This window comes from Hypanus sabinus, chromosome 8 (genome assembly GCF_030144855.1).
Source record: "Hypanus sabinus isolate sHypSab1 chromosome 8, sHypSab1.hap1, whole genome shotgun sequence".
NCBI lineage: Eukaryota > Metazoa > Chordata > Chondrichthyes > Myliobatiformes > Dasyatidae > Hypanus > Hypanus sabinus.
In genome coordinates, this window is record NC_082713.1 from 78,160,615 (window position 1) to 78,232,703 (window position 72,089).

Here is a 72,089-nt window from a genome sequence, read left to right on the forward strand (position 1 = left end):
ATGGAAAAATTCATCGAATGCACTCTGCCATTTTATTTTGATTGACCTTAAATGAACAAAATCAATGCAAACATCTTGTGTACATAATGGACTGCCATCATACAATGCTTTCATCCTCCAAATCTTCATTTTCATTGTAACATTCAGGATGATTGTTTTTATTTATTTATTATTGAGATATAGCCCAGAATAGAGCTCTCCAGCCCTTCAAGCCACACCACCCAGTAATCCTCTGATTGAATCCCAGCCTAATCACCGGACAATGTACAATGACCAACTAACCTACGAACTGGACTGTGGGAGGAAACCTGAACACCCGGAGGAAACCCATATGGTCATGGGGGGAACATACAAACTCCTTCCAAGCAGCTTCAGGAATTGTTGATACCTTTAGATTCTTAATATTTCCTAACTTGTTGAAGCCGTAAGATCATTTCACTTTCACTCCTGGCTGTTTCTGGCATCTCCAAACCCGAATGTTTGAAACTGTAGTGTGCAAAACAGTTCTGGTTGTCTTACTGCGTATTTTTCCCCAACTATCAGTGACAAAATACACAGCATTTTTAACAAAAACACACAATCAACACTGTTTAAAAACTGATCACTATAAGCACAGTGTAGTGTTTAACAACCTTGCTAGTACACACGATTGGTGCTAGTTAAATCTGTTCAGCAACAGTCTCCTGTCCCAATTAAGTGACAGTGTCCCTAGTGAACAAAGGCAATCCCAGCTATTTTCTTGATTAGTTTTGTTCAAGAGTTGTCTCAATAAGTGACTACTCTAATTAACAGTTGGCCCAATGAGCTGGCATCCACTCTCGTTAACTTACTTACTGGTAATGAGTGCCTTGTGTCCTCACTCACCATACCCAGGATTTCAATTTCACAAAACAGCCATCTCAGTGACCATAGAAAAGGAATGAAACTATACAAATGGAATACGTGGAGAGTTTGCAACAGCTTAGAGCAAAGAGTAGAGGCGTACTGTACATGCATTTCGTCAAAATGTGGGCAGTGAGGCATTCGAGATTAGAAAGGGCAATTTACTTAATGTAATAATTAGCCTGTGTTTTTGGATACTGCCAAGTTATCCTGGAGCTTCTGCACATAAAGATTTCATTTGACTGACAAAACTGTCAGCAGGGAGCTGTATCAGAACACATCAGGATGGTCAGAGTCTTTTTGTAAGGTAGTGGGTATCTCACACCAGAGGGCATAGGTTTACAGTGAGAGAGGAAACATCTAAAGGAGATCTGTTGGCAAAGCTTCCCACAGAGAAGGCGGTGTACATATGGAACAGGCTGACAGAGGCAGTGTAGAGATCACCATAATTACAACATTTTAGACAGGCACGTGAATAGGAGTGACTCAGAGGAAAAGGGGTCAATGTGGGCAATAGAGAAACCTACTGACTCTTCCCATCCTGTCACCTATAAAAATACAGTTCACTTTTCTACAGTTCCTCTGTCTCTGCAACATCTGTTCTCTAGATGAGGGTTTCCATTTCAGTACATTTTCCCCTTCCACTTCCATCAATACTCCCCTCATCCCCATCTCCTCCATTTCTCAGAATTCACTCTTACCCCGTCTCCCTGACACCATAACGGAGATAGAGTTCCTCTTGTCCTTACCTACAACTCCACTAACCACTGTAGCCAGTACATCATTCTCTGTTATGTCTTGAATGGGATCCTACCACTAACAGATCTTTCACTCCCCAGAACTCTCTGCTTTCAGAAGGGATCACTCTCCATGCAACTCCCTTGCCCACTCATCCCACCCAACCTGTCATATACCCCTCTATCAGGATGAGTGCTACTTCTGCCCCTATACCTATCCCTCACCACTGGTTTACCAAAGAGTCATTCCAGGTGAAGCGACACTTTACTTGCAAGCCTCCTCTACATCGGTGACCTGAAGTAGACTGGGGGGGCAATGTTATCGGCACCACCAATGCCCGTCACAAAAAGTGGGTTTTCCTGGTATCCACCAATTTTAATTCCACTTCCCATTCTCATTCTGACATATCAGTCCATGGCCTCCTCAACTGCCACAATCAGGCCACCCTCAGGTTGGAGGAAGAACACCATATTCTGCCTGGGTAGCCTCTAACCTGACAGCGTGAACAGTGAGTTCTCTGACCGTGGTAAGTAAGTTGTTTATTGTTTCCCTTTTCTTTTCAACCAGGAATCTGACTTGGGCAGCAAATATAGGGTAGGAAGGAGATAGGAGATGAAGGGAAAGGGTGCCATGGAGGGGTTTGAATACAGGTAAGAGAATGCTATGAACGTGTTATCCTTTTCTAGGAGGCAGCAAGTACTGACCAGTGGGTGGGAGATGGTAAAACCGGATTAGGTTGGAGAATGAAGCATTTTGCACAATATTAAATATGAGGATGGTGGAACAAAGGAGACAGACTGGGAGGAATTTAAAACAACGAGTTGAAAGGTAAAGAGCCCCTGGTGAGGATTTCATCATGGTTGGAATGAGGTGGGGTGGGAGTGGACAATATTGAATAACCACTGAGTAAAGGCATTGAATGCATTCAGTTTTCTATTATCCCTACACGTGATTTGATTTATCAACAGTAGTTCACTAATCCTGCCATAGTCACTGTTAGGTACCAACCCTGAAGTTGCAAACAACTCACAAGTTTGTGCCTTGCAGGATTCTCACTCCCTTAGCCACGTACTACAGACTGCACTTTGCTGATTAATGACTGATCTACACAGAATTTGTTCACATATTTACAAAATCCAGATAGCTCACAAATGTGAACACCATGATCTGCTCACATCCTTAGAGTAACATTCAAAACAAGGGTTAACAACAAGATTTCCAGTGACACTGAAGTGACTTCACTACCAGAGTTTTTGATGCATCCAATGTACTGACATACTCATTGTTTGATATCTAAAGTAGTTCATCTGCATTGGACATTAAACAAACAATGTCAGTATGTCATTATGATTCATCTCAAAAATTGACTTAAAGGAAAAGACATTCCAAAAAGGAGTCCCGTGCTTGAAAGGGAAATGTCTTCAAATGCTGTTGTTCTAATGTTCTCAGGGGATGCAAGAACGAGCCTGTTCACTCAGATGTGTGACCTGATCTGTGTTACTGAATCAAAGGGACTTTCCCATTTTAAGCTGAAGTTTTCTCAGTTCCAAAAGCATATTTTACCAATGCCAAGAGCACCGGTGACAGGATATGGAGACTACAGAACCAGTTACCCCAACAAATGCTTTCTCATTTTTTCATTTTCTATCTTTTTTTATTGATTTAAAAGAATGATGAATACAAGTCAGAGGAGAAGTTATCTCAAATACATATTTCAATAAAAATAAACAAAGAAAAAAATATACACTGTCAAAATCATGTATAGTATAATATTGAGCTAATATTAAAAAAAGAACCACAACTCCTCTTAACAATTTATATAAGAAAATACTCAAAATTTCTATTATTGAGAAAGAAAAAAAAAACTAAACTAACCTAAAACAAAAAAGACTGGGTGATCCATTTTGAGGATATAATTTTTAAAAAAAGGAAAAATCCTTCTGGTCAATGTAAAACTTTGCAGAGAGGAAAGAAAGATTACCTAAAAAAGTAAAAAAAAAAATTATATCATATGAAAATATTGAATGAAAGGTCACCAGGTTTGCTCAAATTTAAAAGATGTATCAAATGTCTGACTTCTAATTTTCTTCAAACTTAAACACGGCATGACAGAGGAGAGCCAGAAAAAAACAGGTGGATTGGGATCCATCGAATACAACAAAATATCTCTCCTAGCCAATAAAGTTGAAAAAACTATCATGCGTTGAGCAGAAGCAGGAACATTTCCTGCTTCCTTTGGAGTAATCCCAAAGATTGCTGTAAATGAATTAGGTTGTAGGTCCAAGCCTATGACTTTTGATAACGTTCTAAAAACATCTATCCAAAAGTTATTTAACTTTATACAGGACCGAAACATATGAGTTAAGGTAGCCACCTCAGTGTTGCATCTATCATAGGTGGGATTTATATTAGAAAAAATATGTGCTAGTTTATCTTTTGACATATGCACTACCTTGAACTGAATCAAGGAGTGACAGGTGCAGATAGATGAATTGTTAACGAAATGATAAATTTTATTTCATTAATCATCTGAAAGTGACTCCTGAAGTTCCAATTCCCAAGCACGTTTAACCTTATCGTTAGACATCATTCATAATTTATTAGCGGCTTATATATAATGGCTATCAATCCTTTTTGAAATGGTTTAAGGTGAAAAATAAGATCTATCAAATTGTTAAATGAGCAAGTGGGTAACTCTGTAACAAATCACCTAAAAAATTCCTAACTTATGAATATCTAAAAAATTATGCAATAGATATATCATATTTATCCACTAGCTGTGAAAAAGACATTAAACAATCCTCTAAAAACAAGTCTAAAAAAGTTTTTATTTCCTTACTTTTCCATGTTAAAAAGTCCTTATCTAGAATTGATGGTTTAAAAAACTAGTTAAGATGGATATTACTAGAGAGAACAAAGTTACTTAAGTGAAAAAATCTCGCGTAACTGTTAGCAAATTTTTAATGTATGTCTAACAATGGGACTAACATCTTGTCTACCAATCCTAGAAAACAAAAAAGGAAGAGGATCTCCCAGTAAAGAAGCCAAAGAAAACCCGCTTACCGAGTTCTCCAAGTCTAACCATAAAGGACAGTCCTGATTATCTATACCGTAAATCCAAAACGTAATGTCACGAATTTTAATTGCCCAGTAATAAAATCTAAAGTTTGGTAATGCCAAGCCTCCATCTTTATTTAATTTTTGCAATAATGGTTTACACACTGTAGAACTCTTATTATTCCGGATATGACAGGATCATAGAATCTATTCTATCAAACAACATTTTTGGGACAAAGGATGGAACAGCTTGAAATGTACATAGAAATTTCTGTAAAATTGCCATTTTTATAGCATTTATTTGACCAATTAACGATGTTGTCTTAGGTGACTATTTGGAAAGCGTTTGTTGTGTATATTAAATTAGAGGAAGAAAATTATACTTATGTAAATCTTTGAAATTTTTAGTAATTTTAATACCAAGATAGGTAAAATCATTTTAGCGATATTAAAAGGTATTTGATCATAATAATCAGAATATTTATTAATAGGAAATAATTCACTTTTATGTAAATTTAATTTATATCCAGAGAAAGTACTAAATTCAGTAAATATGGATATCATAGAGGGAACAGATTTCTATTTGTACCTGCCATTTCTTGATACAGTTCAAAGTAGTGCATCGGGCACATAGGTCAAAGGATAAACTAGCACGTATTTTTTCAAACCTCTATCCTATATCTGACAGATGTAATATTGAGGTGTCCACTTTAACTCATATGTTTTGGTCTTGCATAAAGCTAGACAATTTTTGGAGAGATGTTTTTAAAGTGTTATCAAAAGTCTTGAATCTTGACCTACAACCTAATTTACTTACGGCAATCCTTGGGATTATCCCACTGGAAGTAAAACATTCCTGTTTCCGCTCACTGTATGATAGCCATTTCAACTTCATTGGGGAAGAGCCATTTTACTGAATTGGAAGGATTCTAATCCACCTACTGTCTTTTATTGGCTTTCCTCCATTATATCCTGTTTAAGTTTAGAGAAAATAGGAAGTTGAATATTTGATACATCCTTTAAATTTGAGCAAATCTGGTGACTTTTTATTCAATATTTTCATTTGATTTGATTTATTACTCTTCCAATTTTTTTTTTCAAAATTTTAGATTTGATCAGAAAGTCTTTCCTTTTTTTCTGGTCGTATCCTCAGAATGGACTCCCCAGTCCTTTTTCCCCTTTTCTCGGAGAGTATAGTGGTTTTTCAAAATTTAAAAACTTACATTTTTTTCTTTCTATGAATTGATGAGAATTAGCTGTCTTTTTTATTATATACTATGTATTAGCTTAATACTATGTATGATTTTGATAATGGCTATTTCACTTTCTGTTTGTATTGTTATTGATGTGTATATTTGAGATAATTCTCCTCTTGTTTGTATATGTGCTCTTTTTAAAGCAATAAAAAGATTAGTAAAGAAAGAAGAACCAGTTACACTGTATATCATCTTACAACAAACACACTATCAGCTGACTATTTCAGTGGACTGGAAAGTGTAATTCAAGAGTTGGAGGAAGAGCAGAGAACTGCAGTTGACAGTGTTCAACAAGGAAGGAGATGATGAAATGACATTTCTCTTGGTACTGTTGACAGGATGTGTGTGCAGTTGTATATGAGATAATGATCTACATGTGCAGCTGTATTTTTGCAAGTGCAATTAGGATGTTAAATATGAGGGGAAAGAAGCTATGTTGAACCTTGAGTTGTAGGACTTCAGGCTCAAAGTACCTCCTGTCTGATGGCAGCATCAAGAAGAGTACATGCCCAAAAGGTGGAGGCCAACAATGCATGTCACCTTCCTGAGAACATGGTCCTTTCTATCATCTACATGCTTCTGTCTCACTTCATGTCATGTGGGAGAAAATTTTAAAAAATAAATTAATGCCTACTAAAGTTTGCTTCTGGGACCTGACGCAGATCAAAACTACAAGCTTTTCTGCTGGTAAGTAGCTGAAGGAAATGGAATATAAATTATACCATTTCTTCATCATAATCACAGCTGATAGATTCATGGAAACTAATGCAAAACTCTCCTTACAGATTAAACAGCAGGGGAAGAGTTTCTATTTTGCCTGCTGTGAGTTTGAAGTAATTTTATTCCACAAGGAAGCCGCAAAGGGTAATTTACAAAGCAGTTACAGGAGAAGATCTGGACTAACGTGTAAGAAAATTGGTAGAAGCAGGGATTTGTGAACCACCACTGTTCTTTATATCTAGTTTTGAGCAGTATTGGTACATTGTCATGAGGATTGGCATATGCCATTAGATTCAAATTAAATATATAAAAATATAGGTCTGGTCCGCAGGCTGTGAAATTGGAGAAAGGTCAATTTTGAAGGTATCAGAAATGATTTAGCAAGGGTGTATTGGGACAGGCAGTTTTCTGTCAAATATGTACTTGGTAAGTGGGAGACCGTCAAAAGTGAATTTTGAGAGTTCAAAACTTGTATGAGCCTGTTGGAATAAAAGGTAAAAGATAACAATTGTTGTATTGTAGGGAACCTTGATTTTCAAGAGATACTGAGACTCTGGTAAAGAGAAAACAGGAGGTGCTTAGCAGGAATAGGAAAGCAGAAACAAATTAGGTGCTTATGAGAAATGCTAGAAAACTTACAAAAGAAACCATTAATGCTAAAAGAATGCATGAAATTGCTCTAGCAGACAAGGTGAAGGAGAATCCTAAGGGATTCTACAGATATGGTAAGAGCTAAAGGATGGCAAGAGGCAAAATTGGTCCCCTGGAAGACGAGAATAGTAATCTATATGAGGAGCCAAACAGATGGGGGATATCTTCAATGAATTCTTTGCATCTGTATTTACTCAGGAGATGGATACAGAGTCTATAGAAGTGAGGCAAAGCCCCATCAACTTTATGGACCCTGTATGAAATACAGAGGAAGAGGTGTTTGCTATCCTCAGGAACTTCAGGGTCGATAAATCCCCAGGACCTGACAATGTGTTCCCTCAAACCCTACAGAAGGCAATTGCAGAAATTGCCGAAGCCCTAGCAAAGTTATTTAGATCATCATTAGCCATAGGAGGTACCAGATGATTGGAGGATAGCCAATGTTGTTCTGTTGTTTAAAAGTCTCTAAACATAAAGCAGGAAGTTATACGTGAGTGAGGCCGACATCAGTTGTGGGAAAATTATTGGAAGATATTCAAATGGACCAGGTATATAACTATTAGATAGACATGGACTGATTAGGTAGTCAGGTAGTCAGATAATACAGATACAGATTCTGTATCACTGTCGCCAATCACCTTTCCAGCTCTTCGCTTCATCCCACCGCCTCTGGCCTTCTCCTATCATTTCGCATTTACCCCTCCCCTCACTACTTTCAAATCTCTTACTATCTTTCCTTTCGATTAGTCCTGACGAAGGGTCTCGGCCCGAAACATCGACAGTGCTTCTCCCTATAGATGCTGCCTGGCCTACTGTGTTCCACCAGCATTTTGTGTGTGTTGTTTGAATTTCCAGCATCTGCAGATTTCCTCGTGTTTGCTTGGACAAAGTAAGTACTTTTGATTCTGATGGTTCTGGTAACCACTTCCCTGATTGGAGTGTGGTAAACAATCCATAAGCAGGGTGGGTGAGATCCTTCATGATGTTACTGGCCCTTTTCTGGCACCTTTCTGTATCCACTCTTTGTCCTTGATGGTAGGTAAGCTGGTGCTGGTGATATGTTAGCCAGTTTTGACTACCCTTTGTAGAACCTCCCTGTCTGCCACAGTTTCCATATCATGCAGTGATGTAGATGTTATCTAGTCCACATCTGTAGAATGAGGACTTGAGTGTGGATGTGCATAATCCAGTTGTTTTCAGCATCTTATGATACTTTCTTGTGCAAATGGATTCCGATACTCCTCACTTGTAGATCCCAGTAAGTACAGATTGCCAAAAACTGCTCCTCCACAATCTCCATCAGCACAGGAACACCACAGGGATGTGTATATAGACCCCTGAAATAGTTGTGTTAAATGTATGACTGTGTAGCGAAGTACACTCAAACACCTTATACAAGTTTGCAAAGGACACCACTGTTGTGGGCTGTTTCAAAGGGGCTGATGATTCAGCACACTGGAGAGAGGTTCTAAATTTGGCCCGGAAGCGTAATACCAACAATCACTCACTCAATGGCAATAAGACCAAGGAACTGATTGTAAACTTCATGGGAGGGAAACCAGAGGTCCATGAGCCAGTAATCATCGCAGGATTGGAGGTGGAGAGGGTCAGTTACTGTTAATTCCTGGGTGTCACTGCTTTAGAGGACCCATCCTGGACACATCATATAAATATTATTGTGAAGGAAGCTTGACAGAATTTTGCACAGGTTCAGCATGACATTGAAAACCTTGACAAACTTCTACAAATGTGTGGTCAAATCCAGAATCAGTTTTATTGTCACTGACATGTGACGTGAAAATTATTAACTTAGCAGCAGCAGTTCAACGCAATACATAATTTAACAGAGTAATAATAATAATAATAAATAAAGTTAAAAAATAAATGAAATTAAAAATACAATAATAAATAATCAAGAAAATTAATTACATATATTGAATAGATTCTTTAAATCGTGTCAAAAAAAATACTGTATATTAAAAATAAAGCTAGGTTGTGTCCAAAGATTCAATGCCAATATAAGAATTAGCATTGGGGTGGGGGGAACCAAAATCCTGGGAGGGAGCCAAATCACAAACAAGAGAAAATCTGCAGATGCTGGAGATTTGAGCAACACACACAACATGCTGGAGGAATTCAGCAGGCCAGGCAGCACCTATGGAAAAAAATACAAAGTGTCCTGCTGAAAGGTTTTGGCCTGAAATGTCGACTGTACTTTTTTCCATAGATGCAGCCTGGTTTGCTGAGTTCCTTCAGTATTTTGTATGTGATCCTGGAAGGGAGGTTTGCTAATGCTATTGCAGAGGGTTTAATCTAGATTTGCAGGGGGATGGGAACCGAAGTGGAGAAACAGAAGATGGCACAGAAGTAGAGACAGCTTGCGGAGAGTTTGTGAGGAAGCACAGACAAATGTTAGAGCAAAGGTGCACTCAGCCAGGTGGTTTGAGATGTGTTTACTTTAATGAAAGTAGTATCATATACAAGGTGGTTGAATTTAGAGTGTGGATCAATATGTGGATCTATGACTTGGATGTCTTAGGGGTAGGAATGGCTGCTGAATGTGCTGGTCTCTAGAAGTTTCAAAAAGGACAGGAAGGGAGGCAAAAGAAGTGGGGGCATGGCATTGCTAATCAGGGATAGTATCACAGCTGCAGCAAAAGAGGAACTCAAGTAGAGTGATTTTAACTTTCCTAACATTGACTGGCATCTCCTCAAAACAAGTGGTTTCAATGGGGTGGAGTTTGTTAGCTGTGTTCAGGAAGGTTTCCTGACATAATATGTAAATAAGCAAACTAAAGAAGAGGCTGTACTTGCTCTGGTATTAGGCAATGAACCTAGTCAGGTGTCAGATCTATCGAGGGATGAGCATTTTGGAGGCAGTGATCACAACTCTATCTCTTTTACCATAGCACTGGCGAAGGTTAGCAGCAGACAATTTAGGAAAACATTTAAATGATTTAGGGGGAAATATGATGCTGTTAGGCAGAAATTTGGAAGTATAAATTGGGAGGAGATGTTCTCGGGAATTGCACAGCAGAAATGCAGCAAAAATGTGCAGGGAACATTTGCATGATGTTCTGCATAGGTATGTTCCATTGAGGCAGGAAAAGGATGGTACATTAAAAGAACCATGGTGTACACAGGATGTAGAAAATCTAATTAAGAAGGAAAGAATAGCTTAGCAAATGTTCAAGAAACTAGGTACTGTTAGAGGTCAAGAAAATTTCAAGGTTGACAGGAAGGAGCATAAGAATCTAATTAGGATAGTTAGAAGGGGCCTGGTGAGGGCCTTGGTGAAGAGGAATAACGAAAACCTCAAGGCATTCTACAATCATCTGAAGAGCCGTGTGAAAATAGGACCAATCTGGTGCAATAGTAGAACCATGTGCATGGAGTCAGAGGAAGTAGCGGAGGTAATTAATGAATACTTTGCTTCAGTATTCACCGGGGAAAAGTTTCTTGACAATTGTGGGGATAACCTATAGCAGACTGTAACACTTGAGCATATAGACATTAAGAAAGGGGATGGGCTGGAGCTTTTGAAAAGTATTAAGTCAGATAAGTCACCAGGTCTGGATGAGGTATACCCCAGGCTACTGTGGGAAGTGAGGGAGAGATTTGCTAAGCCTCTGACGATGATCTTTGCATCATCAACAGAGATGGGAGAAGTGCCAGAACATTGGAGGGTTGCAAATGTTGTTCCCTTGTTCAAGAAAGGGAGTAGAGGTAACCCAGGAAATTTTTGACCACTGAGTCTGACTTCAGTGGTGGACAAGTTGTTGCAGAAGAATATGAGCATTTTGAGAGACATAATCTGATTAGGGATAATCAGCCTGACTTTAAGCAGTACAGGTTATGCCTTACAATCATGATTGAACCCTTGAGGATGTAACAAAATACATTGATCCAGGTAGGACAGTGAATGTAGTGTACATGGATTTCTGTAAAGCATTTGATAAGGTTCCCAGTGCAAGGTCCTTTCAGAAAGTAAGGAGACATAGGATTTAAGGAGACCATGCTTTGTGGATCCAGAATTGGCTTGCCAATAGAAGGCAAAGGGTGGTTGTATATGTTCAAATTCTGCATGGAGGTCAGTGACCAGTGGCATTCTGTAGAGCTCTGTTCTGGGATCCTTCCTGTTCGTGATTTTTATAAATAACCTGGATGAGGAAGTAGAAGGGTGGGTTAGTACGTTTGCTGATGACACAAAGGTTGGGGGTTTTGCAGATAGTCTGGAGATTTGTCAGAAGTTGCAGCAGGACATCAATAGGATGTCCATTCAGAAAGTAAGGAGGCATAGAATTCAAGGAGACCTTGATCCAAAATTGGCTTGCCCATAGAAGGCAAAGGGCTGAAAAGTAGCAGATGGAATTCAAACCAGGTAAGTGTGAAGTGGTTTATTTTGGTAAGTTAACTTTGAAGACAGAATATAATATGAATGGCAAGACACTTGCCAGTGCGATGGATCAGAGAAGATCTTCTACACAGGACGTTCAAACCTGCTACACAGTTTAACAGTGTTGTTAAGAAGGCTTATGGTGTGCTGGCCTTCCTCAACTGTGTGATTGAGTTCAAGCGCCGTGAGGTAATGTGACAGCTATATAAAACCATAGGCAGACCCCATTTGGAGTATTCTGCTCAGTTCTGGTCATCTCACTACAAGAAGGATATGGATACTATAGGGAGAGTGCTGAGGAGATTTACAAGGATGGTGCCTTGACTGGAGAGGATGCCTTATGAGAATAGGTTGAGTGAACTTGGCCTTCTCTCCTTGGAGTGACAGTGGATGAGTGGAGACATTATAGAGGTGTATAAGATGATGAGCGGTGTTGACCGTGTGGACAGCTGGGCTGAAATAGCTAACATGAGGGGCATAGTTTTAAGGTGTTTGGAGGTAGTACAGAGGGTATCTCAGAGGTAATTTTTTTTACAGAAAGTGTGAGTGTGTGTGGAATGCACTGCCGGCGATGGTGGTAGAGGTCAATACAATGGGATTTTTTAAGAGACCCTTCCATAGGTACATGCAATAGAGGGCTATACATTAGGAAAATCCTAGGCAGTTTCTGGATTAGGTTAGATGATCAGCCCTTTAATGTGCTGTAGATTTCTATGTTCTATATTCTATGTTCTATGCTAATAATCTCAGGATTGTATGTGGTGACATATATGTATTCTGATAATAAATTTTCCTTTGAACTTTAGAAATTAGAGGCGTTGGTGAACTTTTCTGATTGTGCAGGATGTGGTCGGAGACCTTGAAAAGATTTGTAAGATGTGCACGCCTGGGATTTCGAAACTGCTCGCAGCTTCCAGTCCCTTGCGGCAGATGTAAACAGGGTGTAACTGGTGCGAGTTCTCCTGAAGTCAATAATCTCCTCGTTTGTCTTGTTGACCTCTAGAGGAAGAAGTTGTTAGCCTGGCACCTGGCCTGGAATTAACATTATGGAGATGTGCTCAGCGAGATCAAGATGAGGGAGTGGGGTGGTTTTGTAAGTACCGTGTCTGCTTGTATAAACATGGTCGAACCTAGTGGCCATAATGACGTGTTACTGGAATTTGGGTAAAATCTCCTGTAACCAGTTAGGATACTCCCCGCTGAGTATCTATAGAAGTTTGTCTCTCACATTATTTTGGTTTTATAGAAGTCCCTCGCGTGCTATTCAACTCTTCATGTTGCCCATCAAACCGCAGGACCTTTGATTGCTTTAGGTAGTCGGCTGCGGTAAAGTATTCTAAACGTAGATGACTGCCTGAAGAATTCAGAAATGTATACATTGATGGGCATGCGGGTAAGGGTATATTGCAGGAATCTAATAAAGAGCATTCTGTAAGTACAGAGTTTCTAAGTGCACTGTCAGCACTCTTGACACACCCAACCAACAGAATGAAAAAGAAGTCACCCGGCAACAAGTAATTACATACATATCTTTATTTCTTATTGGATAACACACAGCGATCTGTCCAATCGATGAGAGGTACACAGTGTGAAGGAGAGATGAAGCACAGAAATACAAATCGCAACGGACTTCTGATCAAAGCGGACATTCACTGACGGAGCCTTCTTGATCAAAGATCCGGTGCAGGTAAAGACAAGAATCTGAATGACAAACTGAGTCTATTTATTACTTTTATAGATGTTAATCTATTATAGATTGAAACAATTCTGGACAGCGTACCCTACCTGTTTATAAGCAAGGTCTCGTTGTAAACGACCGTAAATCCAATATACAGCGCGAACAATTTGAGAAACCTCCTGAACCGGTGTTACTTTTCTGTCCTTTTTACTGGCGTGTAGGGATTTTACATCGGGGATCTGCAGGTTTCTGAGTAAAACTGAAGTTGAGCATGTAACAATAGCAGCAAACTGCCCTAAATTTATGATAAAGAGGTTCGGGTGTTTCCAGGGAACGAGAGCTGAAGCAAATCACGATTCAGAGTGACCCAGGATGCTGCAAACAAGACAGCAGCTTATTGCAAACCGCCCAGAAAACAAGTGAGGAAACAACAATTTTCTGTTTACGCAAACGCGAGAAAATATGCAGGTGCTGGAAATTCAAGCAACTCACACAAAATGCAGGAGGAACGCAGCATCTATAGGACGAAGTACAGTTGATGTTTCGGGCCGAGCCCATTCGTCAGTCCCCGTTTACGTTTAGTTAACTTTTCCAGCCTGTCTGACTATTCCCGGCATTGAATGAGATGTCATCACAAGACCGCTTAAAACAAGGTACAGATGGATTAACAAAAGCATCTGACCCGCGTTCTTTGTGGAGAAGTTGTGGAGGCCCAAGCGTTTGTGGGCTCGTCTCTCAAGTTTCAATACCACCGGGTGCCAATGGAAAGATGGTACACAGTTCATATGGAAAGGTCCAGCCAGCCAGAGGACAGTGACCTTGGAAGTTGTTCGAGCCATCTGACAGAGCGCTGCAACGATGTTTCGTTGTAGACAACCTGAAGTGGACGGTGTGTGGGGTCGGTCGTTCCGCAAAGGAAAGTTGAGAGCTAAAACACACTGCCCCGACCTCACTAGTTCCAGTCAGCAGCGTTCTTAGCCGGATAAGCAGTGGAATCGCTAAAGCACAGAATTCATTGATTGAGTGTGTGCCTTCAGGTTCCTGTACCTCCTTCCTGATGAGGAGCAATGAAAAGAGGGCAAGTCTTGGGTGTTAGGGTTCCTTAATGTTGTTTGCCGCATTTCGGAGGCATCGCCCCTTGAAGAAGTGCTGGTTGCTGGGTAGGCTACTGCCCATGATGGAGCTTACTGAGTTTACAACTTTATGCAGCTTATGTTAATCGTATGCAGTGGCTCCTCCCGACCAGCCGGCGATGCAGCCAGTTAGAATTTACTCTCTGGTGTAACATTGTCTCACTCTATTCTAACTCATCAATGCTTTATGGATACAACACTGAAACATCTCATCCTCTTGATTTAGTTTGGTATTTAATTTTATTATTTTCTGTAATAACGAGATAGAATTTCAATAAATCATCTTTTTATTTTAATTTAATTGCTATTTCCCTGACAGCTGCTGTCCAGAAAAATAACATCTTTCTATGAATTGCTTGGACTGTGAGTGCAAATTTTTATTTTCCCCGAAGTGATTGCCACTGTCTTTCCACCGAGACAGCAAGTGGTACCTTGCAGCACAAGGGTTTCTGTCACTGCATGGCAAGGTAGCAACTGACTTATGTTTGAGAGTCCAGACAACCTCTATTTCTTGAGTTTTATGATAAGTTTTTCTTCCTTGGTACATTGAGAAGGAAGCACGACTGCCCTCACAATCACTTTCTTCAGGTTGACTAAGGCAAGGTGAGTCAATGCAGTTGCATATTTTCAAGTTGCATGCCTAAAACCAACACTTAGTAAGAATGATTGTGTGATTTGCCTCAGAGTGTTGGATATGTCTGCTATTAAAACAAAACACACCTCCTTCTCTGTCATCTCTTCTAGAAGTAGAAAAATCACAGAAGGAAAGTCAAAAAGGCTCCCCAGAGCATCCATTTAAAGCCCTGTAGGCACCAGATCATTATACACGCCAGCCAACAAAAGACGGAGATCAGGAATGGGAGGGTCAAGCTCCAGGTAGGTCGGAAATTACGGACTTTGTTTCTTCCCAGCTCTCCTGCGTGAACAAAACCTGCCAGAGCAGATGCCGTACAGTGTTCAGCTTTCTCTTTAGAACAAGGCAGATCTGGATCTCTGGCAGATTAAATCCTTTTTATTTGTTTTTGAGATATGGACATGGACATCAAGAACATCATAGAGTAGGGTACATGGCTGGCACAACATTGTGGGCCAAAGGGCCTGTAATGTGCTGTAGATTTCTATGTTTCTGTGTAACAGCAGTTATTACAAGTTTCTAACAGCCTGTGAGCATGTGGCTGGGACCTGCCTTCTTGAAAAACTGCATTGTGGATCAATCTGATCCCATCTTGGGGTTGGCTCACAATTTCATCACAGTAGACCTGGCAACATAAAAGAAGCAACAATAGCTTTCCTCATAAGCATGGTGCATGATGGAGATGAAGATACATGAGGAAATGTTACCTCATACTAAAGCCCTGGTCCATTCTCTTAGTGGACATTTTATTGTAGAATAGCATAAACAGCCAGCATGATTAAATCTTGCAAGTATGATTCAATGTTTTGGGCAGCATATGGTGTACCAGTCCAACTTCTTAAGTGCTGCTGGAGCTTGATTCACTGTAGGAAAGTGAGGGGTAATCCTGCATTCTTGAGACTTCTGCCTCACAGGTATTAGAAGGCCTTGGGGTGTCAAGAAATAAGTCACTCACTGGAGGATACTGTTACAAGAATTATCCTTTGTAAAAATTATCAGTGAGGCACAGAGAATTTGTAATTACCAACAATAACTTTTATTTTCTCAATTAAAAAGTACGTGGGTTCACAAACTACCTACATGCGTGAAAACTACAGGAATCCCTGACCCTCCATAAACAGTCAATGAAGAGAAAAGCTATTACCCAAGAATGGAGTCTATGCTGGCCAGGCATTCCTCTTGGTCCCAATCTCCACATGTGGGGTCATCCATGTCTGTGATGGCTGGTCTCTGGTTACTGTAGAGTTATTGCCCCTGTGTATTTGGAGTTCCTGACTCTTGTACTCTTTCTCTTCAATTGAACTGTTGGATCTCTATCCCATTGGCTCAAGCTCACCTGAGCTATCTGGTTCACCTTCTTACTCGTCATTGTACAGGGCTACAACTAAGATTGGTTCTGCCCACCCCAGCCTTGTGTATGAGTCTTTCAACTCTGACTGGTCTGAACCAGTTAAATGAGGCAACCCAGACAGAGTGATGAGATTACCGATTGCTTCTTTGGTAGGTCTGGCATGTTACATAATAAGTAGCTACTCCTCCAAAGATGGTCTCAGACTTAGCAGGTCATTACCTGAAGCTTCCTGTGTTCACATTCAATTGCTCTGTTTAGATTATCTAAGAGCAAGAATCAGTTCAGAATCCACAAAACGGAGGGAAGAAAGATAACTAGTTTGTCTGCTTCCCTGTCCTTCATTAGACTGTAGATTCTTCTATCCAACATCGCCCTCCTCTTACCTTGGAGTTACTTATCTTAGGATCATTATCCTCCTCTCAAACAGTTGAACCCCAGCAGATGCACAACACTTGCATTCTATAAAGAATATTAGCATTTACTTACTAAATTCACACATTTTATACTGACAATCATCTCTGCTGTTTCATTAAAGCATTATCCTCAATTTTTTCCATTATTTCGGCCTTCCAACTTTTCAGTTGATATACATTGAGTAAGACAATTATCAGGGTACATAAAATTAATAAATTTTACAACAGCATGTGATATTATTCTTACCCACAGATAAATTTGAACATTTGTCCCCAATTGGAAATCTTAATCCAAAAGCCTGGTTGTTCAATATTTCATTTGCCTTACCAGCATGTGTTTTTAATTACTTTAGTGTGTTTAGTTCATTGATGAATTATCTCTCTGGCCCCCTCCACAACACGTGTCCAGTCTGCAGTCAAGTGATGAATTGGTGGCAATTCAGTAACAACATAGTGCTACAGATATTCATCTGTATCAGTGTGTTGGATCTTGAAGTTCTCCTTCATACAAGTTTGAGTCCTCTATTTCTCCTTTTCTGGACCACATTACCCATGTCAGTTGAGAAGATATGCTTTTTATTTTTGTTCAATGAGTGTTTTCCAAGCAATGATATAACTGTTGACACATTTGTCCGCTGCACTGGCTCTGGATCAAGACTGACCATGACCATGACCATGACCAATGCCTGTAACACACAAGGGTATTATCTGTTATTCTTCCCAGTTTAAATCTTAAATTATTTTAAGACCATATTTTCTATTTGCTTTGTAGACTATCCAATCTGGCCTCCCAATTGTCTTTGGACTCAAAGCATCCATTTTTCCTCACCCAATATTGTTTCCAGATAGGAGGGACAAGCACTGTCATATCTTCCTTTTCTCTTGATTTTTTTTTTTGACAAATCTTCCCTGGTTCTCAGGATGAGGGAACTGAAAATCACCCCCTTCATCGGACCTTCCCCATCTTCATGGTAGAGTTGTTTCATCCTCCAGTCTCCCAGATCACGGCTATCATGTACATCAATTGTTACATGCTGATGGTGATAACGTTCCTTTTTTTCCCCACCAATTTCAGCTGGTTGATATGTTGGCAACCACTTTGATCTGGAGAAGTCAGTACTTTGTACATTGAAGGACTTCATAGGGCCCTGCAAACTTTGGATTTAAAAAGGAGGTGGGTTGATATATTCTAATCATCACTCTTTGTCCTGGGCTTAATTCTATGGGACTGACTTTTGAGGAAAAGTAGGCTTTACTCTGTTGCTTTTTCTTTCCTTTTTGGTGGGCTGCCACATAATTGGCCTGTCTCACTGTCTCTACCAATTATTATACACACTTTTCTGATACAATCCTGTTGATTTTGGGTTCTGACAAATCTAATCCTAACAACTCCTCCAATCCTGTCGTGTCTGTTCCGGTCATGAATTTATACGGGACTTAACCAGTTGATGATGTCACTGTATTCCTTATTATTAGCAAGGCACAAGGCAAAACTACTTGCCATGTTGTTCATGGTCCATGTTGTCGCACCATTTGTGCAATCATATTTTTTAGTGTTTGATTCATCCTTTTCACAATTCTACTTGACTGTGGTCTATAAGTTGTTGGAAATCTCTGCTTAATCCCTAAAAGTGCCATGACATCTTGAATTACCTAGGCCATGAAGTGTGTGTCTTGATCCAATTCGCTACTCCAGGGTAGTCCCCAGCGAGTGAATATCCGTTCCAATAAGATTTTTGCATGGCCTCTTGCTGTGTTTGTCTTAGCCGAGAAAGCTTCCACCCACGTCATAAAGGTTTCTATTACTATCAGAATATACTGTATTTGTATCCTCCTGAGGTGACTGGCAAGTGGCCAACATAATTTATCTGCAAATTAGTTCAAGGCCCTTCCACTGGTTTGGTGTGTCAAAGGGCTCCTTTCTTTACATTTCTTTCAGGATTATATTGTGCACAAATCAAGTATTTTTTGACATAATGCTCCACATCATCCTTCATCCTAGGCTGCCAACACACCTCCTTTCTTTTTTTCCAGGGTGCCTTCAGCTCATTGGTGTCCCCATATTTCATGGTACCAATGGATCATCTGGTTTCTTCCTCCCTATGGAATCACAAGCTTTCCTTCATGAAGGTCAACTCCATCTTTGACAAACACTCCCTTATGCTCTTTGTATCTTTCAACGCTGCACCCTCTATCAATTTTTAAAATTCATTATCTTTCTACTGCTCCTCTGTTAAATCCATAACCTTTATCTGTTGTTCTTTCTGCCTCCCAATCTCCCCAATCTGTGGTTGCCATTCCTGCCCAAGTAAAGCACCTTGCCTTGCCAATTTGTCAGTCTTTCCCTCGGGAGATAATTTAGAGCAGGCTTTCAGCTTTATGACTCCATATTCCTTTCCCTTTACCTCTTAAATATGCATTGTAATAAAGCAGCAGATGGGAAGGGTTTCCCGTCAGCTGAAACAAACCTTCTGGCTTCCCACAGAGGCAAATATTCTGTAAGGCTATTACAAACGTATAGGCTAACAGAGTGTATGACTGACCCTGGCAGAAAACATTCTGGCTGGTTGATCACATACTCAGGCCAATTCTGCTGCCTGTGCACTTATGGTTTTGGGTAACCTTAAAGCTATACTATATAATTCCTGACCATGTTCACCGTCTACATATATGCCACACCCAATTCTCTTCTCACAATCCTGTACTGATCAGGAGCGACCTACAAAAATAATTAAAATGGGGCTTTTCTTTTTCCGTTGTATTTTTATTTTCAGGCATTACTTTATCAGACCTGCTTCCACTCCTTCCTGTTTTTTTGATACAATTGGTACTTTGGGTTCATTTGCTCTCATAACTTGACACTCATGTTCACTTCCTTGGTACACCAGATTATCGGCTAACATGGAGGTAGTGTTTACTTGTTTTACATTAATATTTCTTCCTTGCAGCTGCAATGTCCATCGAGCAATTCTGTTGTGGCTTACTGAACCATTTTTAATTCTTCTATCTAACAGTCATTGTATAGGGATATGTTCTGTCAGTCTTGTAAGTGGATTACATCTCACTCTATGTAGGCAAAACATTGTAAAGCCCAGAAAACAGCGAACAAGTGTTTTTCACTTACATTATACCCCTGTTCTACTGGTGAGAGCATGTGTGATGTATGCACTACTGGTCTTAACTTCCCATGTGTCTCCTCTAATAGCATGGCTGAGAGTGTGGTATCATTTGTAGCCACTTGCAATGAGAATGGCCCATTCAAATTTGGAGTTTTTAAAGCAAGTGCAGTGGCCAACGCTTGCTTCAGAGCAGTGATGGCTTGATCTGTCCTGATTTTCATTCCCATGCCACATTCTTTTTCAGTAACTCCATTAAAGGAACTGCTTTAGTGGAAAATCCATCAATGTGATCCTTACAGTAGCCTAGCAGCCCCAGAAAGGACTATAGCTCTTTTAGGTCTCAGGGAATAGGGGAGTTTCATAACTGATTCTACTCTTTACTTATCCATTTCTCTTTTTCCCAGGTCAAGATCATTCCCAAATAACTAACTTGCTGTTTCATCACCTGTTCTCTTTTAGGGTATACCTTTGTTCCCAATGCAAGTAATAATTGCAGCAGTTCTGTCAATAGCTGACAAAGTTCCTGCTTGGTTTCAGTCTGAAAAAGTAGATTATTTACATATTGTACCAAGCACTCGGGTTTTGAAAAGTGTTTTAACCCCTTCCCTAAGCACTGGAGAAATATAGATGGGGAACTATGGAACTCCTATGGCAGGACAGTCCATGTATACTGCTGAACCTGAATGATAAATGCAAACTTGTATTGACACTCTCGTTCTAGTGGGGTCAACCAAAATCCATTATTTATGTCTAAAACTGAATCATTGTGCTCTTTCATTTTATTTGACCACAGTCTATGAGTTAGTTGCTACAGTTAGGGCTGTGAACGGGGTTACTTTACTCAGCTCTCGATAGTCTATTGTCAACCTCCAACTACCATCTGGTTTCCTCATTGGCCATATTGGTAAGTTATTCACGGAGGCTGCTGGCCTCAGTGCCCCTTGTTATACCATCTCTGTATCTTACCTACATCTTCCTCTGCTTTTTTTGGAAACCTATATTGCTTCTGTGGTTTCAAGTTGGGACCTTGTATACACACAATGTCAGCCATCTTTCCGCAGTCATGCTTGTGCCATGCAAATGCCCCCGAGTTTTGTGCAATAATTTGATGCACCATCTGCCCTGGATGAGACTAGGATTCAGGGCCAGGGCTAGGACTAAGACAAGGAATGTGGGACCAGGACAAGGAACTTGGAACTAGGTGCCTGGGCTAGGACTCTGAGCCACAGACTGGACAGGGACCCGGAACCTGAGTCTTGACTTGGGCTCGGACCCCGGATCTAGGCGAGGTCGAGACGTGGCTACAGGACTGGAGGTGGAACTCCTGCACAGGACAAGGCACATGGACAGGACGAGAATACAAAGCCATGACTTGGACAAGACAAGGTTCTAGGACTTGGTTTGGACAGGAAGAGGCACCAGAACTGGATGAGGACACGAAGCTCAGACTTGGACAGGGAACACGGTACTCCAGAACAGAGCCTGGACAAGGACCCAGAACCTAGGTCTTGGTTGGAACTAGGAACCCGGGTCTAGGCGAGGACAAGATGTGGGTACAGGTCATGGCGTGGCTACAGGACAGGACAAGACACATGGATGGGATGAGACTCATTGACGGGATGAGAACACGAAGCCTTGACTAGGTCTTGGGAGACAGGAAACACAGAGCCTAATTCTTGGGCAGGATGCAGATCTCCTGGGCAGGCAAGGCCTCAGGCAAGTTTACAGAAGGGAAGGGAAGGGACAAGTCTGGCCAGGAATCCTCAGTTTGCAGAGGTATTTATATGCCAGCGCAAAATGAGAATCAGGTGCATCAATTAAGATACACCAATGGTACCAGGGAAAACAGGAAAAACCGGAATAAGGATCGATGAACTGGACCGTGAACTGGAATGTGGATTTCATGGACCGGACCATGACAATTAGTGGTGTTGACAGTGGTCAGGGATCCTCCAGTGTCCCATAAAAAGATAACAGGGCCTCTGACCCTATGACTCACTAGAGGTCTTCCAGTTTCATCCTGCCTTGTGTCACACATCCATGTTGGTGAGGCCTGACACCGTCATTGAAGCTCAGGGTACAATTCCCTGGATGGTGGTGTCTCCACCTTTGTTATTTTGTGGGCTCCATTTTTCTGACCCCTCCAAGGGCAAACCACATGGCTGTTTTCTTGTCTCAGGTTCAGACATTCTCTCGTAAAGTGTCTCTCTTGACCATGGTTATAACATTTAATTACTCCACCTTAAGTTCTCCCTATTACTGGCCCTGTTCCATTTCCTCTGCCCTTCCTTGCCCCTTGACAACGTGGCAGGGAAGCACTCGGCGTGGATCCCCTGCCCTCATTTCTCCAGGTAGTTGCCTGACTTTTAACAGCTATCACCATCCTATTAGAGTTTAGATGGTCTTTGCATCTCCTTTCCCCACACTCCATTCATTTTCCTCAGTACCCATGCCTCAGTATGTATGGGTTCAGAAGGATCAAATATTTCCAGTGCCTTATCAGATTCACCTATACAGTGAGATACCAGTGTCCTCAATCATCTGTTTGAGGCCTTTGGTCCAAACTGAACTCGATCTAATGCTGTTCCATAAACCCCTTGGAACACCATCCATAAACGAAATGCAAATACAGTGGAATGTTCACCTCTCCTCTGGTAACACTTGGCTAATGCATCTACTGGGTCCCCTCTGTTAACACACATAACAGTCAATATTGTGTTCTTTGGTTCCCCCACCATGTCGTTGGCAAAGCTGAGTGTATATTTGGATGCAAAATCATTATAATCAGTTTCCTTTCCTCGGAGTCATCTAGGCCATGTATTACTCTGACTAGTGGTTTGGAAAAGCTCTCGAGGATAGTCTCCGAGCATACATGTCCCGATATCTTTAGCAATATCTCTAAACAGTGTGGTGTATGTTATATTCTGATTTGGATTTGCTCCCCCTGCTCCCCCCTCCCTGATAGTAACAAGGGGTGCCAATCGTGCAGACGATAGCACTGGCTCCTGTTGGTAGGGTGTTGGTGGCAGATCCTCGGAAAATAATGCTTCATAATTATTGTAACCTTATCTAGTAGCTTCATTTGCTAAATCATGTCAATCAATGTCTCCATATTTAGCTTCCACCCCCTTTTCAGATCCAAAGCACATATTATTCCTTGCTGTGCAGCAAGTTGGTCCTGCAAGTTTTGAATCTGCTTGAAACACTTTGCATGATCGTTAGTGTTACCCTTCCATTCCTGTGTTGATTTCTGAATCACACTCATAGCTGTTTTTAAATCACTGCACGGTTTCCTTAATACTTCCAGTTCCTCCTTCACCAATTTGGTTACTTCCTCTAGTTTACTTTTTTCATTAAGTAAGCTCTCACACTTCAATTGAAACTGGTTCATATGCATCGACCATGCTTCTATGACCCTGTATATCAGTAACCCTTTCTCTAAATGTTTCCAGTTCCTTTTGGAGCCTTTTGTGTTCACCTTCTAACCTTTCTTGCTTGGCTTCTACTTGATGCTGATATTCTAAAATTTCCTACCTTAACCTATCTCACTCGGCTTCTGCTTTATGACGACATTTGTTTTCTGATTCTAATTTGTGCCATTCTGCCTTAGCATTTTGTCATTATTCTAACAAATCCTCAATTAAACAGCCAAATAGTTGGCTGGTTTTGTAATTGTTTAAACTTCCTGCTCAATAGCTTCCCTTGAGCAATTTTCCACAGGGCGTCTCCAGCAGTTTTCCCTACACAGCCAGGGTGTGACTCTTCATGTTGTGACCATTTCCCCAACATGTATTTCTGGAGGCATCCTCTCCAATCAAAACAATCTAATTCCTCTGGACTTGCAGAATTTCCTGTATTTTTCATCCTGGGTTGGTAACGCCCATCTCCCCGGTGCCAGACTTCTCTGTACCTCACTCACGTGGTCCGACTCGAGTCTCCCGCTGAACAAAGATTTATTTTCGATACCCCACCCATGGACGCCAATTCTGTTACAAGAATTACCCCTTGTAATAATGATCAGAGGCACAGAGATCTGTATTTACAGACAGATAACTTTTGTCTCAACTAAAAAGCATGTGGGTTCACAAATCTCCTAACTGTGTGCATCCTCCTAGAATCCCTGAACAGTCAAAGAAGAGAAAAGGTATTACACGGGAAAGGAGTTGACGCTGGCCAGGCATTCCTCAAAGTCCCGATCTTCACTTGTCCGTGGCATCCTCCTTATCCACAATGGTTGATCTCTGGCTGCTGGAGAGTTATCACCCCTGTGTCTTTGCTCCTGACTCTTATAGTGTTCCTCATCAATTGAACTGTTGGATCTCCATCTCATTGGCTCATGGTCACCTGACCTACCTGAGTCACCTTCTTACTGGTCATTGTAGAGGGCCACAATCAATATTGTTTCATGGTTCTGCCACCCCAGCCTTATGTGTTTCAGTCTTTCAACTCTGACTGGTCGAAACCCGTTAAATGAGGCAACTCAGACAGAGTGATGAAATTACCAATTGCTTGTTTGGTAGGTCTGGCATTTCACATAATAAGTAGCTACTCCTCCAAGAAGGGTCTCAAATTTAGCAGGTAATTACCTGAAGTTCCTCTTGTCCACATTCAGTTGCTCTGATTAGATAGTCCTAGAGCAATAATCAATTCAAACAGCTACTTCTTTGAGAATGGCCTTAGGTTTCGCAGTCATTACCTGAAGCATCCTGTGTCCACATTAAGTTGCTCTTATTAGATTATCCAAGAGCAAAAATCAGTTCAAAGTCCACAAATTGGGGGGGGGGGGAACAAAGACAACTGGTTTGTCTGCTTCCCCTGTCCTTGATTAGACTGTAGTTCCTTCTGGCCAACAATGTCAGGACTTTGACCTTATTGATTCCTCTTCTGACCACCATTTTCATTTTTCTGGTCTTGCCAAATACTTGATCAGTGAGGAATTTAGCTACAATACTGAAATGAAGTGCTTAGATTCTCCTCTGGAGATTTTTTAGTTGAATGAGTTTCACCACTGTTTTGGTTATTCTCTACCTGAATGCTTCTTACCCCTTTCATATTTTCAAGTCACTCTCTCTCTGTTATTTCTAATTGACTTGGTGACTTAAGAATCTGGAAATATTCAGGCCATGAGATTTTTCATAGCTCCAGAACAGTCAACCTTTTATTCCTTCTGTTATATATCTTTCATCAGGCCAACATGTTCCCAGTCACCTCATCACCCAATGGATTCTTTTGAATGTAGGGGAGAGTGAGTGGCCCATGGGAAACAGATTGTCACAGAGAAAGATCGCAATCTCCATCCAAACAATACAGAAAGAATTAAACCCACTTTACTGGATGCATGAGCCAGCTGCCTTAACTGAAGTACCATAGAGTCACCTCACTGTCTGTTGTTACGTTATATGGAGGTAGGAAATGGTATATTTTCATTGTGAGTGAAATTGAATTTTGTCCTTCAGCAAAGATCAAACTTTTGACCCTGTAGTGAAAGGAAGTCATCCATAAGGCACTAAAGATGGTTGGCTTGGCAATGAGTTGAATCATCTGTAACAACCTGCATCTCTGGTTCAATCCTTTGCCTTGGTTCTGTCCTCAGAAATTGGAACATTCTCTTTGTGATCAAATGGGTTTACTGAGCTGCTGCGATTTCTCTCATTTCTCAACAAAATACAAGTTGTAATGTTAGTTGGCCAATGTAAACAGTTGGTTTGTAGGTTAGTTGAAGGTAAATAAAAGGTTGTCTCAGTTGATAGACAGGCATGAAATGAATAATAGGTTGCTTCGAATTAAGTGGAATGAAGATATTGCTGAGGGCCAGTCTACTCAGTGGGATGGATAACTTACTGTCTTGGAAAGGAGAAGAAAATGCAGAACAAATGAAGATGCAAAAGAGCAACAAACACAACCATCATTGTTTAGACCATAAGGCATAGGAGCAGAATTTACCCCATCGTGTCTGCTCTGCCATTCAATCATAATGGAATTATTATTTTTCTCAACCCCATTCTCCTGCTTTCTCTCCCTGATCTTTTATGACCTTACTAATCAAGAGCTAGTCAACTTCCACTTTAAATACTGTATACCCAATGACATTGCTTCCACTACTGTCTGTGGCATTGAATTTCACAGATTCACCATCCTCTGACTAAAAAGATTCCTCTTCTCCATTCTAAATGGATGGCCTTGTGTTCGAAGGCTGTGACCTGTGGAAACGGACGCTGGAGTTACTGGAAATGTCTCCTCTGTATCCACCATAACCAGGCTTTCATTATTTGGTAAACTCTCCACAATTCTTCTAAACTCTCATGAATACAGGCCCAGAGCTACCAACCATTTCTCAGACATTAACTCTTTCATTCCCTGGGACATCTTCATAAATATCCTCTGGCCCCTCTACAATACTAGCAAATCCATTCAGAGATACAGGGCCCAAAAACTGCTCACACTACTCCAAGTACGGTTTGATCAATGCCATATAAAGCCTCTGCGTCACATCCTTCCTATAATTATTCTAGTCCTCTCAAAATCAATACTAACATTGCATTTACCTTCCTTACCACTGACTTAACCTGCACGTTAACTGTTAGGGATTCCTGCACAGGGACACCAAAGTCTCTTTGCTCCTCTGATTTATTAATTTGTTCTATGTTTACAAATAGTCTTCCCCTTTATTCCTGCTACCAAAATGCATGACCATACACTTCACTACACTGTATTCTATCTGCCACTTCTTTGCCCATTTTATGTATTACCTTTATTCCCACTCTTTATTTTATGGCAGTCAACCAATCATCTATTTGTGCTAGTTTTTTTTTCCTGGGATCTTAGCTCATCTTGTTTCCAGCCTTCTATGCAGCATCTTGTCAAAGGCCTTCTGAAAATGCAAGTAAACAACATGTACTGTCTCTCCTTTATCTATCGTGCCTGTTATTTTCTCAAACAATTCCAACAGATATGTCTGTCAAGATTTCCATTCAGGAAACTATTCAGAGTTCTGCCTATTTATCATGAGAAGGACTTAAACCAATTAGGCAAATAGGTGAAGAATTAGCAAATGGAATACAGCTTCAGCAAGTATGTGGTCATGTGCTTTGGTAATAACAATAAAAGTATAGACTATGTTATAAATGGGGAGAAAATCCAAATATTGGGAGTCATTGGGATGGATTCCCTAAAGGTTAGTTTGAAGGTTGAGTCCGTGTCGAGGAAAGCAAATGCAGTGCTAGCATTCATTTTGAAAGGCCCAGAATATAAAACCAAGGATGTAATGCTGAAGCCTAACAAGGCATTGGTGAAGCCCCCTTTATGTATTGTGAGAAGTTTTGGACCGTTTATTTAAAAAAGGATGTGCTGACACTGGAAAAGGCTTAGAGAAAGTTCATGAGAATGATTCTAGGAATGAAAGGATGAATGTTTGAGGAGCGCTTGATGGCTGCGAGTCTGTATTTGCTGGAATTTAGAAGAATGAGGGTGAATGTTATTGAATTGTATTGAATGTTGAAATGCTTCGATATAATAGACATGGAGAAGATGTTTTCTATGGTTGGGGGGGTGTCTAGACCAAAGGGCATAGAGTCAGAATAGAAGGGCGTTAATTTACAATGTAGATGAGGAGGAATTTCTTTACCCAAAATTCATTACCACAGGCATCTGTGCAAGCCAGGTTGTTGGGTGTATTTATGGAGGTGGTTCTTGTTTAGTCAGGGCATGGAAGCTATGGGTAGAAGGCAGGAGAATTGAGTTGAAAGGGAAATGGATCAGTTATGGCAGTGCAAACTTGTAGGGGCAAATATATCTAATTCTTCTCTTATGTCTTGTGCTCTAATTATTCCCTGAAACTCCAGCCATTACTGTTCTATCTTCCCTGCTAGTATCGCCTTCAGAGGAACTTTGGCCAACTCTTCTCTCATGCTTCTATTTTCCTTTATTTAACTCCATTAGTGATACATCCAATTTTATCTTCTCCTTCTCAAACTGCAGATGTGTTCTATACTAGTAGGATGACTGTCTCCTAAAGGTTCCTTTACCTGAGGCCCCTTAATCAAATCTGATTGACAATGCAACACCCAATCCAGATTTGTCTTTTCCCTCACGACCAGAAGTTGCTTGAAAAAGCCATTTTTTTTTTTTTTAGGCATTCTACAAATTCCTTCTCTTCGGATCCAGTACCAAAGTGATTTTCCAATAAACCTGCATATCTTAATCTCCCTAGACCATAACATTACCCTTTCCTATCTCCCATTGCAATTCCCATTGCATTACTCTACACACTGCATCCACAAAGGAAACAGCCTTATGAAGGACCCCATGCAATGCTCATACAATCTCTTCTCCCTCCTGCTGTCTGGGAAAAGACTCCAAAGCATTCGGGCTCTCACGGCCAAACTATGTAACAGTTTCAAATCTCTTACCATCTTTCCTTTCGGTTAGTCCTGGTGAAGGGTCTTGGCCCGAAATGTCGACAGCGCTTCTCCCTATAGATGCTGCCTGGCCTGCTGTGTTCCATCAACATTTTGTGTCTGTTGTTGTTATGTAACAGTTTCTTCCCCCAAGCTGTCAGACTCCTCAATACCTGAAGCCTGGACTAACACCTTGCCCTACTGTCCTGTTTATTATTTATCGTAATGCCTGCACTGTTTTTGTGCACTTCATGCATTCCTGTGTAGGTCTGTAGTCTAGTGTAGCTCTCTCTGTGTTGTTTTTTTTATTTATTTATTCATTTATTCATTCATTCATTCATTCATTCATTCATTCACATTGTTCAGTCTAGTTTTTGTACTGTGTCATGTAACACCATGGTCCTGAGAAACGTTGCCTCATTTTCACTACGCACGGTACCAGCAGTCATGGTCAAAATGACAATAAAAGTGACTTGACTTGTACCGCACACCATTGCTTCCGTTTGGAGGCCTCTATTTAGCTCCCATCGGGGTCTTTTTTTTGATATACCCTTACAGATTCCTAACTCTACCAACAAGTATTCTCCATCTTCCTGTCATATGCTCTCTTTTTTAAGTGACTTGATTTATTTGTTTTAACCAATAAAGCCTTCCTAACCTCTCTGCTTAGCTGCCTGTCCTTTCAAAATGAAGTGCATCCTTGGTTGTTAACCTCCCAGCTGTGATCTTTCAGCTATAACCCAGTGATGCCCACATTGTACCTGGCAATTTGTAATTGTGCTATCAGGTCATCTACTTTATTATATATACATCATGTATTCAAATATAACAGATTCAGTACTGTATTCACTACTGTTTTCAATTTTATCTCCATGTTGTCCAAAGATGATTACTTATCCCTTTCTAAACTTTATCTTATTAATTATTCTGGAGATTTCTGTAAATTCTCCTACATTCTCCGTTCCTTTAATGTTATTCTCACGCTTCCAGCATGTTAAACCAGCCACTACTATTTAGTTTAAAGCCCTAACCACAGCCTTAGCCATGTGATTTGTCAGGACCCTGGTCCCAGCATTGTTCAGGTGGAGCCTGAACCATTGGAACAGCTCCCTTTCTCCAAAACTCGTTCCACAAGTTCAAACCCACTTCTTCCACATCAAACATTGACAACACATTTAGCTTTCTGATCTGATTACCCTGTGCAAGTTTGCATGTTGCTCAGATAGCAATCCTCTTGTTCCTGCCTTTTAATCTAGTCTGTGGCTTCTTAAATTCCCTCTATGGAACCTCCTACCTTATTCTTCCTACTTCGCTGCTATCCACATGGATGAATAAAATTGAAACTGACCCCTTCCCATGCCAAATTTCTCTGCAATTCAGATGAAGTGTACCAGACCCATGCAGTCCTGTTGAAGGGTTTCAGCCCTAAATGTCGACTGTACTTTCTTCCATAGATGCTGCCTGGCCTACTGCATTCTTCCAGCATTTTGTGTGTGGGGCAAGTTCAGGGGCTGAGACTCCTCCAGCACTCCCTCTTGGACCCTCCCTCTCTCAAGTGCTTCACTTGCAGTCACAACCTCATGCCCATAATCACAGAGCAATTAGTGCCCAGGTGACACTCTCCCTCCCTGATGCATCACGGTGTTTAAAGCTCAGATTCCAACTCCTCATATTTGAGCACAAGTTCCTCGAATAACTCACACTTGCTGCAGATTTGGTCACAAGGAACCACGATGGGGTGCACCAGCTCCCACATCACCTGCTCCTGCATCAGTATTTTACTTAATTTGTAACTGGGTATCCTTTTACTTAAGTATTTATGTACAGTACTGTACAAATATCATAGGAACCCTAGATAAATTATATATACCTGTGACCTTTGCTCATACTCAAGCTACTCACCTGTATTTCCTTACCAAAGACCCTGGACTACTCCACTGACCCACTCACAAAGCCAAACCAAAATCCCCTCCAGGACTTTGGTGTCCACCTGTTCCCACCAAAACCTCAATTCCTCAATAATGGCAGTTCTGCTTAAACCTCACTTTTTATTGCCTCGTGAAAGTCACACACAAGTAGATTTGCAGATTTACTCTCCCCCCATACAGATCTCACTATTGCTATTCCAAACTCCAGTTTATATGGACTACATCACTAACAGTTGGTATGAATTCTTCTTGGTGCCTGCTGAAAGATTGTGGTTCTTTTTTGCTGTACTCAATGAATTTTTAGCCTGGGATCAAGGAGAGTTTTCATTATGTATGGGAAGCAGTTTTCATGTCCACAATTGAGCTAAGTTGAAAATGAGGTTTGAAGATACAATTGTCCTGGAAAAATCCAAATTAGGCAAAGGTGGGCTGTGAATAAGTGCTTCCTGAGAGCCCGATCGTGGCAAGGCCCATTACTTTGTGATCTTTTATATTTTACAGATTTGATGTTATTAGCCGTACTGGATTTGACACACCTGAGCAAAGTTCTGGCTTGTGTAGATGCCTGCATTGAAAGCTAGTTTTAGAGCGAAGGTCTTCTGTACTATATCTTGGAAGTTGCTTGTTCTCATTGCCTTTATATTTATGTATTGCCATCTTCCCTTTGTTGGTATCATGTAGAGTGAATGGAAGTGTCTGTGTCCAGGTTCCGTGGTGGCATAGACCTGTATATCAAACAACATGCTTGTGAATATTTCAGCTATGCTTTTAGCACTTACGCCAGCTGAAGATGACCATGTTCTTGGAAACTGTCCTCTTTTCCCCTCAACTATTTCTCTGCAACATAATTCAGAGCTTATTGTGCTGAGACTAGATGATTGACTGTGGTATCAAAAGTTCAATTTATTATCAAAGTATGTACACAGAATACAACTGAGATTTTTCTTCTCCAGATAGCCATGAAAGAGAAAAAATTGCAGTCATTGAAAGAAAAGACATCAAACCACACTTTCACCCCCCACATGAAGAAAAAGAAACAAAATTCATAAGCCCTAAACCCCCAAAACCCTTCCTCACACAAAAACTAACAGGTCTCCTACCCAGGCATCTCAAACCACTCAAACAGGTCTCAAACCAATAACCCACAAGCTTTCCCTACAAAAAAAAAGTTGATGATTACAACAAACACCCAACCCCTCCTTCGCACACTAAATCTAATAGATTGCTTACATGGAGAAATGCCAAGAAAAACATCAGACCCAAATTACCAAACCCCTCCCTCACCCATAAAAACCTGCCAATCAGCAACAAGTAAAACAGAAAAACTGAAAGACACCAATAAATTGCCATCCACACTATTAATATCATATGCCTTGGCATTTCAAAATCAGCTTCCGTCAGAATTGAGGAGAGCGACAGTTCAAACTCATCCCTTTGTGGAGACTGACTGCTGAGCCAGCAGCTCCTGTGCAGTGATTGCTGATCCATGGAAAGTGTATCAAGGATTGAAGCATGCCAGGTCTGAAATGAGTTGTTTCCATTCCCATTGATGCATTGTACTGCCGACAGAACGCATCAACTGCATAGGAACCTCTGAAAACCACTCCTCTTCTGCACCCTATCAGACAATTACCCATGCCCTTCACAATATAGGGCTTCATGTGCTCCAAGTCACCATTCACTAACTTCAATACCAGTTTAGAGAGGCAAGAGTTTAAATAACCTTGTTCAACTGGGAGAGATGACATGGTGAAGCAACATGGGTGAATGGAAACGGAAACAAAATGGTAGAAGAATGTCAAGTTGCTGCTCTGTGGACCAACAAGCTTCATAAGCATGATGTCATGTCTATAATTAGTTAAATCAATGGTGGTTAAGCAAAGCCAAAACATTAACTTATTTATCCTTATGTACATTACTATACAAACTGTATAGATAGCTATTTGTTAGCAAATTCTAACAGCAAAGAGCGCTTTGGCCATTACTAGGATTGACATGAAGATGTTCTGTGAATGCCATGACATACAATATACTGCAAATGGAAACTGTTCAGTTGAGAACTTTAATGGAACATATTTTCTTTCAGTGAACAGGTGACAGAGACTGAGACCCCATCATTCTTCACACAGGAAGAACTGAGCAAACTGAAGTCTGATTTTGAAACAGGTGGGGTTGAAAAAGTTAAACCACTGATACAGAAGAAACTAACTGATCTGGACAAAACAGAGCTTAACGTTGCAGTGATGGGAGAAACAGGTGCAGGAAAATCCACCTTCATCAATGCCATGAGAGGACTTCAGAGCGATGATCCGGGAGCAGCTGAAGTTGGGAACACAGAAACAACAATGGAGCCAGCCAGGTACTCACATCCCACTCTGCCCAATGTTCGCTATTGGGACCTGCCAGGGATCGGATCTACACGATTCACAGCGGCTAAATATCTCACAGAAATGAGATTCAAAAGATATGATTTCTTTATCATAATCTCTGCTTGTCGATTCAGAGCAAATGATGTCAAACTTGCCAGGGAGATTAAACGGCTGGGGAAAAGGTTCTATTTTGTCCGCTCTAAGATTGATGCTGATCTTAAGTCCATGAGGGAAGACGATAAGGTTTTTAATAAAGAAGAAGTGCTAGATAAGATTCGGAGTGACTGTGAGAAGAAGTTGAAACAGGCAGGGATTCTGAATCCAGCAGTGTTCCTGATCGACAGTTTGAAAAAGATGTTTGATTTCAATCAGTTAAATGAAGAACTTGAACGTGATCTAAACAATGTAAAGAAAAGGATCTTTGTCCTGGCGCTGCCAAATCTAAGTGTGGAGATAGTCCAGAGGAAATATGAGATTCTGAATAAAGATATCTGGATTTTTGCAACACTCTCTGGGGGTTTGGGAGCGGTCCCAGTTCCCGGCTTCTCTCTCACTTGTGATATCGGAATATTGATTGGAGCCATTGTTCACTTCCGGAAATGCCTGGGTCTGGATGATACTTCTCTTCAAAGTCTGGCCAAGAGAGCAGGAAAACCTGTGGAAGAGCTGAAGGTGACATTAAAAGCTCCACTGCTGGGGAATATAACCCCAGATGTAATTATGATGATAGGTTGGGGTACTACTGCTGCTGCAGTTTCCCTTCTGGAAATTGCTCTCCACCATGTGCCAGTCATCGGTTCCATTTTTGGAGCAGGTTCATCATTTCTCATGACACTTAAGATGCTGAGTTGTGCACTAGATGATCTTAGAGAGAATGCAGAGAGAGTGGTGAAAGTTGCCTTTGAAACTGATTGAGCTGTATAAACATCTACCCAGTGAATTTATATCAGACCATAGTTAATATTTTTAATGAGGTTTAACACCAAATCTTGTTGTAATTCAACTCTATAATGTTCAGTTCTACTGCTTTAGTTACTGGCAATTTTTCCTTATCAATTACCTAAGGGGGTGGGAGGGAGGTTCTAAGCTGCAGCATTTGTTAGACCATTGTAAGATTAACAAAATGCTACTCTATCGATGAACATTAAAAATTAGCTGCATCTGCTTTCAGAAGTGTACACAGAAAATGTACTTGATAACTATTGGTCTATAGAAGGCACAGCTGGGTGGGTTGCTATTCAATAATCCTTACATTACTCAGCCAATTACTTGCATAATATATAATTGCATAGGCAAAATGATAGCTGATACTTGGGTGCAGTGAAAAGATGTCTGTATCAAGGTTGTAAACCATTGGTTGAAAGGTCAAGTGCCACCCCAACCACCTGTACTAACCTTTGATGTTAACTTACAGGGAAGATGTTCACAGCAAATCTTTGCTTATTGACCTGCTACATTTGACTTACATTCAAGAGAACCTCTAAATAATAAAAAACATCTTTGGAGAATTTGGGTCAAGATTCATGGTAATATCCTAGATCAATGATGGCCTTGCACATTTAGTTCTCAAATGAAATAGTCAAACAATTTTAGAGAATACTCCATTAAGCAGATTCTATGAGTTTCACATGATCACTTCTGGACAGTGTAAATTACTCATAACACATAAATTAAGGATTATTCTAAGTTGCTGTCAAAGGGGGGCACTGAAGGGGGACCCAAGTGCAAGACACAGACACTGAAGTACTGGGAACTGGACTGGACTGGACTAGATTTAAGTACAGGACTGGACAGACTAGGAGCTGGGACAGGAATACAGACTAGAGCTATGAAAGCAGGACCAGGACAAGGAACTGGGAACTAGGAGCCTGGGCTTGGACTCCAAGTCAGAGACTAGACAAGGACACAGGACCTGGGTCTTGACTGGGGTTCAGACCCCAGAACTAGGCAAGGACATGAGGTGGCTACAGGACTGTGTTCTCCGAGGCTTCCCTGGGCAGGACAAGGAAATCCTTCTTCGATCACAGGACCAGGATGCTTTCACAGGGCTGTGCCCCTTCCTTGGACACCGGGCTGGGATGACTGCTGAGGCAAACTGCCGAGGAAACTGTCAGGGATTCAGATGGGGAGTGGAAGAGAACAGTCTTGCCTCAAGATAACAGCAAAGACAGCCTGACTTACCCCACAGAGGCAAGGACAGGAAGGGAGCTCAATCCAGGCTGGCTCCAAGTCTCAGGGCGGCCAGCAACCTTGACTGGTTATGGAAACAGCCAAATCCATATCTAGCTCAGAGTGGCAGACAGCCACTCAGCTGGTGTCTGAAACAGCCAATTCCGTACCACAATGACAGCTCCAACTAGAGACAACAAGGGTTCATGAAACAGTAGTCCTTCAACCAGGCCAAGAGATCACAAATGGCTGCTCCAGCTTTCTCCCAGAGGATACTGACAAGCCAAACCAGCACCCACACTCGACCCCAGAGCCGCTTATATTCCCAGCCCCAAGATGAGCATCAGGTGCCTATGATTAAGCCCAACTGAAGCAAGGGACAGCCTTAAGACCTGGAGTCTGAACTCCATGGACCGGACCGTGAACCAGAATGCAGATTTCATGAACTGGACCATGACAATTGTTTCTTAATACTTGTTAATAAATCACAATATGAAAAGAAATATCACAAGATAACATAAGAAATTACATGTTATTGAAATAAACTTACAAAACTTTAGATATTAATTGTAATTGTAAATTGAGCTCACATAGTATTCTCTTCAACTCTGATTGAGCTTAACACATTGTCACGGAAAAGAGTACTTTGACCTGGAGTGAAGTCACTTCAGAAAATCTTTACTGATGCAGGATTTCATAGAGAGTCCAGACACCTAAAGCGGAGTTCTGAGACTGCTCAACAATAGATTACACTCTTATTTATACCCCAGGCGTACGTGACAAGAAGCACTTAAATCTGAAAAAGGAGGAAACCCCAACTACAACTCGTTAGAATAGCGAAGTTGCACTGCATGTCCTTGAGAGGTTGTACATTTCCTTAAAGTTTTAGTTCTCAGCTCAGTATATCTGGCTTTCCCAAACGCAGACATTTGAAGATTCTTAGAACAAGGAAGCACAAACATAGTTATTTTTCCAACCCTTCTACAAAGCAGATTTCAGTCACACAGTGTACATTAGTCGCAGATAAGTGATTACAGAATTTGAATTCACATAGTAGAAGGTGGTCATTAACTTCTTAACTTTCATCACAATGGGGGGGGGGGAAGAGAGAGAGAGAGAGAGATATTTTCGTGCTACCTGTTCCCTTCAGGCCACAAGGGAGGCTCGCCAGTAGAAAAGGGGACTCTGTTGAGTCTGACAACATTCCCTACTGTCCCCCAATCCCGGATGCAGATCCAAACTACTGTAAGCTACAACCAACAGTCCCTGTCCTTGGCTGTCTTGATAGACTCCAGTGCTGAGAAGAATCTGTTGGATGAAAACATAGCTTCCCAGGTCGGAATTCCTCAGAAGCCATTGAGTACCCCTCTGTGAGCCCGGGCACTGGTCAGAAGACTTCTGGCTCGAGTCACTCACTATGCACCACCAGTGTCTTTGGTTCTCTAGGGGAACTATCGGGAACAGGTACCATTTAACTTAATTTCCTCTCCTCAAGCTCCTATAGTTCTTGGGTACCCCTGGTTAAGCCGCCATAATCGTTACATTGACTGGTCCACCGGGAAGATAGCCAGCTGGAGTCCGTTTTGTCACTCCACTTGTCTACAGTCAGCCCTTTCCCTTGTAAGAATCACTACAACCTCATCTGCCGTTGAACCCCCCAACTTGTCCAGGGTTCCAGCGGAGTACCTGGGACAAGTGTTTAGTAAACAAAGCCCCCTTTCCCTGCCTCCACACCAACCACACGACTATGCTATGGACCTTCTCCCCGGAGCTCCTCTACCCACCAGGCGGCTGTATAACTTGCCCCGGCCAGAGAGGGAAGCAATGGAGTGTTACATCAGTGAATCTCTCGCGGCGGGCATTATCCGACCGCATCCTCCACTTCGATTACCTGGTCATGCCTTTTGCTCTCACCAATGCCCTTGCAATTTTTCAAGCCTTGATTAACGATGTACTAAGAGACTTTATTAATCGCTTTGTATTTGTCTACCTGGATGACATCCTAATCTTTTCCAGCAGTCCCCCAGCAACACGTTCATCATGTCTGACAAGTCCAGCAGAAGCTGGGGGAGAACAAATTATTTGTAAAGGCGGAGAAATGCGATTTCCATGTCACTCCGTCAGTTTTCTATGTTATATCACCGAGAGCGGACAGGTGAGAGGTGATCCCGAGAAGATCCGGGCTGTGGCGAAGTGGCCCAAATCCACTGACCGCAAGCAACTCCAACGGTTCCTGGGGTTTGTGAACTTCTATCACCGGTTCATCAGAAACTACAGTCAGGTGGCGGCTCCCCTTACCCGACTTACCTCACCTGCCACCCCTTTCCTTTGGAACTCCGAGGCGGACTCAGCATTCGTTGCACTGAAGATGCTTTTCACGTCTGCCCCTTGTTCTGATTCAACCAGACGCCTCCTGTCAGTTCATTGTGGAGGGTGACGCCTCTGACTCCGGGGTGGGAGCGGTACTGTCCCAACGTTCGGGCCCGGATCAGAAACTACATCCCTGTGCCTTCTCTCGCCGACTGTCTCCCGCTGAACAGAACTACGACATGGGGCACCGGGAGCTACTAGCGGTCAAACAGGCGTTGGAAGAATGGGAGGCACTGGCTGGAGGGGGCAGAACACCTGTTCATCGTCTGGACAGACCACAGGAACTTTGAATATATCCAGACCGCCAAACGCCTGATTTCCTGTCAGGCCCGTTGAGTTTACCCTCACCTATTGTCCAGGTTTACCCTCACCTATTGTCCAGGGTCCAAGAATGGAATGCTCGATGCTCTCTCCCGTCAATATGTTTTCGAGGAGGACCTTCCCAACCCGGAGAACATCCTTTCACAATGCAGTGTAGTGGCTGCCCTCACCTGGGAGATCGAGCCCAGATCAAAGAGGCCCAACGGACTCAACCTGACCCAGGCATCGGACCTCCGAATCGCCTCTTTGTACCCGATTCTGCTCGATCGCAGGTTCTCCAGTGGGGGCACACCTCGTTTCGCCAGCCATCCCGGAATCGATGGGACCCTGACCCTCCTGAAGAGGTATTTCTGATGGCTCTCCATGGACGCTGATACCCGTTCCTATGTCTCTGCATGTTCCATCTGCGCCCGTGGAAAAGCCTCCCATCGGTCACCTGCGGGATTACTTCGCCCCTATCTGTCCCTGGTCGTCCCACTCTAGATTTCATCACCGGTCTATCCCCTTCACATACACCGCCATACTCACCATGGTGGACCGTTTCTCCAAGTCGGTGCATTTTGTAACCCTCCCTAAACTACCTTCCGCGCGGGAGACCCCAGACGTTCTCGTCCCCCACATTTCCCGACTTCACGGAATCCCTTCGGATATTGTATCCGACCGGGGACCTGAATTCATTTCGCAAGTTTGGAGATCTTTTTGTCGAGCCCTTGGCGCCACAGTTAGCCTGTTGTCCGGGTTTTACCCACAGACAAACGGGCAAATGGAGCGGGTCAACCAGGATTTGGAGGCGGCTTTACGTTGTTTAACAGCCAACAACGCGTCTACCTGAAGCATCCATGTCGCATGGGTAGAATACCCCCACAACTCCCTGGTCAGCACCGCTACCGTAACATCTCCTTTTGAAAGCTCTCTCGGTTACCATCCCCACCCCCCACGCTGTTTCCCGCCCAGGAAAAGGAGATTGCGGTGCCATCAATCCAGGCCCACATACACAGGTGCTGAAAAATCTGGGAAGACACACGCACGGCCCTGCTTTGCTCAGCCAACCGTAACCGAAAAATTCCGACCGCCATCGTATCCCTGCTCCTGACTATCGACCTGGGCAGATGGTGTGGCTCTTGTCTAGAGACATTCCTCTCAAGAATGAGCCCAGGAAGCTCGCCCCCTGCTTCCTGGAACCCTTCGAGATTGGGAGCATTATCAATCGCACGGCAATACGGCTCGAACTACCTACCTCTGTGCAGATCCATCCTGCATTTCACGTCTCCCAGGTAAAACCGGTTTCTGTCAGCCCCTTGTGCCCTCTGACCAAACCTCCTCCAACCACCCCCCCCCCACCCCAATCATCGACAACCATCCGGCCGTTATTGGGTGCCAGCCGTCCTGGCAGGGGTCTCCAGTACCTGGTCGATTGGGAGGGGTATGGCCTGGAAGAACGTTCCTGGATTCCCTGCTCCTTCATCCTGGACCCTTCTCTCATCCGGGATTTCCATCGGGACCATCCAGACAAGCCTGGGGGATCGCCTGGAGGCTCCCATTCAGGGAGAGGTACTGTCATGGTTCCAGTTGGCTGTTCCCCTTCAATGCCCCTTTCTCCCTGATTATGCCCTACTTTCATTCATAAGATTTCCAATTACTGCTCATTTACTTAATTTCAGTACACCTGGTTTTCATCAGAGACTGTGGAATAAGTACGATGGCATCACTATCACGGTTTGCCAGTTTGTTGGTCTAATTTCGTGTGGTACTTCGTTCCCTTGTCCAATTAGAATCGTTAGTTCTAAATTCCGCTCTAGTTTCAAGATAGTCCCTGCAAATCCTGTCTCCTTGTCAAGATTCCTCCGGTTTGCGGTTCCACATTCACGTCTACAGCAGCCTCCCAATTCAGTCGATGTGCCGGTGTCCTGCACTTGGGTTCACTTCAGTTGCCCCGTGCAACAGTAAGAGTCTTAGCAGTAGTGTATTCATTAAATATTTTTCAACCATTCTTGAGGTATATATCCAAAATATATGGTCTTACTTTCTAAGGATATTTCACATTTAAAAATGTCTTGTAGGGCATTGTGTATCCCACTCAAATAGTCTTTGATAACGGGGCTTTCATGGTCCATTCCGTAATGTCCGTGTTCCGGTTCACGGTCCGGTTCATGGATCCTGGACTCCGGGTCTTCTGGCTGTCCGTTGATTCAGTTGGGCTTAATTACAGGCACCTGATTCTTATATTAGGCTGGAATATAAGTGGCCCTGGGGGAACCGACAAGGAGCAATTGATGAAGTGGTAGAGTGGGGATGTAGATTTTCAGCAGAAAAAACTCAAACTGTATTTTTCACTAGGAAAAGAATTGAGGTAGGGAAGAAGTTAAGGATGTATGGGATTGAATTAGAAATGGTTGGAACATTTAAATTTCTGGGAGTTATATTTGAATGATTAACATGGTCAGTCCATATCAGGAAAGTTGAGGAGAAATGTAAAAAAGTAATAAATGTGATGAGATGATTGACTGGTAGAGAATGGGGAGCAAGTTGTTCAGCATTGAAGAGAGTGTATGTGGCTTTAGTAAGATCTGTGTTGGATTATGGAAGTGTAGCATATGGATCAGCAGCTAGGTCTCTTATAAGGAAACTGGATGTGTTCAGGCTCAGGTTTTGAAAGTGTGCAGTGGGGCTTTTAAAACATCACCAGTATCAGCCCTGTAGGTAGAAATGTGCGTAATACCTTTGGAATTAAGAAGGATGCAATTGATAGTAAACTACTGGGCTAATTTGCAGGGACACAATGATTCTCACCCTGCTAAAGAAGTGTTGCAGGAGTCCTGGGAAAATGGGAGGTTTCAGAGGTAAAACTTTAGTCGGGTAGGGAATGATATTGCTAGATCATGTGGAGTGTTTGATCTAAGGATAAGTCCTTCAGTAGTTTATCTGGTTGTAGCTCCATGGAAGCTGGTATGGCCTGACGTAGACTGGCATTTGTTAGAGGTAAAAAGGAAAGTATAAAACTGATTTGGTAAGTGCATTTAACTGTCATGTGATGGAAAAGTATAGTGATTATACTCAGGTCTATACAGATGGTGCTAAGGAACCTGAAACAGGAGTGATAGGGTTTGGGGTGGCTATACCAGCAAAAGCAATGGCAATCAGCAGAACAACATCTGATAAGTTAGCGGTGTATACAGTGGAGATGATGGCAGTGTTGGTTGCGTTGCGTTGGTTGGAGAAAGCGAGACCAGTCAAAGTGTTGATATGCTCAGATTCATCTTCAGTTCTAGCAAGTTTAAGGTCTTCTCACTCAAACAGCCAGCAAGATGTACTTTATGAAGTCCTTCAGTCAGTCACAAGAGTTGCAAATCAGGGAGTTCAGGTTAAATTTCTATGGGTTCCAGCTCATGTAAGGGTGAAGGGGAATGAGAGGGTGGATGAGTTGGCAAAGAGGGCATTAAAGAAAGAAAACGTAGAAATGCACATTAGTATCAATAAAGCAGAGGTTAAGTGTGTAATCTGGGGAAAAGATCAACCAAATGTGGCAAGAAAGATGGGACAGGGAGGGGAAAGGGAGGCATTTGTATCAAATACAAAAAAGTGTTGCAGGTACTAGGGTAGGAAGTAGATACAGAAGAGAGGAAGTTGTGTGGACTAGGTTAAGGCTGGGGCACTGTGCACTAAACCAAACATTGAAATTGATAGGGAAACACCAGACAAGATAGTGTGAGGAATGTCAGGAAGAGGAGTCAGTAGAACATGTAATTCTGAGTTTCAGGAAGTATGGGAGACAGAGAGAGATGATGAGAATTAATCTAAGGGAATTGGGGGTACAGGAATTCACATTAAAAGGGTTGCTGGGCATGGGGGAGAGTACACAGGTTAGGGTATTTTTAGCTTTCTTAAGGGGTACAGGGTTTTTTTTAATAGGATATGATGGATAAACGGGAATAGGGTACTCGGATGGCCAAAGATGGGAGGATATATGTGAGTCTATCGCACATTCCGGAGCAGAAGGTGGTGGTAATGCACCATTAAGCTGGGTGCCAACCACTGTAAAACAAGATGGAGAGTGAGAGAGAGAGTGGCCCTGGGTTAGTGGTTGCTGGTTTGTCTTGTTGGTATCCCATCCTTGCCTCTGTTGGGTAAGTCAGGCTGTCTTTGCCATTACCCTGAGGCTGGACTGTTCCCTTCCTTCCCTCTGAAGACTGGCCTGTACCCCTGACTACAAACTATGCCTGTAGCCTTGCTTGCAGCTATGGCTCTCCCTGCTTTGCGTTCCTGCTCTCCCTCGACCTAGGCTCTGTGTTCCTGCTCTTTCTTGACCAAGTCAAAGCTTTGGGGTATCTTCTAGTCCTAGCCAGGTCCAAGAACCTTGTCCTGTCCAAGCCACAGCGTTTTCTTGTCTTTTCCATGTGCCTTGCCCAGCCCGGTGCTGGGGTTCCCTCATTCTGTGCTGAGGTCCCCTTGTCTTGTCCAGGAGTCTCACGTCCAGGCCTGTTGGCTTTCCTTGTTCTGTAGCCACGTCTTGTCTTCACCTAGTTCTGGAGTCCAAGCCTGAGTCAAGACCCAGGTTCTGGCTCCTTACCCAGTCTCTGGCTCAGAGTCCAAGCCCAGGCTCCCAGTTCCCAGTTCCATGTCCTTGTTCTGCTATCCTAGTCAGGTCCTAGCCCAGGCCTGGAAGCCTTGTCTCATCGAGGGCCTGTGTCATGTCCAGCAACCTTTCTTCCCCACTTACTTGGCTTTCTTTACACTTAGTTCTTTCCCTAGTACTTCATTGTCTGTGGCCTGTATTTGGGTCCATTCCCACCCCCCACCTTGTGACAGGGGCAATCCCAGAAAATATAGTAATCATTTGCATTTTGATTTCCACAATTTCTCCAGCAAACAGGGAGGTTACTATTATAACAACACAAACCAAATGCTGGTGGAACACAGCAGGCCAGGCAGCATCTATAGGGAGAAGCACTGTCGACGTTTTGGGCCGAGAGCCTTCAGCAGGACTAACCGAAAGGAGAGATAGTAAGAGATTTGAAAGTAGTAGGGAGAGGGGGAAATGCTAAATAATAGGAGAAGACCGGAGGGGGTGGGATGAAGCTAAGAGCTGGAAAGGTGATTGGCAAAAGTGGTACAGAGCTGGAGAAGGGAAAGGATCATAGGATGGGAGGCCTCGGGAGAAAGAAGGGTGGGGGAAGCACCCGAGGGAGATGGAAAACAGGCAAGCAACTAAATATGTCAGCGATGGGGTAAGAAGGGTAGGAGGTTACTATTATAATGGGATTTCTGAGAGGGTGTAATAAAATATATTATTAAGTGTTTCCATCCAAACTCCCTCATTTCTGTGAAGTGGTACGCTTCCACTGATACCAAGATGGACAAGAATTGCCCATTCTTCCTCAGATATAATTATCCCTCCTTGTCTCATTTTGTTTTACTGTATGAAGTCGAATGTGTTTTAAGATTTGACAAACTCTTATACATGGTTGAAATGACTCTACTACCATTATCTGAATTATATGCTTTTCTAAATAGCTCTAGCAAACATGTATTTGCATTGGTTACATTTTTAACCCTCCTATTAACATACTGTCACATCTGCAAATACTGGTAAGTCTTGTTTTTCTAATAAGTGTTTCTCTTTATGAATTTCAAAACTGAACAGTGTTCCTTCTTTCAAAGTTCTTTCAAAGAACTGTTATTCCTTTAGTTGTCCAGTCCTTAAATCTAGCATCCAGTTTATTTGGCGTAAAATCCGAGTCATATGCACACAATTTATATGGTTTGTTAATTTAAGAATTGCAATATCTCCCTCTAGTTTATATACTTTTATAATAGTTTTCCATATGTTAAGAGTTCATTTCATCCATGGGTTATCAATAGTATTAACTTTGTAGGCTCTTATCAGCCAAAATTGCCTGTATGGGGATAGAAATTATCCTCTCCTCAATGTTTTTCCATTGGGCATCATATGATGGGTTGCACCAGCATATCACAGCTCTCAACTGTGCTGCAAAATAATAATCTCCAGGAGAAGGTAGGCCACATCCCCCTCTTTTCCTTGGCTAATTGCAGAGTTTTGAGTCGAACTCTAGGCTTTTTACCTTGCCATATATATCATGATAACATTTTATTCCATTCATTGAATTGATTTTGGTTAATCTCTCTTGGTCGGGTCTGAAAGAAATATAATAGTCTGTGGAGTATATTTATTTTAATGGATTCAATCCTTGAACTGAGATAAAAAGAGGAATTGGGTTCCATCTTGTTATATCTTCCTTAATTTTCTATATATATAGGCAGATAAATGCATTCTGACAATTTTGGCAAATCCTTAAGCCTGATGATGCCCAAATATTTGAAAGACTCTGTTTGCCATGCCCAGAGATATATACTTTCAATTTCTCTTGTTGGGCTACAGTTATATGAAACTAATAGGGTTTTATCTATGTTAATCTTGTATCCTAATAATCGACCATATTGTTCAAAGGAGTGCATAAATTTAGGTAAAGAGTATGTTGGTTGCCCTAGATAGATCAAAATAACATCTGTGTAACAGGCCAATTTGTGCTCTGTCCCTTTAATAGTAATTCCCCTGAGGGCAGCCCAATCTTAAACAGGTGAATGGAAATTACAATGGACATTTACAAAATGGAGAAGATAACAGCATCTGTTAATCATAAGTTGGAACAATTTGATTCATACTGGGAAAATAGTTTAACTACAAAGTACATAACAACTCAGAGACATATTTTATTCTCAACTCAATGAATATGTTGTATGAAAAAATGATCACTCCCTTCTTGTACCTGGTGTTTCTTCTTTTACTTGTTCTTTCTTTTCTCTCTTTTCTATGTGTATATCTTAGATAAATATGTGGAGATTTGTGAAAAAGATGAATATATGATACATATGTACAGTATCTGAAATTACATCTTATGGAAATGTTTGACGATGAACTTCAATAAAAAATAAATTACAAAAAAAGAAAATAAAACTCACTTGTGAATTTATTAAAAGTACACCATTTATGATTGTGCAAATTACATTCACTCTTTTCTACTGCAAGTCCAGTACTAGTGAATTTAATTATATCACATCATCAATATTAAGCTGTATTTTTTTTTGTCTGTAGGAAACTGAAGACAGGAAAGATCTTGCCTTAGTCAATGCTTATTGTCAACAGGAATGTTCTGGGGCTGTCCTCCCATAGAAACTCTATGATAAACAGATTAATAAATTGTTTTGCTTCTAACTGAACTATTCCATTCATGCATTCCTTCACCCACCTTATATAAAATAAACAAAAATGCGCTTAATGCTAGAAAACTGAAATGAAAACCAAGTGTGGGAGATACTCAGCAATTCAGGCAGTAATTATAAAGAAAAGAGAAAATGTCATAATCAAAGTCATTTCTCCTCATTTGAAACAGCATCAAAAGTTTCTTCAATCATTGCAGTGATTCCTTTTATAACAGATAAACAGAGAATCAACTTCAGTGCAAAGTGTGAATCAATGTCTTCCATGTTTGGCTATAATCACCAAAACTTCACAAAATATTGTTTAATCAATTTAACAATACAGAGTAAAGCAATGTAAATGTTTAAGTAAACTCAACTAATATGGTGCAACACACAATACTCCTTGGTCGACAGCTTCCGGATAGCCGAGGAAAATGTCTATTTTACTACTTTTACGTCAGTTTTTCATCTTAAATAATTTTCTGGAACAGTTGGAACCTGTAATTTTTAGTCTGGAGATCAACTGAGTGATCCAGCCCTTCGTTGTCTCTGAGGTTTCCGGAAGCGAACAGAGACTCAGGAGGCCTCGAGGAGGAAAACAACTTCGAGTCAGGGCATATCACTGATTAAACCGTACGTTAATCGCCGATTAGTGAGTGTAACGGCAAGATTAGCTCCCCCTTATGTGCGTATTTGACTGTTTAAGAGTAATGAGTCTTTTTTGGGTTTTTTTCCATTCATTTATTAACTGTATGCTTAAGTTTACATTCTTAAATATATTTCATAATTGTATGCAGTGTACGAACTGTTATTTCTTGCTGGGGGCAGTAAATCACACAGCATTCACACAAACCGGGGTTCTGGTCGCCGAGACATCCCAACTTCATGGATTTGCGGGACCTAAGTTGTATATACCCTAGAGTCTCGTACCAATCCTGAAAAACGAGGCTTTCTCGCCGCGCAAACCAGTGGCAGATCGCGATGGGCTGACGAATCGGTTTTCTAGAGACGCCTAGTAACAGGGTGTTTCAAAAAGTTCAAGGCAGATTGAGCCATTGAGGTGAATGCGGAAGGCGAGAGAGAGTTCTACACATAGGCGGCCTTATCTATGTTTCACCCGGTTCAACTGAAAACGGGCCCCGCCCTCACAGGGGCTCCCGACTGCCATGCAAAAATTTAATGCACAGCTCCCAGACGCCACCATATTCTCCTGGTGGTCAGTCGAACCACCAGTGGGCGCTCGCTGACTGACATCTCAGAAAATACTGTAAACATTGCTCCTGGCTAAGAAGGCTACTTTTCAATGAGAGGAAAATGAAACGCTCCTATCCTAGTGGAGCTGAAAAACGAAAATATTAAACAACAATACAAAACATCTAAATAGTCTCCCAAAAGTTACATTTTTCTTTGGTCCAGCATCTGTAAAAGGCCCACCTGCAGCATCGTCACAGCATGGGGCTGCAGTGCCAAGTGACAGTGTAAGCGGTACAGGAGATGTTGATAATCAGAGCAATGAAAATGAGAAGAACAATTCTACTCAAACAGATGGTGATAATGATGGTCAAACTTTGTTTGATGAACAAGCACCACAGTATGATGACAGTCCTACAACGGAGACAGGTGAGGGAGATGCCGCCACCAGCACACCAGACAGAGAGAAAGCCCCACTAACGTTCAGAGAGATCGATCCGGCACGTTGGCCAATGCATATTACCAGTGACCCACGGATCGACATTGTTAGGAGAGGTCAAGTTCAGTTAGAGGACATTAATTTTTAGAGGACAGAGATCTTATGAAGATGAAAAATGGAGAAACCATTCGTAGGTCATGGTTAGTGTACTCAGAATCATCTGATTCAATCTTCTGTTTCTGCTGTACCCTATTTGGCAAGCAAAATCACAGTCTCACTTGCGGATGTTTCAGAGTGGGGGAGCGACTCACTCTCACACTCGAGGATCATGAGAAGCCAAATGCGCACCGTACCAACAGGGATAGCTGGCGCGACCTGGAAACGTGCTTAAGAACGCACAGTGCCATTGACAGCACGTACCAAGAAATGCAAATGCTGGAAAAAAAACACTGGACTGATGTCACGAAGAGGTACATTGCCATAGTCTGTCACCTTGCAGAATGAAACCTTGCTTTCCATGGCCACAATTCTACCCTACATGAACCAAATAATGGGAAGTTTCTAGGTCTGGTGAAGCTGCTTGCCAAGTTCGACCCAGTGATGAGCGAACATATCAGACAAGCAGAGAAAAAAGATTGCTGACCACTACATGGGGAAAACCATACAAAATGAGTTAATCACGCACCTTATTGGAGACAAGCCACTGAAAGCGATTAGAGAGAGAGTAAAACAATCACGTTACTGCTCGGTGATAATGGACTGCACCACTGACGCTGCACACATAGAGCAGCTCTCTGTGACACTGCACATTGTCACCTGCCAAGTCAATGTCGGAGCTACTGTTGGTGAGCATTTTGTCGGTTTCCTACCAGTGCTTGACACAACAAGTGCAGCCCCTAACCGACGTTTTCTGAACGCATATGGAGAAGTTAGGATTAGATATCTCAAAATGCAGGGAGCAGGCATCTGATAACGGGAGCAATATGCGGGGGAAAATAGCGGGGTGCAGAAGAGGGTGCTAGATATTAACAGCATCATTCATGCCGTGTGACAGCCACAGCCTAACCCTAGTCATTGTTGATGCTGCAAAATCAACAGTGGAGTCTGTGAGCTTTTTTGGGGTGCTGCAACGTCTATACACACTATTCAGCTCATCGACTCAGAGATGGGAGCTTTTCAAGGAGAACGTGCCACAGATGACCCTCAAGGCCATATCCAACACGCGATGGGAGTGCCGCGTGCAAAGTGTGAAAGTCCTGCGCTACCAGCTTCCCGATGTTGGCAATGCGCTCCTGTCACTGATTGAACATGCCACACAGAAAGGTGACAGTGAAACCACATCTGCAGCCAGAGGCCTGGAACAGGAGATCATGTCGTGGAAATTCCTGCTGACTGTTATCATCTGGTACAACGTTTTACATGAGATGAATCGTGTCGGCAAGCAGCTCCAGAGCCCACAAGAGGGAATCGATGTGCTACAGCGTGAGGTGGAATATGTTCTGAAATTTCTCAAGGAATACAGAGAGAACGGCCTTTCATCCGCCCAACCAGATGCCAGAGACATAGCTGAAGAGATAGGGATGCCAATGGTCTTTCCTACTGCACGAATCAGAAAACCAAAATGCCAGTTCCAGTCCGAGTCCCAAAGTGCAGATCCTTCCCTACAGTGGCACCCGAGAACCGGTACGAGAGAGAAGTTTTCCTTCCACTAGTGGACTCTGCCATCACAGGCATTAGTGAGCGCTTCAGGCTGATGGAGTCATTTTCCAGTCTGTTTGGCTTCACTTATGGAAGAGAGGAAATGAAAAAAGCCACCCAAATTCGCACACTGAAAGACAGCTGTGTACACTTGGTGATGTGGATGCTGAGGACCTTTTGCGCGAGGTGTCGGCTGCTGTCAATGCCATGCCTGCTAAAGAAACCACTGGCCTGCAGATTCTGAGCCACATTTACAGAAACAATCTGATTGAACTGTATCCTAACCTCACCGTTACTCTAAGACTCATGCTGATAGTGCCCGTGACTGTAGCGAGTGGAGAGAGAAGTTTTTCGAGCCTAAAGCTCATCAAAACGCATCTGAGGACAACCATGCTCCGGGAGCGTCTGTCAGTTTTTGCTGTGATATCAAATGAGCATGAAGTAACAAGATCGCTGGACAAAGATGAGCTCATTAAAGCATTCTCAGCACTCAAGCACAGGGGGCTGGTGAAGTTCTAGTGGTAAGTCTTTGAACACGTTTTTAGCAGAGATAAAGTTTATAATTAAAACAATAAAATAAACCACGTATTTCACTCAAAATGTGTATAGGCGATTAGGCGGCGCTTCCACAAATCGTAATTTCTCTCTGCCGCTTGCGTCCCCTCTCTCTCTCTCACTCTCCTGTTCGCTCGCCAGGCCTTACGTGAGCTTTCCGTGGTGCTGAAAGAGCGCGCGACGCAGTTTGTTGTAAGCTTCCAGTAGTTAACTTTCAGACACTGTTCATCGAATAAATAAAGTGTGAATTTTCATTAAATATGCTTTTGTTTTTAATTTAATTAGAGGGAAATTGTTTAAGCTGTTCTTATGTCAGCTGATACCTAACACATAGAGCCATTCAATGCAGACTAGTTGCTGAAAAGAGCGAGGCTTCTCACTCCAAAGCAAAAAATGTCATTGTTTCAGTTGTTAATTAAGAGAATTTTTTGGATTATGTTGAGCTGTCTGTCGATTATGCTGAAAGTGCATACAATGCATCAACGTTTAAATCCGAAATTATACCATTATTGATGCAAACCAACGAGAATAATCGCTTTTTTCTTTTTTTGTGGAAGCGGGGTTAGGGCCCCGCATTAACTCTTGAAACGGGCCCCCAGATGCTTAAGGCCGCCTATGGTTCTACACCAAATGCTTTTCTTTTGATCGCTGCGAGAGAAAGAATCTAGGAGCAACCTTTCGCTATGGCAGCTCGGCAGGCCTCTATTGCGTCTGTGACAAAACAGACTGACAATGCTAATTCTCCCACTAACATTAGCTCTTTGCCCGGTAGGTCACTCTTCCTTGTTCTGTCTTTAGTCCAGTTTCCCCACTAGTTCGACACTTTGCCCTCCCTTTCTACAGTTCTTGGGAGTTCACCATTCACACAGCCCAACAGAAAACCAGTCGCTAGCCTGGCTAAGCAAAACAGTCCCTTCAGTTAACTTGCTCTAGTGGTTTAAAACTCATAAAAATAATAATTAGAGACACAAGCATTTTAAACATTTTCATTTATTTTCACTCACGCCGTTACATTGGTTTGTAGACAGCAAAACGGCCCCAGAAGACCCGAGGGGTAGTCTGGAGCGTTTTAAAATAATGCCTGGCTTCGTGGCAGCAGGCGCCATACACTCGACGCAGGCAGATTTAAACCCTCAGTTTGGCTTTGCTGAGAGGTGTGGAGGTTTGACGGCTGGTGAGTAGTTATATTGGAAAGTTAACGACGAAACATGTAAATATTTTTGTTCATCACAAATTTTGGGGAGCCATTGCACTTTTTTTTCAACCTGGCACTAAATGAAACCCTTTGCACTAACTTACCATTTTTTTTCAACTGGGGACCCTCGTCCACCGCACTTACACACCCCTGATAGCGATTCATAGACTGTGGACATTCTCAGACTCTTGGTTTTTATATATCTGTGCTTTTCCTCCGTTCCTTACCGTTTTGTTATGCGAGGGAGGGGCTTTGAGAGTTTGTGAGTTGATACGAGGAAATCTGCAGATGCTGGAAATTCAAGCAACACACACAAACTGCTGGTGGAACGCAGCAGGCCGGGCAGCATCTATAAGGAGAAGCACTGTCGACGTTTCGGGCCGAGACCCTTCGTCAGGAAAGGGCAGACATTATGACATGAATATTATGGAGTAAGCATTGAGTGCCCACGTGCTTTCTTCCCTGTACTTCAATTTTCAGAAAAATTGGCCCGTTTCCAGCGGAGACATTGTAGCGGCTGCTTTACAGAATCATCGTCAAAGGGGCTGTGATCAGGTATGGTGCTGTCAAAAACAGAAGAGATCCCGCACATGTTGGAAATCCAGAGTCACACACACAAAATGTTGCAGGATCTCAGCAGGTCAGACATCATCTATGGAGAGGAATAATCAGTTGACATTTATCTCACTTCATCAGATTCTAATGAAGGGTCTCAGCCCAACTGTTTAGTCTTCTTCATAGATGCTGCTTGAACTGCCGAGTTCCTTCAGCATTGAGTGTGTTACAGTATGCTACAGTTGTAAAGGAGAGAGAAATGATCTGGAAGAAGCTATCTTCAAAAGGCTAGCTGCTATGGCAGTAACTTGTGGGAGCATCTTACAGCAGCTCACTTGAACTACTCTGCTTATTTACAGACTTGAACATTCGATTGATTAGTGTTGTGATGTACTTTGTTCTTTAATTTATGAAGTTCCAAATATGTATATTGCTGGTCCATAACTATGCCTTAAGAGAACTTGTATGGCTAAAACGTGTCTCAACATGCGTATAACCAGTTTTAAAAAAAATTCTCTTTTGCATTGTAGTTTCATCACACCAAATGAGATATCAGGTCAGATGATTTATATTTCACATTACTGCCAGATTGTAGTATCCTTTGCAGTAATTATATTCTGGACATTCTTCGAATAATTTCTGCATCAGCTTATGCATATAATAGCTGCATAGTTTAAAATCAGAATTTGGCAGGGCAGTCTGAATATTGTGCAAGGACAATGCCATTCATTACATTGAACAGCAATGCAAGGTAAAGTATTACTGATGGGGAAAACTAACAATTCAAATTTAGCTTTTGTTTTGCCAGGATGGGTTAATACTGTCTCAACATGCAGTTATGCCTAAATATTGTTTTATGAAATCCCCTTCTCTGATTAACCATTAACTTTGGCAGTCAAGGTGAAGAATAATCCAAAGAGTTTCTACAGGTATATTAAGAGCAAAAGGATAGCAAGGGGTAAAATTGAGCCTCTTGAAGATCAGAGTGGCTGGTTATGTATGGAACCAAAAGAAATGGGGGAAATCAGAAATGGGGTTTTTGCATCTGTATTTACTAAGGAAACTGGCATGAAGTCAATGGAAATGAGGCAAACAAGTAGTGAGGTAATTGAACCTATACAGATTGAAGAGGAGGAAGCTCTTGCTATCTTGAGGTAAGTCAGAGTAGATAAATCCCCAGGACCTGACAGGGTATTCTCTCGGACATTGAATGAGGCTAGTGTTGAAATTGCAGGGGCCCTAGCAGATATATTTAAAATGTTGGAATCTACAGGTGACGTGCTGAAGGATTGGAGGATAGCTCATGTTGTTCAGTTGTTTAAAAAAGGCTCACAAAATAATCCGGGAAATTATAGGCCAGTAAATTTGACACCTGTAGTAGGTAAATTATTGGAAGGAGTACTGGGAGATGGGATCTACAAGTATTTGGATGAACAGGGACTTATTAGGGAGAGTCAACACGGCTTTGTGCATGGTAGGTCATAGTTAACAAATAGAGATTTTCGAGGAGGTTACCAGGAAAGTGGATGAAGGGAAGGCAGTGGATGTTGTCTACATGGACTTCAGTAAGGCCTTTGACAAGGTCCCACATCGGAGGTTAGTTAGGAAGATTCAGTCGCTAGGTATACATGGTGAGGTAGTAAATTGGATTAGACATTGGCTCAATGGGAGAAGCCAGAGAGTGGTAGTGGAGGATTGCTTCTCTGAGTGGAGGCTTGTGACTAGTGCTGTGCCACAGGGATCAGTGCTGGGTCCATTCTTATTTGTCATCTATATCAATGATCTGGATTATAATGTGGTAAATTGAATCAGTAAATTTGCTGTTGATACAAAGATTGGAGGTGTAGTGGACAGTGAGGTAGGATTTCAAAGCTTGCAGATGGATCTGGATCAGCCGGATAAATGGGCTGAAAAATGGCAGATGGAGTTTTATACAGACAAGTGTGAGGTATTGCACTTTGGAAGGACAAGCCAAGGTAGAGCATGCAAGGTAAATGGTAGGACACTGAGGAGTGCAGTAGAACAGAGGGGTTTATGAATAAAGATACAAAATTCCCTAAAAGTGGTGTCACAGGTAGACAGAGTAGAAAAGAGATCTTTTGGTACATTGGCCTTTATAAATCAAAGTATTGAGTATAAGAGTTGAAATATTATGGTGAAGTTGTATAAGGCATTGGTGAGGCCGAATTTGGAGTGTTGTGTACAGTTTTGGTCATCAAATTACAGGAAGGATATTAATAAGGTTGAAAGAGTGCAGAGAAGGTTTGCAACATGTTGCTGGGACTTGAGAAACTGAGTAACCAAGACAGGTTAAGACTTTATCCCCTGGAGCGTAGAAGATTGAGGAGAGACTTGATAGAGTTATATAAAATTATGCTGGGTATAGATAGAATGAATGCAAGCAGGCTTTTTCCACTGAGGCTAGGGGAGAAAAAAACCAGAGGACATGGGTTAAGGGTGAAGGGGCAAAAGCTTAAAGGGAACATTAGGGGGGAGGGTTTCTTCACACAGAGAGTGGTGGGAGTGTGGAATGAGCTGCCAGATGAAATTGTAAATGCAGGCTCACTTTTAACATTTAAGAAAAACTTGGACAGGTACATGGATGAGAGGTGTATGGAGGGATATGGGCCTGGTGCAGATCAGTGGGACTAGGCAGAAAAATGGTTTGGCACAGTCAAGAAGGGCTAAAAGGCCTGCTTCTGTGCTGTAATGTTCTATGGTTCTAACCATTAATGAACTGAAATGTCATTCAAGTACTACATGCACAACACAGATTCAAAATAACATTAACGTTTTAAAAGTAGTGTACCTGTCCAACATACACATGCCAGTAAAGTTCCTTTCCATGAGCAAATTTGACTGATCAGTAGTTCAAATTGGGGGCTGGATATAATGCAAACATTTGAAGTTATCACCTCAGGTAACTGAGGGTTAAAGTTCTCACCTCAGAGCTTCAGTGATCTGGGTTCTATTCTATCAGCTGTTGTTCCATCTTTAATCTTTTCCTGTCTTTTATTTCTGTGTTGGGATGGGTTTCTCCGAAATGCTCTGTTGCAGATTACCTGGTCACTTTACGTTGCCATAAGTGCATTCAAGTGAGGGGTTGATGGGAAAATGGGATATGTGAGTTACCGGGCTAATTATTTGGGAATGGTATTTTCTGTAGGCTGCAATAAACTCAGCGAGCCGAAACCTACCTTGAAATATGCCCCATGTGGATTTTTAAAACAACAAATGAAATATATTACCCCATTAATTTTTTTGGGATATTTTGATTAAAAGAACATGTTATGAACCCCGTAACTGGGTCACTTACCAGCAAGGATAGAGAGATCTGTTGAAGTCTGATGGTACTATTTCTAACAGTACTTATTGGTAAAAATACACAAAAATAATATCAATGCAAACATACAGATAATATACGTCATCAATAATAAATCTAAACGTGCGGGTATAATAATAATCAATAAGAAATAAGCTCTATCATTGTCTAGGGGATAATGTATTGTCTGATGGAAAGATTAAAGTCACTCAGTTCATTCAGCTGCAGCCTTTGGTTGGAGTCAAGAGAGAGATTTTAGAACTTGCCAGCTTTTCCTTTTTATGATGTTGATCCTTCGAAATTTCGTTGGTGGCCTCCTCTTTGGCTAAGCCGCTCTTCCATGGTAAGCCCGCCAATTCCTAGGCAAATAGAGATAACGCACGTGGGCCCCCACCGGCTGTCGCTATTAAACACTGTCACGGGATTTCTTGCGTTTCTCCTGGTGCGTCTGAAGGGGTTGTTCCCCAGACCCTCTTTTATCCTTACTCACGGGGTCTCAGATGTCAATCAGGTTGGGATGATGCAATCTTTCAACCAGCCCACTCTGGTCATTCCCTGAGGGCTTCAATGAATGTACAGTACTCAATACACAATTCCATCTCCAAGAGACAATGGCCGTTATCAATGGTTCCACCTTTCTGGGGCCAGGACACATTCAAAAACCTGTGTATTCTGGACATCTCTCTCTCATTTCCTGGGTACCATACCTGAATTAATAGCGATCTTGCGATTCTCGAAAAGGAGGGGGCTACTTTGTACCGTTCGGCCCCTCAGAGTTGTGGCACATTCGTAACAAACAATAATCAAAAGAACCATTATCACTGTACTTTCTAACATATATATTAGACTGTGGATCTCAGAGTGCTCGATGTCAAAGAAGATGTGGTGGGAAGTGAATTGTGTCTGTCTGAACTGGACGTCAATGACTTTAAATGGGCAATCCCTCAAGGGTTGGGAGGTAGACAGCTGCAAAGAGTAATCAGCACCCAGAATTGAACAAACTCATGAACTTTTCTATACTGATCCGAGGCTGACGACAGATCCCAAATCACAGGGTTACATTCCAGGTTATTTTTAACCGTCTTTTTGTAATCTCCTCTCTGAACTATCAGGTGGGACTCTGTTCATGATGGAGAGCGGTGTGGTATGTGAAGCGAATTTCTACTCCAATGTTACAGACGAGTACCCAGGCATCACAATCCAGAATATGCAGACGTCCAGAAATTCGTAGCAGATATTATTCATGCAGGAGAGGAACCTTCTCCAATTAGATTCCTTTGTTTTATTCTGGTTTCTGCCCCCAACTTTCCAGCCCAGTTGAAGGGTTTCAGCCGAAAATGTCAACTGTTTGATCCCTCCATATTTTTAAAATCAAGCTACAAAAGTTTATTCACTCGTAAAATATATACAATGATTTGCGGTGAATAAACCTACACCAATTTCAAATGAAAATGCAAACGCTATTATCCAGAAAACACTCAATTTTCGGATAATTGGGCAACCTTTCTCGGAAATCCCGCTCTCGTCCCATAAAACCACATGCTCCCTCTCTAAGCACACCCAGGCACGGTTCAGGATTTGGGGAGTGCAATGCGTCGGAAGGAACAGAGTTTGTACCTCGACCTATTCCACGTGCGTTCATGTCACCACCGAAAAGTGTCGAAAAAACTTTTTCGTTTGTAAAAATATGGTATAATTTGTTAAAGTGGCACAAATTCAGTCATGTGTTTGTGTCAGTATGCTGATGGCTGAAATGAAAAATGGACTGAGAATTTTGGAAGGTGGAGAGTGAGGACTGAGTGACGAGAAGTTTAGTAAAATTGTGTATGAATGCTTAATTATAAGTAAGGGTATTTAGGATGGTTCATGGGTCATGTTTTCGGTGAGCTTCTCTTAATGTTCAGAGGGAGGAGTGCCGGATTTTAAGTCAGGAGGAGTAATTCATTCCTGCAGCCACAAGTGGGTGCCATAGCACTTCTCCCTCCGCAATGAAAATGTTACTATGGTATCTTAGTTATTAACGTGCATCAACCTGTAACGAAAATAAGGCATCTGTTGACATCTACTCCATTGAGACCCATCCTGATCTTATAAACTTCTAGTGGTTACCTCCATCCTGTTGAACATTATTGTTGAAGCTTTCCTCTGGAAAAGTGTCTCAATGATTGGTTGCCAGGCTGAGTCTGATCCGATTTGTTATAGCAAGGTTCTCTATCTTCAAACAGTGGACTACCAGGGAGAGCTTAGACCAGGTAGACCCAAGTGTTGAGGAGACCAGACACAAGGATGGAGTTGAACAAAGAATCTTCACTTGTAGATTTGTAGACACTACTGACTTGGACTTGGGAATTGCTGCACCCAGAGAAGCTAAACTCAAGACTGAGCAAAGAGAACCAAAACAGAGAGAACTTAATGAGAGAAACAAGGCACAAGTGAAAGTAACTAATAATCAGGGTGGAGGAGCGTCAGTGCCTGGGGGACTCTGGTGCCCGCTGGTGATCACACTGAGGTATGGTAAAATGAATTCAATTTCCAGGATCATCTGTGACCTGGATATTCCTGCTATTCCCAGACCTTTAAGAGATCAAAGATTTGTGATGGACTGTCAAAGTAAAAATAAAATGGTAATCAGTTGGACTACAATGACTTCTGCTAATCCTGTGCTTGTCTGATTGCATAGAAATGTCGATTAGGTTCTGTTTTATTTCTGTTTAGCAAGCATAACATTCTGCAGTTTACCTCGGCTAGCAACTTACTTTAGGTAGTCTATCACTGATTCCGCTATGTCTTACGCATCATTGCTCTGATGGCCTGAGTAGACGATACTTAACCCATCTGTCAGTCAAGTCTTTCCAGATGACATCCATCTTGTCTCACACGGTCCAAGAAGAAGTGACAGTTTGTACCTTTTTATCTCATCGGCTATGATGGTGGATTTCCCTGCCTGGTACATGTCCTCACATTCCAGTTACCCAATGTAGATATGGACTTTGGTGACAAAAGCGTTTTCGGCTGTACGGGATCCTAATGACTTTCCCTGTGCTGTGTCATGTGCTCACTCGATAATGATCCACTTCTCTCAAAGTTGATAGTCTGGTTGGGGTCTATCATTGTTTCTGTAATCTATTATATCCACTGTACACGGGATTGACCTATGCAGCTTCAGCACAGGCCTATTGGCCGGCCTTACCCATTTCTCCCTTTCATGATGGGGATCCTACGCTAGACTTTGAGAGGTCATTACTATAATGTGATTTAATAACTATGTCCTTGGCTTGAAAGCGGAATACAGGTTTGCTGGTACGACAATCTCTTTTTTTAATGGATTCTACTGGGATTCTTTATTTTGTGGCTGCCTGTAAAGAGATGAATCTGAAGTTTCTGTACAATGTATACATACTTAGAGAATAAATGTATTTTGAACTTTGAAAACAGAGACTAAGAACACCATGAATAATTTTCCATTATGAAGATTCTGTTCACCTCAGCTGATGTTCCAACAAATTACAGCCTATCTACAATCTAAATTAATGATTTGACTGCTGAATGAAATGCAACTGTATAAATTTGCTGTCGATAGGAAGCTGGGCATCAGGTGGTCTCAGTGTGGGATACTGTGTAGTTTATGGAAATATAGATCTATGAAGGTGATTTCCTTCCTATGGATGGCTGGAAAATAGAATCCCGTCTCAGCAGCATTCCATTCAAGTAGAACAGAGATGGGAAATGCCTTCACCCAGAGTATGGTTATCATGCTGAACTGTTCTGATGAAAGCCAGCTTCTGAGTATGATCAAGAGTGAGCAGATAAATTATTTTCAAAACTGATGTGAATCAAGGAATGTGGGAATTGCACAGGAAGGAGCCTCTATAACAGATGTTTGCCATGATCCCATTGAATGGCCAAATCATTATCATACAGGCAACATCTGCCTGTATAGGATAAAGGTACTCATTCATAAAGAAATGCATCTTCCCTTCTGTTCTGGTTCATAGAGTCCTCAGTCACATTTCATTTGATGTGTGGATTTCTTCTCTCAGCCACACTGTTCCCTCTAAGCTGTGTGGGTGTGTGGCCGTGCAGTAAGTGAAATGCTCCCATGCCCATAGCCTTTGTTGCTGTGCGGCTGGAATTCTCTTTTGTATAATGATTAATTAAAGTGAAGAGCAGATTTCAGGATGTGTAACAAATCTCCTACTCAGACCAATGGGGTTAGTCCATGCTACTGTAAAACAAAATAGAGGAAAGGTTAACTAGGGTTTTGAAAGAGACAGCGGTAGAGATTGTGGAGACATTAGCAATGATCTTTCAAAAATCATTGGACTATGGTACGGTGCCAGAGGACTGGAAATTTGCAAATGTCACTGCATTCTTTAAGAGAGGTGGAAGCCAACAGAAAGGAAATTATAAACCAGTTAGCCTGACGTCAGTGGTTTGGAAGATGTTGGATGCAATTGTTAAGGATGAGGTTATGGAGTACTTAGTGTTATGAAGGTACCACAACTCTGAGGGACCAAAGGAGTGGGAGCAGCCCCCTCCTTCCGGAGAATCGCAAGATCACTATTAATTCGGGACTCGGAAGTGAGAGACAATGCAACGGTTTTGACCATTTGTTCTTAGAGGCACCTGTGTCACGTGCAAGCCCCGGCTACGTGACAACTACCATGAACCTGAACACCCTCGGGCCATGTGGGGGTGGAGATTGCATCCCCCTACTTTGATGGACAGCTACAACTCTGCAAGTGAAGATAAAAGCGGACTGCAGGAGGCAGTACCCTAGCGATGCACCAGAGGAACTTGCTCGCTCAACGCTCCCGGGAGAGCTGGAAGCCACTCAATGCCACGTGCGCTCCTAACTCCTTTGCCTGGGGAGCGGGTGGCTGATACTACCGAGAAGGACTTCGAACTAACAACGGGGAGACCAACGCTCCCCTGATTTTAACGGAGTGGTCATAAAGACATGGGCAAGTCTTCTTTTCATTCTCACCGATCCCTCTAAGACACATGAAACCCAGCTATTCCTCGAAAGACTTCTGAATGACTCTTTAGATTTCCAATGGACAAAAATATTATCCCCTAGACAACAGCTGAGATTAATGATTATGACTATACCCGGGCTTTAGACTGCGTATTGGTAATGTGCATTATCTGAATGTTTGCATTAACCTTATTTTTGTGCCCCTTTATAAATAAAAACGTTTGAAAATAGTGACATCAGACTTCAACAGACCTCTCTATCTTTGCTGGTAGGTTCTCCAGTTACGGGATTCATAACATTAGCGACATAGGACAAGAAAGGACAAAGTCAGCATGGTTTCCTTCAGGGAAAATCTTGCCTGAACCTGTTGAAATTCTTTGAGGAGGTGACACATAGGATAATAAAGGGGGTGCAGTGGTTTTGGTATATTTGGACTTTTAGAAGGCCTTTGGAAAGGAGCCACACATGAGGCTGCTTACCATGATCAGCGACCACAGTAGTTTTACAGGAAAGTTACTGGCATGATGAGAGCATTGGCTGACTGATAGGAGTCAGTGGGTGGGGATACAAGGATCCTTTTCTGGTTGGCTGCCAATGACTAGCGGGTCAGCATTAGCACATCTTATTTTTATGCTGTATATCAATGATTTATATGATGAAATAGATGGCTTTGTTGCCAACTTTGCACATGAGATGAAGATTGGTGGAGGGGCAGGGAGTGCTGAGGAAACAAGTCAGCTGCAGAAGGACTTAGATGGATTAGAGAGTGACAAATAAGATACAATGTTGGAAAGTGCATGGTAATGTACTTTGGTAGTAGAAATAAATATGCAGGCTATTTTCTAAACGGGGAGAAAATCCAAACATTTGAGAGGCAAAGAGTCTTGGGAATCCTTGTGCAGAGCACCCTGAAGGTTAACTTGCAGGTTGAGTCATTGGTGTGTAAGGCAAATGCAATGTTACCAGTCATTTCAAGAGGTCTAGTCTACAAGAACAGGGATGTGATGCTGAGGCTTTATTTGGCAGTGGTGAGGCAACCCCTTAAACAGTTCATGTTCCTCATCTAAGAAAATATGTGCTGGCATTGGAGAGGGTTCAGAGGAGGTTCAAAAGGATAATTCAGGAATGAAAATCTTATCATATGAGGAAAGATTGATAGATCTGGGTCTGTACTTGCAGGAATTTAGAAGGATGAGATGGGATTTCATTGAAACCTTTCAAAAGCTGAAAGGCTGAGACAAAGTAGATATGGAAAGGGTTTTTCCCATTGTGCGGGAGTCCAGTTGAAGTGGGCATAGACTCAGGATAGAGAGGTATCCATTTGAAACAGAGATGTAGGGAAATTTCTTTAGCCAGAGGGGGGTGAATTTGTGGATTTGTTATCACAGGCAGCTGTGGAAGCCAGGTCGTTAGGTATCTATAAGGCAGAGCTTAATAAGTTCTCGATTGGACATGACATCAAAGATTACAGGGAAAAGGCTGAAGAGTGTGGTTGAGGAGGGGAATAAGGATCAGCCATGATTGAATAGTGGAGTTGAATTGGTAGGCCAAATTGCCTAATTCTGCTCCTAGGTCAGATGTTCTTATCAGCCCACAAACTGAATGAAGATGGAAACCCAATGGTAAACACCTTTATTTCCAATACCCTTAGCAGCCATCGCATCATGGATCTTCTGTCATGAACCCAGTGGCTTGACATAGAGCATTGAGCTTCTCGTGTTTTTGAGCACCTTTACCTTTATTTGCTAATCAGCATTTCATATTGAGTTTTTCAGCCCTTTGTTAATCTTGTTAAGTTAGTTGTGACTGGTACATTTCCCACATTGTATGTTTATTTAAAGAGGTCTCCCATTCAGTACCTTAGTGTGAGGGCATTGTGGCAGAGAGGATTGATTGCCTCATGGAGTCGCTCAGTCACTCCCCATGAAACTCTGATTCTGAGTTTTAATCTCTTCTTTCCATCTCTTCCTGGGGATTGTGCCCTTCTTTCACACCAGGTTCCCGTTTTTCGAGAGAGCACCATGGCATCATTCAAAGGTCCAATTTAATATCAGAGAAATGTATACAATTTCCATCCCAAAATGCTTTTTCTTCACAACCATCCATGAAAGCAAAGGAGTGCCCCAAAGAATAAATGACAGTTAAATGTTAGAACCCCAAAGTCCTCCCCCACCTCCAGTCCCTCTTGAATTGGAGAGGAGTGAGTTTGCAGGAAACCAAATGATGATAGAGATGGTCACAACATTCTCAATGATGACTTGGCAAAAATTGTACTAACCTGTATGTCTTTGGAATGTGGGAGGAAACTGGAGACCTGGAAGAAACCCATACAGAGAATATACAACCTCCTTGCAGACAGCAGCCTAATTGAACCCTGTTTCCTGGTGCTATAACAGCATTAAAGGCTACAAAACTGTGCTGTCCAAAATTTAAAATGTGTGTAATAATAAACTGTGGCTGTGGGATATGTGGGCCAGTAAATCAAGTATCAAAAAAAGTCCTTGTCTGCAAATGTAGCCGAGGCAGAGCAATGACTGTACAAGATCAGAGTACCCATTTTCTTCCCCATGTCGATCACCCAGGATTGATAATTTTTTATTGACAGCCAAATGATTCCATTAGTTCAATCCTGTGAATATAAAGAGATTGCTGTTTCAGATCATGCTCCTTTGTTTTTATCTTTAAATCTCCCTGGTTTCCCTCAAATAAACAGATTTTGCCATTTTCATCCAACTTTGCTATCAAAAAAGGATTTTAAAAAAATTTTTGGAGAGACAAATTATCCTCTTTTTTATGAAAATACACGGGAAGAGCTAGTCTTATATGGGATGGCTTAAAGGCTTATATTAGAGGTCAAATTGTTTCTTCTACGACAAATGTTAAGAAAAAAGCTAACAAAGAGAGAATTGAACTAGCTAATCAGTTGAAACAATTAGATCAAAAGTATGCCTTGGCTCCAGAACCTGCTTTATATAAAAGGCATGTCGAAATTAAAACTAAATATGATCTCCTTTTAACATATCCAAATGAAACTCAACTCCTAAAAGATAAAGTCAAATCTATATTCATGGAGACAAAACAGGTAAATTGTTGGGTAACTAATTAAAAACCTTCATAGCTAAATGGCAAATTAAAGAAATCTGTAAAGCTAATGCTAATAGGACAACTGACCATTTAGAAATAGATGTTACCTTTAGAGAATTTTACTCTAAACTTTATAGTTCTGATTCTCCTAAAGATAATACTGTAATGAATAATTTTTCAGATAAATTAAACATCCCTACACTTTCTGATGATAACTGAAAACAGTTCGATCAGCCTATTTCATATGAAGGAATTGCCAATGCTGTATGTTCATTGCACTCCAGGAAGGCTTCGGGTCCTGACAATTTTGCTGGATAATTTTAGAAGGCTTTTTCCTCATTGCTTATACCTCATTTATAATTAGTCCTCTCAGACTCCACTAAGTTGGGTATGTTGCCACAATCTTTTTATGAAGATTCTATTTCGCTTATTCATAAAAAGAATAAGAACCCAACGGAATGTTCATCATATAGACCTATCTCCTTAATTAATTTTGATACTAAAATCCTATCCAAAGTTCTGGCTCATAGGATTGAAAATATTTTACCATCTGTTATATTTGACAATCAGACTGGATATATTAAAAATCAATATTCCCAATTTAATATTTGACATTTATTAAATGTTATTTACTCTCCTTCTAAAGAGATAATGGAATGTGTGATATCCTTAGATGCTGATAAAGCCTTCCATTGGTTTGAATGGAATTGCTTATTTAAAACCTTAGAAAATTTTAATTTGGGCCTGATTTTATTCAATGGATTAATTTTCTTTATCTCCCTCTGCTTGGGTTCTTACTAACTCTCAGAATTCCAAACCATTTAAACTTCAACGTGGAACTCGACAAAGTTGTCCCTTGTGTCCTTTGCTTTTTGATCTGGCTTTAGAACCATTAGCTATTGCTTTCCGAGAATCTAAAGTTATCACTGGTACTTTAATGAGAGGTATTCCTCACAAAGTTTCACTTTATGCTGATGACATTTCGCTTTATACTTCTAATGTTGAGACTTTGTTACCTTCTGTACTTCTCATATTCTCCTGTTTTAGTCAGTTTTCAGGATATAAACTAAATTTTCATAAGAGTGAACTTTCTCCTTTGAATAATTTGGTATCAATTAATACTAACCTTCCTTTTAAAATTGTAGGAAATCAATTTACTTATTTGGCTGTAACAATTACTAAGAATTATAAATACTTATTTAAAGAACTTTTTAACCTGCTGAATTATGTAAACAGAGCACTATGAAAATGGTCACCCCTTTCATTATTGTTGATTGGCTGACTTAGTTCTTTTAAAATGAATAACTTGTCTAAATTTTTATATATTTTTTAGGCCTTACCCAGTTTTATTCCTAAATCCTTTTTTGATTCTCTTGACTCTATCATATATTCATATATATGGAAAAATAAATACTCTCAACTAAATAAAGTTCATCTCCAAAAAGCTAAAAGGAACAGAGGTTTAGGTTTACCAGTTTTTAGGTTTTATTATTGGGCAGTCAATATACAGAATCTCATCTTTTGGTTATGTCATGTACCCTGTGACAGGTTAAAGAACCAGCAGAAATGGAAAGCACATTAGGAGTCTGGTATTGCTAAAAGCTAATAGTGTTTATTAGTAACTAAGCAATACAGTAATATAAATGTAAATAGATTGAACAGGTTAGCAGTGATACATATATGTGTGGAAATAGGAACAAAACTAGGCTCTTTCTAACCAAGGGGTAAATAGGTACAGTCTTGCGATGATGAAGAGAGTTCAGTTCAGTTTGAGGTAGTTGGTTGAGTAACATTGGAGAGGGAGAGAGGTGGGAGGTGAGCTGATGCCATCGATCTTCCCGTTGTCTTCTGTAGTCTTCCAAAATCCCCGTTGTTCTCCAAAGTCCTGTAGAAGTCACCAACTGAGTCTATAGTAATATGTTACCATTCTTCAGTGGTGGAATTATCACCCAGCCGAGGGTGGACACACAAATAATTCCCCACCAGTCACACCTTTTCACACTGTGAGCCACTGATCGATTTCCCTGAGTTGATCCTCCAAAGATGCACCTTCATGTGAGTGCACCAAAGCTTGTTCAGTGTCCGAAACTGCGTGTCTCTGTGTAACAGCAGACCTTGTTTTCATCTCCACATGTTGGATCCCAGCTGTCCATCAACCTGCTCTACCCTCCTCTTTCTGTAAGAACTTTATGAGCAGGTAGTGACCTCGTAGAAAGGTAAACAACTTTCCGAGAAACCAGAACATCAACCTTTTGAGCAGTTTCTGTCTCTCTCTCACTCACTGCGTTGGATGCCTCCCTCTCTCTCACTGTAACAACTTAAACAGTGTCCAAATGTCAGTTTCATTCTCCCGACATTTTAAAGTGATCGTCCGCAGAAAATATGAACTCTAAGGGTACATAACACCTCCCCCGAAGAAAACAAAAATTTGATCAAAGAGCTGATTTTTTTAGCTGTATATTAAAGAATATAAAGCAATACATACGTGGTTATCATGTAGCATATTACAGAAGTGTATACAAATACATATCTCTATTTCAGTTTTAAACTTAACATTCAAACCGTCGATCTTCTATGATATTATCTTTGCTTTTCACATGCTTTGTTACAAAAAACAGTCAAATTCCTGCAAAACCAGATCCTGTTGTATTGAAAATGGAGTTTGATCACCCATTGTCCCTTGTCCACTTCACCACAGAACAAGTAACCATCAGGTGATTAGCATGCTTACCAGCCTGGATAATGCCTTCATAGACTCCCTGCTCAGGTGTTAGCTTTATCAGCATTGTTTTCCGACCTAAGCACATTCATTAAATTTCCAAACAATTCCTTTGTTCCAAATAAGTCATTAATTTTATCTCCAAGATCTGTAGTTCCAAATGTATCCATAATAACACTTGCATATGATCCCTCCAATTCACAAACTTGAACTACATCACCAAGTTGTTTATCTTTAAGTTCCAAAATATAGTTTAACACCTCAGCATGTACTGTCTCAATACCTGAGAGAGCTGTTTCTCTCAGCAAAGTCAAAGATCTTATAACCAATCCAGACTTCACAAGTACTTTATCCAGAAAACCAGGATCAATAGTTTTCCCAATATCTTCAATAAAATTCACATCACCAGCTTTCGTCTCATCACTAACTTTTAGAACATCTTCTAACACAAGTGGCTGAGAATCCTCACTTTCCACTGGTGCCAAAGTTAACCCCTTATTCACTGAACCTATTCCATCTGACACAAAAGGACTGTATTCCTTTTTAACCAAGTCAGACACTGCTGACCTTAACTGAGTCTCAACATAAGATTCAGTACCCTGTGAATCCACAGGTACCTCAACAACCTCAGCACAGGCAAACGGGATAGCTGCCTCTTCTAGGCTTTCAATATCAGTCCCAGTTTCAAATTCCAGGTCCCCCTGATCCTCCCAGCTACTCTCGGGGAAACTCTCATCTGGAGTAAACTCAACCTTGTGGGTTAAAACAACCTCGTCTGCCAACCCAGCAGACTCCCGCAAGGTAGCAGCATACTTTTCATCTTGGAGTGCCCTTATGTCATCGGGAACACACTTCTAAAATTCTTCAATTACAACCAGCTCTTTCAAACTAAAAATATCACCAGGGTCTAGCACTGGACCTCCCAGCTGCCACATCTCCCTCTCGAACTGTCTCTACCTTTCTGCTTCTTCTCTCTGTGTTTCTGCTTTTTCAGCCTCTAACTTAAGTCACTCTAGCCTCATCTGTTCCAAACTTACCTGGATCTCTAGAGGAATTGTTTCTAACTCCTCCTCACTAAAGTGCTTTGTAGAAATATAGTGCTCCAACAATATCACTCGAAGTTCCACCTTCATCATACCCTTCTGTGCCACCCTAAGTTTCAATGCATTAACAACATCCCACAACTCATCCTCCCTAGCTTTCCTTAAGCCAGCAGGGTCTGTTCGTGCCAGAAAAGTGGCAACATCCATTTCTGCTGTTTTTCCACACAACCAAATCAAAAAGGATTTTCCCCAATCAATTCAAACAAGCCCCCACACAATTTGTTCAAATCCCGGACGCAGGCCCCAATTTTGAATGCGGGCCCAGTGACGGGCTAAAGAACTAGCAGAAATGGAAAACACATTAGGAGTCTGGTATTGCTATAAACTAATGGTGTTTATTAGTAACTAAGCAATACAGTAATATAAATGCAAATATATTGAACTGCTTAGCAATGTTATACTTTACTTTATTGTCACCAAACAATTGATACTAGAGAGTACAATCAACACAGTGATATTTGATTCTGCGCTTTGCACTCCCTGAAGTACAAATCAAAGTAAGTATAAACAAAATTAAATTATAAGTCATAATTAGAAAATAGAAAGGGGAAAGTAAGGTAATGCAATTCAGGTCTGGATATTTGGAAGGTACGGCCCAGATCCAGGTCAGGATCTGTTCAGCAGTCTTATCACAGTTGGAAAGAAGCTCTTCCCAAATCTGGCTGTATGAGTCTTCATGCTCCTGAACCTTCTCTCGGAGGGAAGAGGGACAAAAAGTGTGTTGGCTGGGTGGATCATGTCTTTGATTATCCTGGCAGCACTGCTCTGACGGTGTGCAGTATAAAGTGAGTCCAAGGATGGAAGATTGGTTTGTGTGATGTGCTGGGCTATGTTCACAATCTTCTGCAGCTTCTTCCAGTCTTGGACAGAACAACTTCCATACCAGGTTGTGATGCACCCTAGAAGAATGCTTTCTACAGTGCACCTATAAAAATTAGTGAGTGTTTTAGGGGACAGGCCAAATTTCTTCAGCTTTCTCAGGAAGTAAAGGCACTGGTGGACCTTCTTGTCTGTGGACTCTGCTTGGTTAGATCAAGTCAGGTAATTTGTGATATTCACCCCAAGGAACTTAAAGCTTTCGACCTGCTCCACCTCCGCACCACCGATGTAGATGGGGTTGTACGGTCTGCTACTGCTGAAGACAATAACCAATTCCTTCTTGTGCCACCAGGTCCGGATCATCCAGAGGGGCTGGATGCTCCCCTTCTGTTTGAATCTTGCGTAGAATACGTTAAGTTCATCAGAAGAGAAGCGCTACAGTTATTGATATTCCCAGCCTTCCTTTTGCGCCCATTGATCTCATTTAGACCCTGCCATAGTCTACTGGCACCCCTCTGGTTAGCCTGGGTTTCCAACTTGGCTCGATATTGCCTCTTGGCGCCCTTAATGGCTTTCCGGAGTTCACTCCTGGAATCCATGTAGAGACTAGTATCCCCGGACCTAAAAGCTGCAGCTCTAGTCTTCAAAAGGGACTGGACCTCATAATTCATCCTAGATTTCCGGGTTAGGGAATACCAAGATCGTCTTGTGAGACACACAGTCTTCTATGCATTTCCAGACAAAGTCCACACACACACACATATATATATATGGAAATAGGAATGAATCTCGGCTCTTTCATTGGCAAATGGGTAAATGGGTACAGTCTTACGATGATGAAGAGAATTCAGTTCATTTCGAGGTAGTTTGTTGAGTAACATTGGAGAGAGAGAGAGGTGGCTGATGCTGTCATTCTTCCCATTGTCCTCCGTTGTCTTCCGAAATCCCCGTTGTTCTCCGAAGTCCTGTAGAAGTCACTGACTGAGTCTATAGTAATATGTGACAGTTCTTCAGTGGTGGAATTATCACCCAGGCGAGGGTGGACATGCAAATATTTTCCACCTTTACACACTGTGAGCCACTGTTAGGTCCTCCAAAGATCCTCCTTTATGTGAGTGCACCAAAGCTCGTTCAGTGTCCAAAACTGCGTGTCTCTGTGTAACAGTGGACCGGGTTTTTATTTCCACATGTTGGATACCATCTGTCCAGCAACCTGCTCCATCCTCCTCTTTCAGTAAGAACTGTAGGAGCAGGCAGGAACCTCGTGGAAAGGTAAACAACTTGTGGAGAAACCATAACATCAATCTTTCGAGCATTTTCTCTCTCTCTCTCTCTCTCTCTCCCCTCAAACAGAGTCCAAATATCAGTCTCCTTCTCCCGACAATTTAAGTGATTGTCCACAGAAAGCATGAACACTAGGAGTACATTACAGTTATATTATATTAATTGAGAGGACTGTCCGGTTTAGGTTTCTTTAGAAGATAACTCTGTTAATATATTTTCTATCATCTCTCTTCTCGGATCCTCCATTCCTTTATTTTTAAGTTAACTAACTGATAGTTTTGTAGTTAAACATGCTTTGAGGATTTGATATAATTTAGAAAATATTTTGGTTTATTGACTCTTTCAAGTCCCATTGTGTCTAACTATTTTAACATAGTAATGGGAACCCTGTTTTCTCTTCAGTCCGAGTGATGCACTGTGTGGAGATGGACGAATAATGAGTTTCCGAGAGGCTGAGTGCTGATGTCACATTAGTGCACAATACCTACTCTCGCACCACCTTCTGCCAATCGACGTACTCTTTCATAGCATTGTCAAACGATTCTGAGGAACTATAATTGTTTCAACTCATCTAGTTTGGAGAGATCCTGTTGACGTTGCCACCAAGCATCAGCAAATCACTTCGATGCTTTCTCCGGGAACCGAGCCCTGATAGTGAAAAGAATAATTTTCTCAGAAAATGCATGTAGATGTTGAATATTGATAATGAAATTATATTCAAACTTGTATATTGTCACAGAGCAATATGTCCACGCATAGTCCATTGATGCAAACATCCAATACGTACCTTGTTCAGATATTGCCGTTTTTAAGCTATGCTTGAAAACAAAGGTGCAGATAGATGTTACGCATTTATAGTTCTTGAGAAAATCGGTATTGGATCAAGTGGAACTCAAGAATACTACTCTGTTTAACAAAAACATTGTCTGATATAGCCAAATAATTTTAGTCACAACAAAAAACCATCTGTCTCCAAATACCAGTGGTAGACTTTGCTCGCAGACACTCTGACGTGTTTTCCTATTTAACTTTATGAATGGGATGAAGACGGACAGCTCATAATTGAATTGCTGGTACAATGGATAATTTGGAAATTGAAGCAGATAGCTACTTTGTCCAGTGGATTATCTTTCTGAAAATTTTCACACACATTGTTACAAATATTCACTCAGGAAAAGAATAAAGGATGGTAATTTTTGCAAAAGGAGAAGATAGCATTGATTGTCTATAGAGGAGATGATTATTACAGAATATCTGTCTCTTACTTATGGAGTCACACATCAAATTCAGTCTGTATACAGCAGGAAAATATGTGCAAATTGTTTCCTTATTACGTGATACAGAAAAAAAAAATCTAGTATTTTATCAACGCTCAACATCCTGGAATTATTCCATGTATTTCTTCACATAGAACACTCCGATTTCATTAATTTTACAGCAGTTGGCCACCATAAAACAGCGAGCGGTTAACTCTCCGTGTGCAATCAATAGAGAGTTTAAAACGGCTAATTAAGAGATATGGCAAATTTGCCGGAATATAAAAATGAAATGCCGAAAGAACCTAAACCTTTAGTCCGGACAAAATATTTGCTGCAGGGAATACGCTCAACCTCTCAAAGACCGCTTCGTATAAATCAACACGAGACACGCATCCGCCAGCTCCAAAATTTGTTGGTAAGAAAGCTGGGTAATTATTTTAAAATTTTATTCTCTTCACTCATTAGCTCATGACCCAGGTGAGAACTGCAATCAGAGTGACGGTGAAATTTATGTACTGCATTGCGTTTGGCTGAACGTCGCAGATTATTGCAGTGTGAACGTCATTCTGGCTGTCAAGTGCAGTCCGCCAGGAGTTCGAAATCACTAGATTTTAGAGAAGCTGGATGAATGCCCATTGCCTGAGAAATGCAGCGAATTTTGGTGAAATTAACTATTCTTTTCTAGTGATATTAGTTTAGAAGTAGCAGTGTGGATCTTGTGGTGCTTTGGTGAAGTTATTTGGAATAACTGACCCACAGTCCTGCCAAAGGGTTTCGGCCCGAAATGTCCCCTGTACTTTTCCATAGATACTGCCTGGCCTGCTAAGTTCCTCTAGCCAACTGTATATGTTCCACAGCATCTTTTTCTAACAAGGACAGCAGCCCAGAGATGAAAAGGGACACCCAGCATAATACTGACAGCTATTAGAATAGACATGGTGTTTCCATCCTGTCCATCCCTAATAAAATAAGACCCAGTTTAAGGTGAAATGGATATAAGATTATGGAAAAATCAAAATTGTGTAATAATCACAATTTATGCACAAAGGACTGGGCTGAACACTTCTTCAGTTGCTGTGGAATTCAAATAAACCTCTCTTTACCTATCTCTTGTACACAAAGACATTTTTTTAGACAATCATTGTTGCAAGGATGTGGAGGTGGACGAACCCAAATGCAGAACATTGGCATGGAGGCAGAGTCGGGAGGCCTTATTGACGTAGCGAGTGTGGAATTGGTATCCAGGAACGATGCTATACTTAGAACTGGCAGTCCTAAGAACCATGAAATGAGGTTACTCATACTGGAGTCGACCAATGAACTGACAGCTCCTTGTTGTGTTCACAGGGTCTTTCTCTTGCATTTTCTGACGGAAAGCAGGTGTCTGTAGTTACTGGAACCTGGGAATCATCGGAAACTAAATGAGGGGATTGAGGCCCAATTTTCCTGAGGTAAATAGCAAGGTGGAGCATTGCCAGAAGGGACCATGAGAATCATAGAGGAAGTGTTTGTTGTATCGAAGGTTAACATATTTCCTCATCACAAATTATTCCGAAGTCGCTTCTACCATATTGGTTAATGATTGGTGTGTAGTCGCTGTTCCATTGGTTCATCCCCGACACTGCGGTACCATTTTCTGGTCCTGGATCACGTGCTTTTATACCTGTGACTGGCATCCTGTTCAGGTGTTAAGATCTTCACATGTGCGGGTTTCTTTGAGCATGATCCAGGCTATCCAGGCTATCCAAGGACAATGTAGAAGAAATCATTTGGAAGGTGTCTTACAGCTAATAAGGGGAGTCTTTCCGGTGCACTCTGCAATTTGCCTGTCGCCACAATAGGTCTGCAACTAAATGGCTCTCCATGCGGCCTTGGATCATCTGGGCAATGCAAATACTTTGTCAGGATACTTCTGGTGTAGTAGTGTGTAGGCCTCTGTTAGTCTCGATAGACCATGGATTTGCACCTTGGAAAGTTTCCAGGGTGCAAGCCTGGGCAGGGTTTTTTTTATGGAAGACCGGCAGTTGCCCAAGCTGCAAGTCTCCCCTCTCCACACCACCGATGATATCCAAGGGAAGGGCATGTGTGGTTGTGTACTGCTCAAGGACACACACGCAAGCCTCAGCAAAGGCTTGAACTAGCGACCTTCAGATAACTAGAAGAATGCCTTAACTACTTGGCCATGCGCCAACACTGCTCTTAATAGATGATAGCTCGACATTTAACACCATCATTCCTACAGTCCTTATCGCAAAGCTACAGAATGCTTCTGTACCTCCCTCTGCAACTGGATCCTCGACTTCCTAACCGGAAGACCACGGTCTGTGCGGATTGGAAGTGACACCTCCACCTCACTGACAGACATCAATGGAGTACTACAGAAGTGTATATTTAGCCCACAACTCTACTCTCTTTACACCCATGAATATGTACCTTGGCATGACTCAAATGACATCAGGACATTTGCAGATGACACAATTTTTGGCAGAGTTTCAGATGGTGATGAAAGGGAATACAGGAGTGAGATATACCGGATGGTTGAGTGGTGTCGCAGCATCAACCTTGCACTCAACGTCAGCAAAACAAAAGAGAGGATGGTGGACTTCAGGAAGGGTGAGTTGAGGGAACACAAACCAATCCTTACAGAGGGATCAAAAGTGGATTGAATGAGCAATTTCAAGTTCCTGGGTATCAATATCTCTGAGGAACAAACCTGGACGCAAGATATTGATGCAGCTATAAAGAAGGCAATTCAGAGGGTATATTGCATTTGGAGTTTGAGGAGATTTGATTTGTCAATGAACACACTCAAAAACTTCTACATATGTACAGTGGAGTGCATTTTGACTGGCAGCATTATTGTCTGGTGTGGGGGGAGGTGGGGGTTGTGGGAGAAGAGAGCTACTGCGGAAGATCGAAGTAAGTTACAAAAACTTGTAAAATTAGTCAGCTCCATCATTGGCACTAGCCTCCACAGTGTTGAAGACATCTTCAAGGCACGGTGCCTTAAGAAGGTGGTGTTCATCATGAAGCACCCCCACCACCCAGGACCTGTCCTCTTCTCATTGCTACCATTGGCAAGAAGGCAC

General features: G+C 41.7%; 1 protein-coding gene across 3 annotated transcripts; it reads left to right on the forward strand.

Annotated features, from left to right (window-relative positions):
• The first annotated feature begins 6,601 nt into the window (after positions 1-6,601).
• Positions 6,602-34,229, forward strand: LOC132398251 (interferon-inducible GTPase 5-like). Of its 3 annotated transcripts, none has more exons than XM_059977390.1 (4): positions 6,602-6,620; positions 13,258-13,387; positions 15,256-15,387; positions 32,439-34,229. In XM_059977390.1, exons 3-4 carry the CDS (start codon positions 15,368-15,370, stop codon positions 33,634-33,636), a joined length of 1,218 nt encoding a protein of 405 aa, XP_059833373.1. In that variant the 5' UTR covers positions 6,602-6,620; positions 13,258-13,387; positions 15,256-15,367; the 3' UTR covers positions 33,637-34,229. The 3 variants fall into 3 exon arrangements, with proteins under 3 accessions (XP_059833373.1, XP_059833372.1, XP_059833375.1); XM_059977389.1 differs by lacking the exon at positions 6,602-6,620 and adding an exon at positions 12,654-12,793; XM_059977392.1 differs by lacking the exons at positions 6,602-6,620; positions 13,258-13,387 and adding an exon at positions 13,430-15,114.
• The last annotated feature ends 37,860 nt before the right edge of the window (positions 34,230-72,089 follow it).

Excerpts from the sequence above, each read along its gene's own strand:
- LOC132398251 (XM_059977390.1), top strand. The coding sequence starts at position 15,368 with ATGGGAGGGTCAAGCTCCAG. Across the intron at positions 15,388-32,438 it reads ATGGGAGGGTCAAGCTCCAG|TGAACAGGTGACAGAGACTG; the intron begins GTAGGTCGGAAA and ends ATTTTCTTTCAG.